This window comes from Siphateles boraxobius, unplaced genomic scaffold (genome assembly GCF_051911475.1).
Source record: "Siphateles boraxobius isolate OS27281-9 unplaced genomic scaffold, OSU_SipBor_1 15, whole genome shotgun sequence".
NCBI lineage: Eukaryota > Metazoa > Chordata > Actinopteri > Cypriniformes > Leuciscidae > Siphateles > Siphateles boraxobius.
This window is the reverse complement of record NW_027508755.1, coordinates 3311670-3363977: the sequence shown is the minus strand read 5'-3', so window position 1 is coordinate 3363977 and position 52308 is coordinate 3311670. Positions and strand designations below refer to the sequence as shown.

Genomic DNA, 52308 nt, shown 5'->3' with positions numbered 1-52308 from the left:
TGAATGTCATAAGGAGTAAGGGTGTAAAGGCCTTTTCACACCGAGAATCATAACTATAAAGATAACTATATTGATATTTGCATCCACACCAACACATGTTAACATTCTCTTTATAACTCATTTTGTCATTTTCTGCTTTAAATGTTTGAGCTCTTTAAAGCAGAATGGATTCTGACTGGCTGTCACTATCATTCATCAGCTGGAAATGCATCACTGCTTTTTTCTTGTGCTTGAGTGCTGAACTTGTAAAATGGCATTTCAAGCAGCTCAACTTGTAATTTTTTTTAAACTTTTCTAAATCTCGTGGAGTGCAGGTCCCACCATTTTTCATCACAGACAGACAGACTATAAAAGGGCTGCAGAGGTTTGAATAATCTTTTCTTCCCGGTTGTGATGTGTATCCGAGTGAAACAACTTCTGGAACAAGTAAAAAATGTAGGGCGGGACTTTATGGGGAATAGTACAGGGATGACGTCAAAACCCAGAAGATTAATTCGCCAGTGGTTCCCTCAAGATTTTCCTATGAGGTTTTTCAATTTATGAGTAAAACTTTGTCTGTGGTAAACATAACTTGACGATACTTCAATGTTGTAAATTACGTCATTTAATCTTTCGAATAAAGATTTTAACAAAAAATAATTATGTGCACAGATAAACCATTTATAAGAAACACTGCAATATTCCAATAAAAAAAAATTCCAAGAATTGTCCATTTTGATTTCATGGTGACTGGAATGAGAGACTGTCATGAAACCTACTTTCTCTTTAAACCGCAGAAAGCACAAACATGGCAAGGAAAAAGTGACAGATTCCTGACAGTAACATGGCAGGCTACACAGTGTGTGGTCCTTGTAATTATCGTACTAGGTGTTGTCACGTCACGTTACAACACATTAACATTGACGAGACCAAACAATAAACTGAAAGAACTGAGGGCTTAAATACACAGGGAACAACCAGGGAAACTAACAAGGGAACTCAGACAAAGCGCAGGAAACACAGTGAAAACGAAACTATGACAGAATGCATGTAACAGGTGTGGACAAGCTTTAAATGTGGTATGCCAGTCATAATACCCACTTACGAGAATGAGCAATGACAGTTTTACTGCAACACAGTGTAACTGAGCAGCCACCAAAATCATAAAAGACATTTGTTATGATGTACAAGTTCTGAAAGAGTCTTAAAAACATGACACATTGGCTTCTCACACTAATAAAGCAAGAGTGAACCACAAGAATACATTCTGAGGAACGGGAGATTTTGTCTTTTGATTATCCTTGAGGAAAAATGACACAGAATTACTCTTTGAAAATTCCCCTAATTTTAGTAGAGGGTCCATACAAGGAGACAGGGCCAGACATAGCTTGAAGTAGTAAAGCATGCAGAGATATGTCTGATGTCTGTCTATGTCTGAGATTTGTCTGGAAGCTTTGTGGTGTTTGCTAAGGCACGCATCACTACTATGGAGAAAGTCCAGAAGAGAGAGAGAAAGGAAGGAGTGGGTAGTGATGAGAAGATGCAGAAGTGTTTCCCTGGCTCTGGATCACGCCGGTGATTTCAACAGAGAATAATGCAAGATGGACTTCCTTCATCTGAGTTCCTTAATTCTCTTTACTTAAAGAAACTGTGCAATCTCTATATCCTGATAGACAACATCTGGAGTTCCTCTCATAAATAAGTGCATTATTTCTCTCATTAGATTAAATTAAACTAATAAAATCTTTACATATTGAAGGACCTTTTCTTCTTGAGAAAATGAAGAATTCAAACTTCCTATTTCAAACACTGAGGCATAGAGAATATCTTGTTGCAATAACAGTAACACATCTTAAGAATGACACATACGACTTAAACGTCGTACGACTACAAAAAAAATCAGCGAGAATTGACAAAGAGACAAAGCACGTTTCTTCTCACGTCACATTTGATGACAGACAGATATCTATTGTAACGTAGGTTACCCTTAATATGGGAAGCTGGGAAATTCTGATGGATGGACTCAAAATCCGAAATTCTCCTTTGCGCCATGAAGAAATGTACTTGAGTGAGACACAGTTCACCTCAATGTCAAACGTGCATGTGTGTGTCAACCAAGGGCAAGATGATATCCAGCACAGATACGTCTCCAAGATGTCTGATAGAGTGCTTAATCTGGAAAACATCTATTGTGTACAAACATCTGATAAACATCTTGGAAAAAGCAGTTTTAGATACATTCTAAGTCATACACACCTTAAAGACATTTTCCAAATGTCTACTTAACATCTGACACAAAACATCATATTGCAGATGAGCAAACACTCTAAAAAATACATCTTGCAGATGTAAATGCAGACATTAAATAGACATATCTGTGATGTACATGTGCTAGGGATAAATCCCGCTCTGTGAACAAACTTAAAATGTAAGATTTATATCTTGATACGCACTTGAAAACTATAGCCTATGACAAGTTACATTTACAGTCAAACCAAAAAATGATTCAGACACCAGATATACATTTAGACATTTTTTTAGTGGGTGCAGGACACTGTAGTTCATTTATGTAAGTGAGGAGAGCAAAATAAAGTAAACTGTGACATATACCCAAAAATTCTTCATACAGTCGATTACCAGTAACATTTACAAATATGGGACCACAAATGAATCAGTCACTTTGACCATGTTTTTGCTGAAGTGTTTTTTCTTTAATTGCTAATGCGACCTTTTTACACCACATGACTGAACAGAATTAAGTATTGCTTGGTAATTGGTTGATCTAAACTGGTATTCTCGAATTGTGTAGTTAAATTTAACATCTGACAGATATTCAACATAATTCATCTATGAGACAGTCTAACAGAAGGACGGACACAACCACTGAAATATCAACTGATTTTATAACTCTTGTCATTTTTTAAACTATAGTGAATTAACTCTGATAATGTGAGAAATGTTGAAGGTGTCTGAATAAATTTTGGTATGACTGTAAATTCCTTATTCAACAAATAAAATGTATTGGTGTTATTAAACCATTTTAGTTTTAGGTTATTTCTCATGCCCCTTTCGATAACCTATAATGTGAAAATATATGGTAATAACCTTTTAGAATGTGTTACACATTGCTCAAAAGTGAACACTTGTATTATGTTTTATTATTTATTTTATTTTATTTATTGCTTTAAAAACTAAAATGTACAACATACATTTTAGAGCCAGTGGAGCAAATAAAACACATAAAAATTGAATAATAATAAAAATAATAATAAAAATCACAAAAATACAAGACCTTTTTATCAATCAAAGATTTTGAAGACAGTTCACCAATGAATAGCTTTTCCATTAGTACCAGATTGAATAGTAGAAAAGTAATTTTCGAATTCTTTAAGGAATACTGAATAAAGGGGCTTTTTGTTAGAAAATGTACACTTCTGGATGTGAAATTTGACAAATAAAATGAACAGATTAATTACAAAGGCCTCCTTAATCATCATACTTTGAATATCCAAAGTACTATTAATTGTTAAACAAAAGTTATTGGTTTAAAACAGGGAATTCAGTGGTCAATGTGAGGTCAAGGGCCAACTAAACGTCAGAGCATTTCCCAACACTGTTTCTGCAATAAGACTTTCCTTAAAATATTACTCATATTGTAATCTACTAACGTAACAAAAAACAAACAAAAAAAGACAAATTATCATTAAAAGCCTTAAAAAATGAGGACATGATGACTAAGTCAGGGCAAAAAGTAAAAAGTCACATTGGAGTCAGACTAAAATGGGCGGAGCTCAGAGAGAAATATAAAGCAGGGCCATTCACAGAGAGAGAGAGCGAATAACCATTCAGACTGTCCTCAGGTTAGTCCTCTCACTCCTGTCAGCTTCTCTTCCGAGTCCTCTTTGTCTCTGGAAGCAGCTTGTTTGAGTTTGTGTAGTGTCGTGTCGCAGTCAGCGGTGAAGATGAGTGTTGCTGTTGCTCTCATGCTGATGTTCCTGAGCGGATCCGCGGAGTTCACCGAAGCCTGCAGCTGCTCTCCTGAACATCCTCAGCAAGCCTATTGCAATGCGGATGTCGGTAAGATTCCATGCATTAACTATTTCATATCCATAGCCGTGTCTGGATTATATTAATACGCTCTCTGTCGTGTGCGTATGGCAGCAATAGCATATCTATGTTCATATGCGTGCGTGATATGAGACAGCATCTGACAACATCTTTTATTCTGTAAAATATCGTTGCTAATCTATGCAGAAACAACTATGTTTAATAGCCTACCCTAAGTAAAAAAAAAATTAAAAAAAAAAAACGTTAATAAATTTGTAGAGGGTAACTTTTCATTTAGAGTGCAGTCTGTATTAATTACAAATGTAAAAGAAAAACTTTTTTTAATAAGTGACTTATTGCTGGAATGTTATTTGGGTTGTTTATTGCCTTTATTATTATTTCATGTTTTATACATGTGTGAGTAAAGGCTTTCATTGTATCTTGAAATTCAGAAAATTCTCTAGAAGTATCATAAGATCCGTATCCGATTTCATACTTTTGATTCTTCTAGTTTTCAGTGCAACTTATGTTGATCTAATACCTCAGAAGTCAGAATATTAAAATCGCTTACGTGCAATGCTTTAATTAATATGATAAGGCTATATCAGCGGGAATAACAACATGCTCCCAAAGACACTACAGGGCCTGTCATGTTTTCAGTCTTTGTTTTTATCTTGATAGTTTCATTCGCTCTGTTTCATTTGCTTAATGTTCTCAATTATCAATAGGGATAATCATTTTATTTAACAGTGTCCTTGTTACACCTTACATGTACTTACTATAGTAACAGTAAATTATGTATAATAACAAGCGACTAACTTTAAACCAAACCCTAACACTATCCCTATAGTAATTACATGTTAATCAATATTACTCACTACTTATTGGTGTGACAAGGACCAGAAATGGGTGGTATATCTTAAGTATTGTAGCAGCTATATCATTGTAACGGGTATAAATCACAATATAGTTGCTGTTTTTGTGGCAATATAATCCAGTGAATTAAATACTTTAGAAATGAAATGTATTTTATCTGTCATTTGATTATTTTCTCTGTTTTTTTGGCTTTATGGGCAAAAGATTATTCATAAATGAATGTCTCACATTATATAATAGGTAATAAAACTAAAGACTCAAAACAATATAAATAATATTCTGATGTTAAACTCTGATTGGATGATTCACTTTTCACAAGTCATTATAAAACAATTTAACACACACCTGTTAAATTCTGTATAATAATACATTGAGGTGTGACGTTACTTGGCATCAATAAATAAATGCATCCCTTCCCTTAAAAACCAGTTCTGCTAAACCCTGACTTGTTTGGGACACATCCCACTATATATTTTATAGTGGGATGTGTCCCAATGTATGCAATACTATATATATATATATATATATATATATATATATATATTGCATAGTTGTACCCCAATAACCAACAAATCATAATGATTAGTACCTAAGAATAATGAAGTAAATAAATTTAATTTTGAAGCACTCGACAGACGAATTATCATGTCCCCAAACATGTTTTCTCAGCTTCACCTTGAATTAAATCTCACATATATATTTCTAAATGATCAATTATTGTTATTTATTTACTTATTCTCTTTTACATAAAATACTATTGATTGCATATGATGCAATTGATGCATATATATTAAAATCTTAACCTAAATCACATGACTTGGCAGAAGTGACATCATTTCCTTAAAGGGAAAGCAACTCCAAGAACTAAGTAAGTGTTAGTCATAAAACTTTCTCTCTTTCACTCATTTTTTAGAAGACTTACCAAATAGCATAAAACATGTTCACCCTTTTAAGCCTGGACATGATTACGTTTATTTATTTATTTTTAAATAGATTTTTATCAATCTATTAAAATTCCTCCATAATGTTAATCATCTGCTAGCTAGCATGTTGTTCTTTTCTAGCATCATTAATGGGCATCATTATAGCTCAAAAACATCCACCCTGTTATTCTTTGCATTGTAAATATTTCATGTAACAGGGTGGAAGATATCCTATATTTCTATGAAATATTCTGAATTATTAGGTTATACTTGAGGGTTTTAAGATTTTCTGACACATTTTGTGCCTCTGATAAGCCTAAAAAATAACCGATTTTTTAACTTTGTTTTTAACAAACTTGCTCAGTCCAAAATCCACCAAACTATAGGAATGACCCATCTTCCACTGCAGAATCTTTATCTGTGGACACATTTCTACATCAGTGCGCCATACTTTCAGTAAATTCAGTAATGTTGAAGTGATGGGGAGAATCTTATGCCTAATTTTAGCTTTATTGTGTCATTGTGTGTAACCTGCCTCAGATCCTCTGACCTTTGGTGTCCCAAGAATACCCTGCCATTACATGACCTATGCATTTTCCATTGTCAGTCGTAGCCCTGTGAGTAAAACCTCTGTCAACAGGCTGATTACAACTGCAAAAATTGAGAAAGTATTGCCACATGCTATAGCAACATATTGTGGTTTGTCTTTGACATTAGTTAGATGGTCATTACATGACTTGGGTTGGTGAAACTTGGGTCACTGTAGTCAGACCCCATTGACCACACGCCCACCTGTACATTTAGTGATTGGTTGAAAACAGCATCTGCTGCCCACCACAGGAATTGACAATCTCATTCTTGTATGTGGCATCATGATGCTGGCAGTCTGAAACTCCCACATCATATTTGCCTGATGGTTTTGAGAGAGTCAAGTCACATAGCGCTTTGTACAATCCAGATTGTTTCAAAGCAGTTTCCCAGTGATAAACAGGGAAATAACAGTGCTAATGTTGGTCAAATTAAACAATTATGGAACAAATTCAAAGCAGTTCACCAGAAAACAATAGTGTCATTATTCAGCTCGATTTAGTTCAGTGTTGATTAAGTTCAGTTCAATAACAGTCAATCTTGGAAAGTTCATCAGTGATGAAACGAGTTCAATTCAACTATAAAGCAACTCTACAGACAACAATAGTGGTGCCATTCAGCTCAGTTTAGTTCAGTGTTGATTCAATTCAGTTCAATCAATGATGCAGAGGTCATTAATTATTAAATAAATTGATGGTCCGTTTACACGACACCGTTTTGAACTAAAAATGGAAAACTATGTATGCGGTTTGGCCTTTCATTTGGCCTTAAAATGGGTTTCAACAAGTTTTTGAAGACAATATCAACATATCGTCTCCGTGTAAACTACAAAAACGCGAATTTGTGAAAAGCCTTAGATCATGTGCCTGTTCAGTCTATAGATGCAAAGTGTTTTTTTTATCGCCAACTAGTGGCCAGGCATGAATAATACAGCATATTGTCGTTTCCGCGGATCCATTTAACAACATTGTCGTCTGTAAGCGAATAACACAAAGGAAAAACCTTTCCATTTATAGTACATTGTTGTCATTTTAAGCCCAAAGTACACTTCATTTTTTACGAGTACACTAGCATGTGCGTACAGTCGAACACATAGCCCTTCAAAGTATTCTCCATTTGATCATGGGCGAAAGCAATCAGTTGACATATGCACTCTGGAAAGTGTTACGATATTCCCATGTGACCAACCAGTAAATGAATAATGTGTAGGGCTCCCTTTCCCCCTCACATACTTGGAGCTGAAACACCACCACACTGTGTGTCCAACGTCCACCTCGGTGTGGAATGAATGTGTGGGAAAGGGAGGCTGTGATTAAACCAGCATAATCCCTGTGTGTGTGTTACTGATGAGACCGGCATGCCTGACTTGAGACGGGGATCCTATGTGTGTATTTGGCATTCTGAGTGTGTGGCCAATAGAAAGGACGCTCTGTGTTTGGGCCCGAACATGCGGGACGGTATGTATGGGCACTCTGAAAACACAGATCGATGTTTTATAGGGATATTTGATCTCTCTTATTCCTATACAATACCGTTTCAAAGTTTGAGGTCAGTAAATGTTTTTAAAAGAAGTCAAGGCTGCATTTATTTGATCAAAAAAACTGTAAAAACAGGAAATATACTGTGAAATATTATTACAGTTTTTTACGCAGTTCTCTGAAATGCTTAATTCTGATTGGTCAGTCGCATAATGACCGTCGTCAGTTGTAACAGTATGTAATGACTGCTGCTCATCCTGAACACAACTTCGTTTTTTAAGAGTGTAGAGCTTCAGAACATCCTAGCAACTGCAAAGCCTAGTAAGAGCACCAGGAGAACCACCTGCTAGCCCTCAAAAATGGAAAAAATTATCATTATTATAATTTATTATTATTATTATTATTCATTGGAATGGTACGAAACGCGATAAAGGTTTTGGCACTTGCTATGTGAACACAAAAAAAATCATGGACATGATTCGAACAGGTTAAATGGTCCTGAAAAAAATAGAGATCAAAAATCAGCGCATTGGAAATTAATGAGAGACGAATTTCATCTAGTGGAAACTTATGGTACTGCAGCCAAACTAAATCTGACTGAAAGCTCATTTTTTGAGATATCGGGCTCAAATTTTGAACACAACTTGTTTAGATGTATGGCTTTGATTTTTCTCACAGTTTTAGAGTGAAAAATTGAAAATAGTATTTTTGCACATTTTTCATTACAATAAACGTCAAATTCTGTAACTTTTTTTAAAGTTTACTTTTTAAAACTTGTTTCACTTCAGCAATAATCTGCCAAGTGTGGTCTTTGAAAAGAGATCAAACTGAAGTCTGTTGCTCTAAAGCATTCAAGATTTACGACGAGTTTAAGTTGGAAATTAAATTTTCAGGTCTATGCTCAAAAAGTGAATAAATGTATTATAAATACAGCGTAAATATAATATAGATAATAATATAATAATATAATAATAATATATAATATATAATGTTTTATTTTATATTTTGTATTTTTAGGGGATACCATACAATCCCCTAAAAATACAAAATATAAAATAAAAAACATTATCAAACTAAAACATAGTACATTTATTTCATAGAAATAAAAAAATACATTTCGATCATTTTTGACCGACACGCGAAGAGCACCAGAGGGCTAGAGGAAGAAGCTCTCATGTACAAATTTAGTCTTTCAATCTCTATTTTGTTCAAAGCATGAGATCCTACCCACTGAATTAGCTTATTATAGAGATGAGTTTGGACTGAGCGTTGGTATTTGTATGTCAGCAGCTCTATGGGTGTGAGGGAGGAGATTAAAACGTCCCGCTAGAGTCAGACTGCTGACTGGCTTCCTGAGAGCACATTCCTCCCGCGGCCCTCCGCTAATCAAACACTCATGTGTGTGTCCATACACACGCCCAGCTCTCAGCACCTGTAGCACACACACCAGATGAATCCTCTCTCTCCATTCTTGGAGGATAACACCCATCAAACGTACCAGAAACAATTCAGGTTGAATGAATGCATGCGTTTGTTTTTCCAGTCATCAGAGCCAAAGTAGTCGGACGGAAGGAGGTGGTGACCGGCAATGATTCCTATGGCTATCCAATCAAAATGATCCGATATGACGTCAAACAGATGAAGGTCAGTGGAGAGTATTCTTACATGAACGAAACACAAAAACATTGCTGCGTTTGCGTTATGTCAGAATTCCCGTAATTGTAAGATATACCCTGTTACCTTGATATGAGCTAGCAGTAACTGCAAGCACTCTGAGTTCATTTAAAGTTTGTCATTTCACTGTTTTTACTCAATATAGTGAAGTTTCGGCGATATAACGTATTTAAATGCAGTGTAAAGTTTAATTGCGTATTAAGAAATATCATTGTTTTAGTGGACTCGATTAAAATAAGTTCAGAGTACTCAAAACTATTGTTGTTTTTTTTAAACTTAATTGAATTGAGGCAATCGGTTTCCCCAAAACGAAATGAGTTAGCTTAACTTGTTGGGTTTTACAGTTCAGTTACTCATACCATGATATGCCAAGTTGCAACTTATTGGAAAAATCTAGCAACATTTGTACTTGTACCTGTACATACAGTTTACTACAGTTGAAAACAACCTGAACCAGCTGAAATAAACCCTAAAAACAGTAAAACACCAACAACTTTTATTCCTTTTCACACATATTATGATGACATGGGCAGATTAAAGACTCATTTTCACGTGGTTCCTTGCACAGTACTAATGTTATAACTGCATTTATTCATAAATGAATACATTTTAATGTTTCACATCATAACAGCTCCATATGTATTACTTTTCTGAGCAAGTAAACTTGCTTGTAGCCTCGCCTGGTACAGTCACCATAAAATAACTCAAAGACTCGATGAAGCAAGCTAAAATGACACGATTGCTTTAGCAAAGCATATATTTATATTTTAATATAAAGCTCTTTTTGCACTCACTGGACATTTCACTTGGAAAGTGTTGTAGCAACGTAATATTTGGCCACAGTTGCTTCATTGTTCATTATTGCTAATGACTTCAAATTACTTATGTAAATAAATACATACATCCATAAATGTTATATATTCATATCATAGATTCACCTTATTTTTTTCAAAATACTGAAAAACAATGAAGGCTTTCCAGATTAAATGAAATGGCATCTTCATTCCTTCTTCCTTCACTAGATGTTTAAGGGCCCTGACAGAGAGATCGAGGCCGTCTTCACGGGCCCCTCCTCAGCTTTGTGCGGGGTCAGTCTCGAGAGCAATGACAAAAAGGAATACCTGATTACAGGTAAGAGTGAATGATCAAACTGTGGGACGTGGGGCTGTGAAAACAACCCGTCTCTTGCTTCTGTAAACTGTAGAGACTGTTACACCAACATCTTCTCGTTGATCTGCACAGGGAAAATGGATTCAAACGACACACTGCGAGTAAATCTTTGCGACTACATTGAATCGTGGGAGTCTCTGAGTCTGACACAGAAAAAGTGCTTGGGTGAACGCTATCAGATGGGCTGTGATTGCAAGGTATCTATCTATCTATCTATCTATCTATCTATCTATCTATCTATCTATCTATCTATCTATCTATCTATCTATCTATCCATCTATCTGTCTGTCTATCTGTCATCTATCCATCTATCTGTCTATCTATCTATCTAACATCCATCCATCTATCTGTCTATCATCTATCTATCTATCTATCTATCTATCTATCTATCTATCTATCTATCTATCTATCTATCTATCTATCAATCTATCATCCATCCATATGTCTGTCTATCTATCTATCTATCTATCTATCTATCTATCTATCAATCTATCATCCATCCATATGTCTGTCTATCTATCTATCATCTATCTATCTATCATCTATCTATCTATCTATCTATCTATCTATCTATCTATCTATCTATCTATCTATCTATCTATCTATCATCCATCCATATGTCTGTCTATCTATCTATCTATCTATCTATCTATCTATCTATCTATCTATCTATCTATCTATCAATCTATCATCCATCCATATGTCTGTCTATCTATCTATCATCTATCTATCTATCATCTATCTATCTATCTATCTCTATCTATCTATCTATCTATCAATCTATCATCCATCCATATGTCTGTCTATCTATCTATCATCTATCTATCTATCATCTATCTATCTATCTATCTATCTATCTATCTATCTATCTATCTATCTATCTATCTATCTATCTATCTATCTATCATCTATCTCTCTGTCTATCTATTTATCTATTTATCTATCTATCTATCATCTATCTGTCTGTCTGTCTATCTATCTATCATCTATCTGTCTATCTATTTATCTATCTATCTATCTATCTATCTATCTATCTATCATCTATCTATCTATCTATCTATCTATCTATCTATCTATCTATCTATCTATCTATCTATCTATCTATCTATCTATCTGTCTATCTATCCATCCATCCATCCATCCATCCATCCATCCATCCATCCATCCATCCATCCATCCTTCCATCCATCCATCTCTCTGTCTATCTATCTACCCATCCATCCATCCATCCATCCATCCATCCATCCATCCATCCATCCATCTCTCTGTCTATCTATCTATCTGTCCATCCATCCATCCATCCATCTCTCTGTCTATCTATCTATCTATCTATCTATCTATCTATCTATCTATCTATCTATCTATCTATCTATCTATCTATCTATCTATCCATCCATCCATCCATCCATCCATCTCTCTGTCTATCTATCTATCTATCTATCTATCCATCCATCTATCCATCCATCCATCCATCCATCTCTCTATCTATCTGTCTATCTGTCCGTCCATCAGTCTGTCTCACAGCTCTCCCTCTGGTGTGTCTGCAGGTCGTCCAGTGCTCCAGCATCCCCTGCTCCATCAGCGACCCCAGTGAATGTCTGTGGACGGACTGGGTTGTGGAGGGAACGGTTCAGGGCACTCAGGCTCAGCTCTACACCTGTGTGAAGAGGACCGACAGCAGCTGTGCCTGGTACCGGGGGTCCACTCCGCCTAAGAAAGATTTCATGGACATCGAGGAACCATAAACGAGTCCTCAGTTTCATCAGTCATTCAGAAACCCCCCAAAACACAGCTACCAACTCACACCTTGATTCTGCAAATCTCAGAAAATGATGACATCAAATGTCTGGGCCATGAAAAAAAGATCTAGTTGGTAATATTTTTGTAATAATATAAATAATGAATCATATTTTATGTAAGAAAAATATATACTTAAAAGATTACAAAGATGCCCCTCCTCCAATTTTCCTCAAATTTGAATATCATACATTTAATTTATGTTGTTTTTAATTTTTTTTAAAGATCTCCATACAGTATTATTCACATTATTACAGTAATACAAGTACAAGCAATTAAAAGCACCATTGACTTTTATAAATATGTTACTATGTGAAGAGAATTATGCAGTTAATATAATGAAAAATCATCTGGTGTTCTGTATTGTTCTTTTGATTTCAGTGTGAAGTGTGATGCCGGCATTTCTGTGTAATATTTCCCCAGATATGACATACAGTACATTCAGTTGCATGTTAATATATCAAGTGAATCTTACTTCTAGTGTTGAAATATTTTTATGACAGGCAGAAAAGTTTCTCTTAAGCACTTTGAGAACCCAAATGTTGTTGTTGTTTTGTAATATTGTTGCTCTACAATAAAGAAGAAATTGATTACAACATTGATTTTCAGTTCCTCAATCACAGGCACTACGCATTTATATTTGTCTCAAACTCAATTTCAAGCATTGAAGCAGAAGGTTTTTAAGATCATGTCCAAACTTTTGACTGGTAGATTATCTCGAATTGTAATATATATATATTATAATACATACAGTACATATTTTTTTCTTTATGATGGCATTTCTTTTTTTTTAAAAGGAACGTATAATTTTGTCAAATAGAAAGTGAAGGAGAAGCAGCAAGGATGTATCCAACATATGAAGGTTTTAAGAGAACCTATAACTTGGTTTTGTTTTGAATTTTGTTTAACGTTTTGCACTGCATAATTTCCACATTTCATAGTTTTGACTTTTGTCTTTCTAAAATGGAGAAAATATTAATACAACAGAGCAGGTAATAATCAGAATAAGTGTATCCAGACCATTGCTTGGTAAAATTAACAGAGTTCATTAGTGTGCAAGGGATGTAAAACTCTATACTGTACTCTATACTGTACTGTGCATTTACAAACATACATAGATCTGGCAATAATTTATGTAATATATACAGGATTTTCTAATTTATATCAAAATCATGCATCCAGAAAATATACAGTATGTATAGTGTTCTTTCTTTCTTCTTTCTTGATCTTTTCTTCTTTTGTAACTTGAAGGTAATATAAAGTGTTGGTAAAAGAGTGCATGCTTTCATTTTATGAATCTGCATTCTTATTATGTCTTCGAATTTCTTTCCCCATGATATTTTTGTACATATGTGTTCATTTCCCTTATGAATCATGCAACAACTTTTTTTTGAAGTAGTGTGAGATTTCCAGTGCTGGAAACACTCGGGAACTGTTAAACTGTTATGGTATTCATGAATAAAAGAGAAGAAATGTCAAATGAATGATTATTTGTCAGTATCTGTTCAGTAATGTACATATGATGCAGCATATTGGGCATTTTTTTTCACCTCTTCTTTTTCTTTCTCAAAGGTGTTTTATTTAAAGAACAGTGATTGTTTTACTGGCATTATAATAAATATTGAGGTATTATTATCTGGTATTATGTTTCAACGTGTCGCAGAATAAGAATCATAGATATTATTATTGATTAGTAGCGATTTTACTCAGCTATTGAATCATTAATCACCTTGGTTTGATCTGACACGAAACATTGAGATCCTGTGGGAAACTGCTATCACACTGAGCACTGCGACGCCTAGTGCTGTTGTTTCACTACTTATGACACTTCGCAGTTTTATCCACTGTGACGTGGAAAAGAGGAAAAAGATGAATCATAATTTGCCAACAATTAAATATTGTAAGAATTGTACAAAGCTCAAAATTTAGCATTTCAACTCTTATACATGGAAATATAGGATAGCTTATATGACAGAAAATATAGTAATTCATCACTTAATGTGTAAACTGTAATCAGTTTATTTCGTTCACCAGTTCTGTGCCATCATATTTATGGATTTATTATATTTAAGAATCCATACCTATGCTCTTTATCTTTTCATAGATTATTATTAATGATACAGGGGGGTTATTTTTTATTGCTTCCAAAAACCCCTTAATATGTTCACTTGTGAATGACACTATTACATATATAAATCCAACTATACATTTTAATGCATTAAAAACATTTATATGCGAGTATGAATTTAAATCATAAACATTGAAATTATAAAGGCAACATATTGTATTTACCCTAGTCAGTAGAAAAAATTACAAATTAAATACGCAATATACAACTTAAAACGTCCAGATTTTTAAAATATAATATTTTAATGTAATTTTAACGTTTTAATGTATATATATATATATTAATATATTAAATATAAATATTAATTTTAAATTTACACACACACAAACACATATATTATATAAACACAATCTTTTACGTTGAATACATGCATTTAATATTAATATTTAATTTTATATAATGAATTTAATTTAATTTATTATAATTAATTTAATTTATAATAACATTGTCAGCCTTCTCTTTCTTTTCTTTTTTTAGTGCCCTATATGTAGACTCCAGTTTAAAAATCCCTGGCAACACAGTGACAGAAGGCAACCTTCCGTCTGTCCGAGGAAAGCAATTCTTGAATTGAAAGGATCCATGTTAAAAGTTAGACAGCAATCGATTTACGCCCTCTGATTGGACACTGTAGCGATGAATGAGTGTCGTCACAGTCGTTCACAAACCCGATTGGCCGCTCCTTCACGTCAATCACGCCTGCACACGCCCTTTCATAATGCAGCATGGGGGAGAGAACGTAACAAAATGAAGGCTTCGTAGCGGAATACAGTCTTAACATCAAGACAGATCAAACGATTCGCGATCGTTCACGGATGGGTACGTATCTGATGTTATTCGCATGCGTTTGTTGACAAATTGTATACCAATGACTGTTGGTTCCCGAGAAAACGCCTATGTGAGGGTTAGAAACAGCACATTGCTGCAGTTTGAACGCCACGTTCGCTTTGTGAGGCGGTTCGGGTCAGGAAGTAAAGCAGTTTATCGGCAGTAAACCGCCCGCGATTGTTTTCGCTACGTTTTCCCAGCGTTAAATACACAAATGTGCCAAAGCGTCGAAGAAAACCACACTGTTTACGCTAAAGCAGATGCTAAACTAGCTCGCTAGCTTATGTGACTAGCAGATCTACGTAACTAGCGACTGCGGCGCGTATTCTGACGCGACCCGCGCAAAACACACTCTCCACATTGACATTAATAGCGTGGTCTTGAGGTAAACAACCCGAGCTGGTAAGTAGAGTTGGTTCATAAGCCGTCATGATCACGGTGTCCTTGGTCATCACATGTTTCTGTGGACTGAATCCCTATTAACTGCATCATAATAATCTCAGCTACATGAAATACTGTAACGAACGTGTGGATATTGTGCGGCGTAATGGTAAGTTAGATTATACATTTCTAGGCTGTGTCACAAAACGTATATCTGCTGTCTACCTAGAGCTCAGTTGCACGTGTTGTAATGGCCAAAACTGCTGTCTAGCCACGCAATGAGACGCAATCTTAAACGATTCGAGACTTCATAAACCGAATAGATAAACATTAAGTGTATTTTAATTAACTAACTGTCTTAAGGAAGATTAAAACACGACAGTTAGATACATGAAGTAGTTCAGAAAGACTAGAAGGGATTAGTATGCTGGTTAAAGGCCACATGAGTCCTCATTGGACACGTGCTTTTAGCCGGATATAGGCTACACTTTAGACTTTAACTCAGCGAGATACTGGGCAAGGCTTTATGTGTTCTTGTTACATGTACTTAATTATGCATAATTATATGCAACTAACATATGGAAGATTGTTTCCGCCACAAAATCAAAAAGGTATAGCGTTAGCGACTTTTTGTCTCACCATTCAGATTTCCCCCCTCAGAATTACCTGAAATAAATTCGCAATTGCGAGAAAAGTCAGATTTGCGTGATACAAATTCACAATTGCGAGAAAAGTCAGATTTGCGTGATACAAATTCACAATTGCGAGTTATAAACTTGTAATTCGAAGAAAGGATTGCATTTTGCAACTTGCAATTGCGACTATATCTTTATATTGAGAAAATAAGTCAGAATTGTCATATAAAAAGTCTCAATTATCTTTTAAAATGTTTTATTCTGTGGCGGTAAGTAACAAGCTTCCATACTAACCCTATACTAAGTATGATGTTTATTAATATTACTAATACAGAACTTGATTGTACAGTTACACTAACAATGACACCTTAAAATAGTGGGTTTTACTTTATTTAGGTGTAAATGTTACAACGTAATTGTATATTAAAATACTGAGTAATAATAGTTAACTACATGTACTTACTATAGGGTTAGGTTGAGGGTTTGTTAAATATAGTTATGCATAGTTTACTGTTATTACTATGGTAAGTACATCTATGTAACAAGGACACCTTAAAATAAAGTGTAACCAGATACTGTACCATTGAGGAATGGAGTAAATAAATAATTTATTTTGATATAAATCTCTCATGACGTATGTCAATAATGTTGAGCAATACAATATAAGTTGGTAAAACACAGCAATAATTGTAATTTTTTAAACATTTCATAACTTTGTTTTCCATGTAGACTTTCTCAAGGCCCTTTCACACAGTGTTGATCCCAGAAAATTGCCATAGAATTGCTAGAGTGCCTTCTGTGTGAACGCAAACAATGGTAACATTGCCGGGATCAGTCCTGGAACGCTTTTTGTCGGGGGGAAAAAAGCACATGATCAGTGCCGTAAGGGGTGTGTTGTAGTGCATGTGTCGTCGCAATGACGCAGTAGCCTAATCGTGCGACTCTTTGACCGGGCAATTTAACACTAGCGTTTACAACGCGTACATTACACCTCACATCCTGAAGTCACGTGTCTTTACGGGATGTGTGTGAACGCATGCACAGATTCCAGAAAATCACTGAATGTGAATAAACCAAAATCAAACTATCCCAAATTATCAGAGTATTTTCTGGAATCTCAGTGTGAAGGGGGCTTTAATGGCACAAACGTGCAGTATGTTGTTTTTGAGAGTCCAATGCTAGTCGCTCGATAGTTTGTTCTTGTGTTCTAACGGCAGTTCTTTTGTGTGTCGTTTTACCGTGGCAGTTCCGTGGTTGCCGTAGTTACTTAATTTATCGTGTTCATGACAATATTGGCTAAACTGACCTTTAAAATGTTGATTGACAGGTGATCTTACCAATCAAAACGCAGAATCCGTAATTTTGGCCGACAAACAAACCAGACAAAAGAGTTGTAGTAGATTAAAGATGGTAGACTTAAATTTGAAAAATTGTGTTTGACTTCTTTCCACGGTTGAAACATACCTTCAGATATTCGTTCATGTCTGTTTTGTGCTATAACTAGTAGTAGTCGCGTGCGCATGAACTGAAGCGCTACAGCGATCTGACTTAAAGAGACACACAACAGAATTTATTCTTTTAAAATGACCATTTTAAAGCTAGACTTTTATCCTACTAAAAGTTTTCACATGATGTGTGGTTTGAGTTTTTGAGTTCAATTGAGTTTTTGTTTCCACTAGAAACTAAATGAAAGGAGTTTAAAGTAGGGCGTCATTAGACTTTTATTCGGGGCTCAACCCTCAGTGAAATATTACTGATAAATTCTTGTCTGGCGATGGAGACTTTATACCTTCCTGAGAACTGTCTTTCTAGACAGTATTTCAGGAATCAAGCTGTATGTTTGCCATAGTGTAGATCAGAGCTAGCAGTGCTGAATTAATCACTCTTTTGGTGTAATCGGTCAAACGGTATTTCATTTCAGTTTGATTCATTTACACAGTTCAGTTTCAGCGGCTTGTTTCTCAGACGGTAATAGTAACGGGATCCTATATGAGACGGAAAACAAAAAGAGCGCTGGATGAGGTGGATATCTAGGCTATATTTGTTTTTAGGCTGTATTTATTTACAGTCCATAAGAATCTAAACTTGCTAATGTCTCCTATTGTTTGTTAGTGAGGGAGCTCTGGTAAGGACCGTTTGTCTGTATGTATATTAATAATAGTATCAAAATATGACGCTTTTTAGGGCCCAAGCACCGATTTATGACTCTTATATAAGTTAGATTTCCTTTATAGGGTTATATTGTATTTTATTATTCTATTTAGTCAATAATTAAATAATTTTAGCCTTAACTTGATGTGTAATTTCTCTGTGGAATTGTTTCCTTGAGCACAAACTGATTAAATTGGAGCATATTCATGCTCTAAGATCTGCTGTTGGATATATGTACGCATGTAAAGCGGTCTTTAGCGTGAGGAGATGCTCGTGAGGAGGACGAGTGTCTTGATGCGCACGGGCGCGTGTGGTTACATCAGTGTTCTGGCTGAGCGCGGCTCGTGCGGGACGTCACCGTTCATCAAGTGCACATGAAGGTCAGTCTGCCCTTGTGGCTCTGATGCATGTGCAGCTCTGCTCGCGTCAGCACCAGACCTGATGAGTAAGACCATGCAGAACACAACTCAGCCTTTACTGCTCATCTGTGTCCTGATTGCACCAAACCTGCATTATATATACGTATGTATATACATGCACACATTTCTGAGCATCTATTCAGGCTTTGTCTTCATAACTACTTAAAGCCATATTTAAAAAGAATGCTTTGATTATTTGGGTTTCACTTGTATTTTAAGTATTTTGTATTCCTTGTTACAGTGTAATTAGCCTATACATTTAAGTACTGGGTAATATTAATTAACAACATATAGGCCTACTTAATAAAGGGTTAGATAGATAGATTTATTGTCAGTACTACATTAAACTACTATATATAATGTATAATGATGCAATGGGTGATTATTTGTGCGTCCTGATAATACCAAATGTCTTATTTAAATTAATAACTTTTTACTGAAAATATATCTAGTCAGTGAAAGAGTGCAAGCATATTCGTCTACATAATTCTGTATTTTCAGCTTCAGAATCATGAATATTGTTATTATTCTGGTGTCTCTATTGTCCTGTGTTTTGGGTTTCCAGCATCAAGTCCAAGCTTATTCATTTACACACACAACGTAATATCAAATTTAGCATTTTAATCTACAGTTCATTTTTTGTTAACCTTTTACCAATTGTCTTGGAGAATCGCAATAATATCGTATCGATAAGTATCAGTATCGTGATCAAATCGTGACATCGGGGTATCGAGCAATGTATTTGTTACAGTATTTATCAGTCTTCGTTAACTTAGGTTTATAAAAATACAACTGTTCATTTGTAGTTCATTTTAGCTCGTATTAAATAATACTTGCAACGTTTTATTTTTAATAATATATTGGTACATTCACTTTAACTGAGATTAATAAGTCCTTTAGAAATATTTTGAATTAGTTAGAATTACATATTAACTAATATACCTAACTTGTGTCGACAATTGGACCCTCATTTTATTGTTTCCATGAAAACATACACAGACCCCTGGTTTCACAGACAGGGCTTAAGATAGGCCTAGATTAAAATGAATGTTTAAGCTGTTTTAACTGAAAGCCACTTGCACTGAGATTTCTTAAAATGTCAGTGCCATTGTTTTGTCTGAAGATGCACAGCTGTAAACTTTATCTGGACAATAACTTTATTCTAGAGCTGCTGTAAAGCCAAAACAATCTGTTACTTGAATTTCCTATTATCACCACTGTAAATCTGCTTTGAAACAGTCCATATTAGGGCTGCGCGATATTGGGAAAAAATTACATTGCGATATTTTATTTTTCTGCGATATGAAAACAATTTCACCAGATGACTTTGGAAAGAATGAATCATCTGAATGACTGGGGTGATTTTGTAATGGAGTAAATCTGCATAACTATTATAGTTAACTAATGTACTTAACTAGAGTTTAGTAAATGGAACCTTATTGTAAAGTGTTACCGATTTGTTATGTCTCGTGAGTTCATTGTTGGACAGATGGTCAGTTCTTTGAACCGATTCAATTTAATGAATGGTTAAAACGAGTCATTAGTTCGCGAAATGGAGGTGTCATTAACGGACCACGGCACACGTTGTGTGATTATCCCGGCAGTTAGGAGGACATCGCACAAGATTTGTCTCAACACAGAAAAAATTTCATCACTGGATAGATTTTTTGTTGTTGTTGTTTGTTTATTGAAAGTTTGATTTATCTGAATGTGTGGGAACGCTTTTCAGAGAAGATTTTTCTAGCACAATTTACAACCATAGGTAGTTTAGGAAAAAAAAAATATCCGAATGCTTCACGTGAAACCTCGGTCGTCCGACCTTTTACCATTGTGTATTCTCAAAGATATTCTGTCAACTTAATTCATTAATATGGGTGAGAGAGGGAGAGAGAGCAAGACAGTTTGAAAACGGTGAGAGTGCGCGCGCGCGCGCGCGACCGGGGCTCTCTCTCTCTGCTCGTTCTCTCAGTTTAACAAGCGCAGCAGTCAGTCATCTATCACTCACCGGTCAAACAAGGCTTTGGCGGGACAAAAATACGCTTTGGCGGCCACCAAAAAATGTTCAATGCAGAAAGGGCATTCTGACTTTATTTTGAATTCTCGTGTTCGTTCAAGCTCAGAAATAAGAGAAAGACCACTGATCTGCCCGGCTCACAGAAAACAACGCGCAAGGTCCAGTCTTCTTACCCTTGATGTTTAAACTGACAGGACTTAAAAACACATGCAAATGATAAACTTTCACTATATGAGGGTTAAACTTTAGCCTGGCTAACGCCAGACCCAATCTCGTTGAGAATTGGGTCTGGGAACCACATGCGCAATTTCTCGTATTTGAGGCGTGGTTTCAGAATGCCCGTCGCAGTTTATTGGGTGCTAAGAATGTCTATCAAATATGCCTGTACGTAGCTCATAGCCAATCGTTTCGATTATATCAGATGACGTATGTAGAGCGACAGAAATTAGACAAGGAAGAAGACGATGGGAAAGATCTTTTTTGTAAACAATGAACTTGCATTCTAAACTACTTAGACATTGTTCTAAGGCTGCATCAAAGAGTAGCTTCGCGTCTTCAGCCATGTTAAATCGATTTAAACAAACTGTTTCCGTGTGTCGCATAGATGTCATCATCGTCTAGCTGCTCCCTCCCCGTTCTGTGATTGGTTCCCTAAATGAGGCGAAAAATCTGGCCATGGTATCCAGACTGCCTTACAGCGTGAATTGAATTGCGCTGCGGTAAGGCAGTATGGGGAAACCCAGGCTAGTTAAACTTTGCAATTAATCCACGAATCGCAAGCGTTACAGGCCGGGGAGCTGCTGGCCCGTACTGATCATGAATCACGGATCAACTACGATCCCTGCTACTTACATCGCACATCCTGCGATGTGACTATCGTGGATGCGCACATCGCGATATCGATGCTAAAACGATGTATCGTGCAGCCCTAGTCCATATTGTTAAATGCGCTATATAAATGAATGTGACTTGCATGTTTATAAAAGCCACTTAAATGCCCGAACTGACCTAAGGCCTAATCCTGGCTTAATCTAAGCCCTGTCTGTGAAACCAGGCCTATATGGACAAAAGTGTTGGGACACAAATGTTAAATTGCTGAGAAATATAATGTAGCTTTCAGCTTTCAGTAGTGAAGCTGTTTTAAGTCCCGGGCAGAGGTTGAAAACCAGCTCCTGAATGTTTCTGTGTTCACGCAATTTCTTTTCTTTACTCTATAAATATAAAGTTCCCACCTCAGTAAAAAGCTGTGAGGGAGCGGCTCTGCCGCATAATACAACATTAAAGAGCTCTATGTGAATAAACGTGTCGTCCTCGCCTTGTAGTGGCTTGAGTTCATAGGGGAATCGGATATGCGTGTTTAGATATCTGATATGGATCTGATTTAAATCCACAGTTGGAAGATTGGCTTAGATCAGATGCAAAAAAAACCGGATCTCGTGTGGATTTTTGTGTTTACACCAAGCGGCAACATTCTAATCTGAAAAATGAAGCCTACCCGGAAGTGCGAAAAACTGCAATACACCGAAAATCCGCTAGGGGCAGGTCCCAAAAGGGAGCAAATGTCCATAGACTCAATGTTAAAATGTCCGTTTTCACAGCATAAATTCATGTTTTTACAGGTTGGTCCCATGGACTTTTATTGTATTTTTCGATAGGTCCCGAGTGCCTGACAACTGTGAGGGGGGTGAATTTTTTTCTAACTCGTTAGTTTAGATCGTATTTAGATATAAAATGTATGACAAACAAGGCCGGTGTTAACTTTGATTGACAGCTTGATTGACAGCTGATAACGGGCTGCGCCTTGTGGAATTCTTGAAATTTGATGTCTCGGCCAAGATCTGACACAACACATCATACCACCTCTGTATCCTTTCTGAACATTTGTATTGAAATATCGTACATAAAATTGGTTGCTCTGCTATAAACTACACTAACCGACACTGTAGGAGGACTTCGCTTCATTTTTTCCGGTAATGTTAAGTGACATTCCACTACTATTTCACGTAGTTAGCACTATTTAGCGTCAATGTTTGTGGGCAGTGGCACTGCAACAGTTAGCATTAAATCGCCTCAGATAAGATAGCGTCCGAGGTAACTTACCTTACCTATGGTTATAACTGACGTTTGAAACACTGTAAATGCGTCTGCCAAATGAATAAATGTAACATAACATTTAAAATATTACATTATATATACACAATATACACAATATACATAGGCTTTATAAAATAAAATGTCAACACCATCTCTTTTTGTGAGACCAAAGATCGCCCGTTAGATATACACAAGACGAATTATATCTCATGTTCAACCACTAGACTAGAGACATTAGAGCCAGCGGCACACGTCAGAAGCAGTAGCCGAGGTAAGGCTGTTCCAGGCGGGGTACATGAGCGCTGAGCGCGCGCTGATCCCTGGATCTCAACTCCGAAAACGTCAGATCAAATTTTTAAATAGGCGCTATCTTTATAAATAAACCACAGATTTTAGCTTTAAACAACTACATTGTCGACTGAAAAACTATTAAAACTACATTTTGTGACACAATAACAGTAGTGTTTTTAAATTTCGCAGCTTTTCTCCTCTGAACGTTACTATTATTATTTATATCATGACCAAATACAACCAGAAACAAATGTTCAGTCTTGCTTGTGAAAGATAATTAATCGAGACTTGTTTTCAATTGTGTGGCGATTTGTACAGCCCCAAGCAGGCACGAAACTCATAGGGGTTGGCCAGAAGGCGGGCGGGGTTAGGATTTCCCAAGATTTTCCAAGATGGCGCCGCCCATACCCCCCATAAATGGCTTCAAAACCTTTCTTCAGAAAGTCTATGGGTGACGTCACAGACGCTTTGTCCATATTTTTTACAGTCTATGGTTTACACGTGTGCAACAATTTCCGATCTGTGTCAGATGTGTGTAAAAGATCGTTTTTTTGTGCCAGTTTAAACGCAGTCTTAGTTCCAGTGAAAGGAGTCTTAATGCTTCAGCATACCAAGACAATTTGGACAATTTCATAATCCCATCTTTGTGGGCACGGTTCAGGGATGGCCTCTTCCTGTTCCTACATGACTGCGCACTCGTACACAAAGCACGGTCCATAAAGACATGTTTGGGTGAGGTCGGTGTGTAAGAGCTTGACTGGCCCGCACACATCCTTCCAACTCCTTTGGGATGAACTGGAACAGAGATTGTGAGCCAGGCTTTCTCTTCCATCATCAGTACCTGAACTCACAAATGCTGTACTGGACGAATGGGCAAAAATTCCCACAAAACACTCAAATCTTGTGGAAAGCCTTCCCAGGAGAGTGAGAGCTGTTACAGCTGCCATACTCAATATTATTATGTGTATTTAAAATAAGATCTCATTACAGTCCCTGTTGGTGTGATGGTCAGGAGTCCCAATGCTTTTGTCCACACAGTGTTTAGTCACTGGTAGATGGGCTGTGCATTCACTAGAAGGGAGAAGTATCTCATTGCACTGGGAATGATCTCACATCTGGTCTCTTTGAAAGCAGCGTCCGGAGTCCAGGCCAGTGCAGCTGTAATGATCCGTTTGCCCTGCAGGAAATCTCATATTGTCAAGTGACCGTTTGATAATATCCATGTTATTTTTCTGCCTTTTCAAAGATAATGCGGTGATTGATGCTTCATAGTTCATCGTTTATTCCAGTACTTTGGTGATTTAATGCGATAGGTGTTATAATATTTCAACCTGGAGATACATGAATGTTAGTATCTTATTTAATTGTGCTTTATTGATGTGATTTTCTGCATGTATTGATGCAAGTATTGTTCCTGATCATTTGGATGCCCTGCCCGTTTCTGTCTCATTCTCATAAACAGTCTCCGCAGTTCCTGATGGGTGTGCACTTTTGCCTAGTAGCAGCGCAGTTGCTGTTATGTAACTAGACACCTGCCACATCCTGACTGTTCACCTATGGGATTTTGTTCAGACACAATGTTTGGATGTTGCATTTCATGTAGCCTTGTTTTATTAGCTGTCAAAGCATGCAAAAGCTCAGTCAATTGTGGCTAAATGATGTGTTGTGTTACTGATAGTTTAATTGGTTTAAACACATGTACAGGCTCATGTTTTTCCAAATGTGTTTTGCTTGGTTTGGGAGATTAGGTTGACATAAACCTGTGATCTCTATTGGAATGACTTTCAATCAGATTCGTTGATCTGGATGAACTTTATACTTGCTTTGAAGAATGGAAAATCATTGGTTTATTATTGTTATACTGGATTTTTTTAACCAAGTAATGCGTGTTTGAAAGTTGTAAAAAAAGAGGATTTTTTCCAATCTCTTTTTCCTCATCAGTGACACACAATGCCGATAGTGGACAAGCTCAAAGAGGCCCTGAAGCCGGGCCGCAAGGACTCCAGCGATGAAGGCGACCTCAACAAGTTGCTGGCTTCATCCGCCAAGAAAGTGCTGCTGCAGAAGATCGAGTTTGAGCCGGCCAGCAAAGGCTTCAGCTACCAGCTGGAAAACCTCAAAACGAAATATGTGATCCTGAATCCCAAGAATGATGGGGCAGCGGCACAGAGACCGTCTGAACCTGCTCAGATAAAGAGGCAAAGTACGATCACCTCGAGGCATACAGACCTGTGGCCCACTGTTTAGCACATTTCTCAGGGTGTTTATTATTGTTAATAAGGATTTATATTTCAAAAGTGATTGTAATTAAAAAGAGCAATTAAGAATTGTAATTAAAATTAACAATTAAGAAATTAATTTTTTAGTCTGGCTTAAAATATTTGGTTGGATTCTAATTTGGTTGGATCTCTTCTCTAAGTTAAGTTTTATTCTGTTTGTAATTTTGAAACGGTTTTTAATCTAGTTATTCCAAATTTAGTTTTTTTTAACAAAAAGGGGTCTTAAAGGCATAGTTCGCCCAAAAGAGAAAATTACCCCATAATTTACCCATTCTCAAGCCATTCTAGGTGTACATGATGTTATTTTTTCAGATGAATACAATTGAAGTTACATTTAAAAAAATCCTGGCTCTTCCCAGCTTTATAATGGGAGTGAATGGGAGGGCAAAATTTGAAGCCCAAAAAGTACGTCCATCCATCACAAAAGTGCTCTACACTGCTCTGGCGGGTTAATAAATGCCTTCTGAAGCGATACGTTTGTGTTAGAAAAGTATTCATATTTAAACATTTATAAGCTATAATAACTAGCTTCATATACAACTAGGATGCCTTGATGGTGAGTAAATCATGGGGTAATTTTTTTTTTTTTTTTTTTAATTTATTATATTTAGTTTCTATGTAGTTTAAAAAGCCCGTTCACACCAAGCACGATAACTATAAAGATACCGATAAAGATATAATTCTAAAAATCGTTCTCCATATTAAAAAATAACAAAGTTCACACTACAACTATAACGATAAAGATATGAGGAACGATATCGTTGGGATCACTTTCAGAACGATTTTTTTCCAGCTGTCGAACGATAAAACACTGACAGCCAATCAGAATCCATTCTAATTTAAAGGTCTCGTGCATTTAAAATGGCAGATGACATTGCAGAGAAGTTAATCGTCGAGGTACAAAAAAAATCCTCCACTGTTTGACAAGTCAAACCCCCTTTTCAAGGATACGTTAAAAAAGATGGATATATGGAAAGCAATCGGTCGTATCCTGGGAATAAATGGTGAGAAGTATAACGATGAGATATGCAGTTTAGCATAGTGTAACAAAATTACCTAAGGTAGGCTATCCAGCGCTAGTTTTGACAACATTGCTGAGGTTGCAGTGAAAAAGCCGTTGTATACTTAGAATAAAGCGCGTGTGCTTAGAATAAAAAGACCGTTATTGGTCGCTGGTGTGGACGCATATATAGTTATCTTTATCGTTATCTTTATAGTTATCGTGCTTGGTGTGAACAGGCCTTAACACAAGTATGTTTTTTTTACTCCAGAAAATAGCCTTGGTCTTAAAAACAACAATTATCAGGATAAAAGTTAAAAAAAAAATTCTCAAATGCCACGATTGAAATGACTGGATTTTGCTAGTGAAAATTCACTAAACAATGGTAAATGTGCACCTTAATACTGCACATCATATCACCAAATACCATGTGCATAGTTTTATATTTGATCTTCATATGATTTAAAAGGCAAGTGAAGGTATTTTCCTTTGAATAAACTTGTGTCCTCTTTTCCGTCAGTATCAGAGAGCCTGAGCGTTGGGCAGAGCGATGGGATCCCTGCTCCTCAGAAGATGCTCTTCCCTGGGAACAAGCTGTCCATGAAATGGGAGCGAGTGTATCGGGTTGGAGCCGGACTCCACAACCTGGGCAACACCTGCTTCCTCAACTCCACTGTGCAGTGTCTCACCTACACCCCCCCGCTGGCCAACTACCTGCTCTCAAAGGAGCACAGCCGATCCTGTGAGAAAGCACTCAACACAGTCTCCGCTAGTGTGCACATGTCAATGAACATTAGTGCTCAACAGGGTGCTAGTTACCAGGGACCGAAGCCTAAATCCAAATTTGGAAAGGCACTGAAAATGAATAGCGCATTCTACGGAGCCTCTAGAGGGACATGGTCATGATTTCACTCATCATGTGATGATAGGAGATAGTTAAGAGAGATGAGTGACCGGACTATTCGGTGCGCAACAGATCCTGAGCGTCATTGACAAATATCTTATCTTGTGAAATGTGTGGGTTGTACCTAGGGGTGTGCACAAATTTTCAATTAGAGTAAATAAAATGTTGATCGCAGCTCTCGGATGCCCTCAAATTATATACAATATAATTACCCAACTAGAGGTCGACCGATAGTGGATTTAACCGATACCGATATTTAGGTTTGACCATACATGCCGATAACCGATTATTCAACCGATATTTTTTTTAATGGATACTGGGATTAAAAACAAACATAACACCAAGTAAAAAAGTGCTGAACTGAAATGTGCTAAATGAAATAAATATATAAATATGAATATATTAAAATGAGAAGTTGTGCAAAACCGATGAATCGGTCGACCACTATACCCAACTATATAATTGCGAGAGAATGTACAAGCATTGAAATATATTTTTTCCTCCTATCTCTTTTTTTCCATCACCATGTCCCACCATGTCTGTGCCATTGAGCTGGATGTATAGCTAGCTATGCATATGTTGACAGCGTAATAAAAAAAAGACAGTTGAAAGAACCAATAAAAAAATAGTTGTAATTTTTAGCTTGTTTAATCTATTTTAAATCACCTGAAGTTCCCCTGGTTGAGAACCACTGGTTCAGAGTATATTTAGTTTTAAATAAAAATGCTAACATTGTAGCGGTAGCTGGTTTGTCCCATAGGATGTTTCCTGTCTGGAATTCACTGATTGCTTATGTAAAACCCCTCTTTTGACTCCTTCAGGTCACCAATCTGGATTTTGCATGATTTGCGTAATGCAGAACCACATCATCCAAGCCTTTGCCAACACGGGCAATGCCATCAAACCTGTATCGTTCATCCGAGATCTGAAAAGTAAGAGCTTCCTCTGATAGCTTAGCCACATTTGTTCAAACAAACATGCAACATTTCCAAATGGCTTTTATAAGAGATGACTTGCAGGAAGTGCTGCTGATGACTACTGTTGTAGCCTGTGACTAAGTGTTGAGTCATGAAGCTGTTTTCCCAGATTCTCCTGGGAGTGTCGTTTCTTTTCCTCCTTTTCTTGCTCCCTTTCCTCAATTATCCTCTGACACCCCCTGATTATATATATTTTTTAATCCTTCAGAAATTGCTCGCCATTTTCGATTTGGGAGCCAAGAGGATGCTCACGAGTTCCTGCGTTACACCATTGATGCCATGCAGAAAGCTTGTTTGAATGGATATCCCAAGTAAGAACACAGAGAGTTTGTGAGTAAAAGTTTGTGAGTTTGCTTTATTGGATCAGAGGAGTGACAAGCCCTTTTGTTCACAGGCTGGACAGACAGACACAGGCCACCACGCTGGTCCATCAGATTTTTGGGGGTTATTTGAGGTCAAGAGGTGAGCACAAACACCACATGAAAAAAATTAGCATATTTCATCCGAAAATATGCTAATTTACATTATGGAAAATAATGAACTTTATCACAATATGCTAATTTTTTTAGAAGGACCTGCAGATATAAGCAAAATCAACAATAATAAGAATGCATGAGGATATAATTGAGATTTTTTGGCTGGATCACCCATTCTGATCGATGGATGGGTGAAAAGATGGTCTTCAGTGTCACATGATCCTTAAATATGCTGATTTGCTTCTTAAGAAACATTTCTAATTCTTATCAATACCGAAAACCTTATTATTTTTGTGGAAACTGATACATTTTTTCCCAGGATTCTGTGGAAGCTTGTTTCTGCCATGGAATAAAAAAGACAATTGCAACTTTTAGTCTCCCAATTCAGATTTTTTTCTCGCAATTGTGAGTTTACATCCCGCAATTCCTGGCTTTTTTTCTGCCTGTGCAATATAAACTCGCAATTGTGAGGTGTGAAGTCAGAATCCGTGTCTTTATTTTGCATTCTCTGTTTTTGCAGTGAAGTGCTCTGTTTGTAAAAGCGTGTCAGATACGTATGACCCGTACCTGGACATCGCTCTGGAGATTCGGGTGAGATTCTGACTTCTGTTTTTCATGCCAGGATGATAAATGTCTTTTGTCCCAGGCTGAAACCTCCTCTGAATAACATTAACTCTCCATTTCAGCAAGCGGCCAACATCGTTCGCGCTCTGGAACTATTTGTCAAGCCTGATGTTTTGAGTGGCGAGAATGCCTACATGTGTGCCAAGTGAGTTGTGTTTATATATCTTCAAAACATATTTGTGCAGGCTAATCAAGCTCTTCATCCAGTAAGCAACCATTCACAACATATTTGCATCTCTTTATTTATTTATTTTCTTGCTTTAGATGTAAGAAGAAAGTTCCAGCGTCTAAGCGGTTCACAGTTCACAGAGCATCAAATGTGCTGACGCTGTCACTTAAACGGTTCGCCAACTTCAGTGGAGGGAAAATTACCAAGGTATCAGCCTACACACGCCACTGCCACGCAAAAGGGCCTTTAGTCTTGATCAACCCATTGATTGATGGTTTTCTGGTAGGATGTCGGCTACCCAGAGTTCCTGAACATTCGTCCGTACATGTCCCAGAGCACTGGAGATCCTGTGATGTATGGCCTCTATGCTGTGCTTGTGCACTCGGGCTACAGCTGCCATGCTGGACACTACTACTGCTACGTCAAGGTGAGCGCCGTGTAGTAAGGCTTTTAAATAAAACCTGCTTATTTAATCATTTCAGAAAGATTTTTTAGTTTTTTTAAAGTGCCCTTTATTATGCTGTTTTAAAGGTTCCTATTTTTGGAGTCTCCTACAATAGGTTTATATGCATCCAAGGTCAAAAAACAAGAGTTTTTCTCACAAAAATGGTTTGATAAAGGTTTCGGTCTCTTTAAAGGGTAACTAAACACTAAAACAACTTTTTTCAGTTAATGATCTGTAAGAATGGAGCTTCATAAATTCTGTTAATTGATTCGAGTACATTTGTGACATTTGGGTTTAAAGTGTTTTAATTCTACAATATATGGTGTAAAAACGTCTGAGTGCTGCCATCTTCAGGTTGAACGGTGGCTACTGCAGTTGAATTTTCCTATTGGAAGTTGTGGTACCCTCTGACGTCAGAGGGTACCAGTTAACCACACCCTTTCCTAAAGAGAGATGCGTCTCAGGTTCACACCCCCCTCCGCTGGGCTCTGCCCACTTTTCCAGCATTTTTCAAATATTGCCAGTGGGTGGAGTCAGGTTCTGACCAGGGTTATAGTTACCCTTTAAACTCTTTTCCGAGAGCCTACTTTGCTCTGATTGGTGAGATGGCTCAGTCTGTTGTGATTGGTCTACTCTGCTCTGATTGGTTAGATGGCCCAGTCTGTTGTGATTGGTCTACTCTGCTCTGATTGGTCAGATGGCTCAGTCTGTTGTTATTGGTCTACTCTGCTCTGATTGGTCAGATGGCTCAGTCTGTTGTGATTGGTCTACTCTTCTCTGATTGGTCAGATGGCTCAGTCTGTTGTGATTGGTCAGATGGCTCAGTCTGTTGTGATTGGTCTACTCTGCTCTGATTGGTCAGATGGCTCAGTCTGTTGTGATTGGTCTGCTCTGCTCTGATTGGTCAGATGGCTCAGTCTGTTGTGATTGGTCTGCTGTGATTGGTCAGATGGCCCAGTCTGTTGTGATTGGTCTGCTCTGATTGGTCAGATGGCTCAGTCTGTTGTGATTGGTCTGCTCTGATTGGTCAGATGGCCCAGTCTGTTGTGATTGGTCTGCTCTGCTCTGATTGGTCAGATGGCTCAGTCTGTTGTGATTGGTCTACTCTGCTCTGATTGGTCAGATGGCTCAGTCTGTTGTGATTGATCTACCGCTTAACAGTGTGCTAGGGATGGGACGGTATGAAAATTTCATATCACGATTATAGTGACCGAAATTATCGTGATTATCAATATTATCACGGTTTTGTTAAAACAAGATGAAAGTGTTAAAAAAGAACTGATGCTCACACTGAAAACATTTCAACAAGTTTTATATTTTAGAATCAACAAACAACAAATAAAACGAGCAGCTCTATGCACTTTTTAAAGTAAGATTCTATTCTGTGGCATTTCCTTCCTTATAATGACCGTCGTCAATAGCAACATATTATAACACAGCGCACATACATATATCACAACGAACGCGCGCTCCCATTTCATTCAGATACAACTTGTCATCTTGCGTCTCCGTTTTTGATTGTATTGAAAATGAAATAAGAGTTGATTTATTGTTTACAGAATTTGATAATATTGTTGTGATCATCTTGTCTGGACGAGTTTTGTACGCTGTACAAAATGGATTTAACAGGTAAGAATAGAGAAATTCATCTCTATTCAATATGTCCCCATAATTATGTGGTAAAAAAAGTTTTATAAGTTTATAAAGAGTTATAAGTGTACAATGAATATACATTATCTCTTAATAGTCTTTTTTGAACTTGTTCGTTCGTCTTTGGCTCAAAGCCACTTGCTGCAAACTTTTCTTCGCGGAAGCTTCAAGTTTATTTCAAGTGAGTGAGATAAAATATTTCAACTCAAAACAACATTTTGTGCCCAATTATTTCCCAGATGTAGTTTTAGTATTGAGATCAAAGTTAACTTGCCTTGCGTTCGCTACAACAGTGGGTGATGGTCACACAAGACGACTCGGCAGATTTGAAGTGTTTACCCCTATCACAGCGACTTTTTTTTTGTGCATGTTCTGCAGACAGAGTGACCATCCTCGATTAAGTTTCCCTCAGGATTTTTGTAAATGCCGAACAGATGTGGTCCTCTTAAAAGGCTGAAAAATCTCCCGAACACGGTCACCGCCTTCCGCCATTCCTTCTCGAATGAACCCCCCCCCCCCCCCCCCCCAACATTGCGCAACATTCAGACTGTTGCTGGCTGGACAGGATTGAGTTATTAAAATCACGATAATCAAATACGGTTTTAATGATAATTTATTACTAACATATATTACTAACCGTCAGTACATTTTAGTACAGTCCCATCCCTACAGTGTGCGTCGTAAATTAAACTGCCATTACCATATCTGAACTTCAGCTCTGGATCTTCCTCAGGATTTGTTACAGTGATACGAACAGTAATGATAGCGTCAGTTTTACCGAATCAATTTAAGTGCGAGTCCTCGGCCTTTGGAAGAGATTCAAAGTGTATTTGCTCGGGCAGCACAGAACAACATCTTCTTGACAGGTCAACAACACAAACCAAACTCTTCAGCTGCAACTATAGTGAAAGTAGATGATGTTCAAGGGCAATCAATAAAGACCATAGGCTGGCATTGTGCAAATTTGTAAGGAATTATTGGACTTGTTTTTTTTTGTTGGGAGAACTAACTCCATTTGCGTTTTGAACTTTTACATTCTCAAACAGCTAGATTACACTACAGTACACTACACTGTACACACTACATTTTAAAGAGGCACTTTAAAATAAGCTCATTTTAATTTATGAGGCAGCAAATGTATCCCTAAAATAGCAGGACAAGACTATATTTTATCCATCGGGATTTGATTGCATCATAACAAGTACTCTGATGGTCCATTTAGTGATATAGTGATGGTATTAGTTGGTTATATCATGTATTGCATTGTTTTATCATGATACTACAATTTACCCTTTTCACATTTCCGAGGTTGCCATTGTTTGGGGAAACCTCTATAGTGGTGAACTGAAACTTCAACAAACGTTGTGTGTGTTCCCATTTGCTCCAATAGCAAAATAAAAATCTATAATAACGTTTCTATGACTTTCCAGAACGGGAAAAAATATTGAATGTCAAATTTGCCATCACTCCATTATTAGAAACACTCTACAATTTTTTTTTAACAATGAAAATTAAAAAATGTATTTTACGATGTTATAGTAGCTGTGGAAACGCATCATCACAGTCTGTTAAAAGGGTCCATTGGTAGATGTCCGCAAAAACCACGACAACCTTGCTGCTTTTTACATGTGATAAAATGCCAGCTCCATTTTCGCAGTTATAAGACCTCATTGTGGCTGTTAATTAAACCGCTGTTATAACTGCTAAAAACAGTTATAGCTGCTGACTTTACTAAAATGACCACAGATGACTTAGTACTTTAATATGGTGAGCATGAAACCTTGACTAGAATCACAGAAGTCCCCAGTTACACACACAAATAATCATTGATCATAAGACACAGAGACAATATGAGAGGCAATATGTTGCGTTGTTGATACATTTGATAGATGACTAGCCGATTGGGGGAAAAGTTGATCATGTGTTGTCATCTTCATTTTTAATTTGTTTGGTTAATATTCTGGTGCAAATGTCCTTTTATAGGCCAGTAATGGGCAGTGGTACCAGATGAATGACTCGATGGTGCATTCCAGTAACATCAAGGTTGTCCTTAATCAGCAGGCCTATGTCCTCTTTTACCTGAGGTAATATTCACACTCTTTTATCTGCTGTTCATATTTGAGTAGCCAGAAGATATGCTTCATTATTACAATTACATCTTTTGTGTCGTAGGATCCCTGAAAAGAAAAATACAGAGGCTTCAAATACAAAGCAAAACATGGTGCACTCTGGGAGAACTAACATGACACCGGAGCAGCCGAAGAAGAGCACATTCAATGGACCGTTGTCTTCACCACAGGTTGCAAAGGTAGGCAATTCTGACACCATTTGATTTTAATTTTTACTCCTACAACAGGTTTACATGCATCCAAGCTCAAAATACACACGTTTTTTTATAGTATGTGGTTTATAATACTATGTATTAGTATGTTTATATTACTATGTCAACACAATGGCCAATCAGAGGTGTTTAAGAATCCACTCAAAATACTAGAGGGAAATGCTGGTATCGTCACATGTTAAAATTTTAGTACCAAAGCAACTCTACTGGGGGTCCATCAGGACCAGGTTTGGAAACCACTGTTACTGGCACAACATCACATTTGCACAGCAACATGATAACATCACATAAAAAAAATTAAAAAAAAATCTAATTTTCCTCCTCCAGAAGCTTGATCCCGCTCAGCTGAGAAAAATCCAGTCTGTGGATGGAGGTCTTGGTATTCCAGTAGCCAGGAACTGTTCAGGGATCCAGTCGCCGAAGATGTCTAATGGTACGGGCACGTCTCACGCCCTGCCCAAGCTGTCCAGTGGACCCACACTGATCGAGGAGTCCTTTAAGAAAGTGAAGAAGTCCATACCTCAGCCTCAGTCCCGCAGCAGCACCCCTGCTCCATCCAACGGCCTTCCCAAACCCAACAGCGAGGGCCGAGGCCTGCCGTCATCTACCTCACTCAAATCCCTGTCTGACAGCTCCTCGGCAGACACCTCAGAGTCGAAAGTAAGTCCCCGTGGACCTGTGTGTGCTGGTTTACTGGTGGAGTTTGTCCAGCGAAGTGAACTGACAGTCCTGCAAGAGTTTCGGTGTGATGACATGGGCTGCACGATATATTGGAGAGAACTGACACTGTCATTTTTTTTTTGTGATCATTTAAAACATACAGGAAGTTTCACCAGATGACTTGAATAGCAGCTGTATTTGGAAAGAGTTAATCATTCTACAGTGAGTGGGGTGATTGTTGCATCTGCATAGAAAATAAAAAATAATGTAAAAAAAAACATTTTACCCTGAAGGCTTTTTAATGGCTTTTATTAACTTATTTGAGGGCTGAACGATTTAGGAAAAGCTTCATTGTAATACAAATATTTTGTCGTAAAATATTGTAAAGTTGTAAATAAAGACTTCTGGAGAACATATTACACGAAAATAATTTTTCAGTATTTCTACTTAATTTTATTTTAATTCATTGCGTTATTAGCCATTCACAATTAAGTGAATTTAAGTAAATCCGACACCAAATTCTTGCTAGTGAAAAATGGGGTGTTTTCAACAGTTTTTGACCAATTCAATAAGATTATAGAATAATTTATTGGAATTTATTAAACAAAATCAAAATAAATATATTGATATTATACTATATTGTACTGAAAAATTTAAATTTGCTGGCAAATAAAAATATTTTAGAGTGAATGCCAGCTTCACTCTGAAACCTTTGGAAGCTTGTTTCCGCACAGAATAAAACATTTTAAAAGTAATTGTGAATTTATTTCTCAGAATTGCGAGATATAAAGTCAGAATTGCAAGAGAAAAAACGAACACTGACATTTTTTTCCCCCAGAATAGTTTATATCTCACAATTCTGACTTTATATCTCCCAATTGCGTATTATAAAATCATAATTGCGAGATATAAACATGCAGTTCTGAGAGAAAAAGTCAGAATTCCAAGTCTATTTCTCGCAATTGCGAGTTTATATCTCATAATTCTGACTTTATTTCACGCAATTCCTACTTTACAACACGCAATTGCGACTTTATAACCTGCAATTGCGACTTTATATCACGCAATTCTGACTTTATAACACGCAATTGTGAGATAAAAAGTCGTAATTTACCCTTTTTATTTTTCATTGTGGCGGAAACAAGCTTCCATATAAACCAGTGCTAGCTAATGTTTAATAAAATCACAGCGCGATATCGGTTTTATTTGAATATATCGTGCAGCCCTAGTATACTTGTGTAAACAGAAGTTACGTTTTCTGCTGCATACCAACTTCAAGTCTGAAGATGTTTCCCCTCATTTAGTCAACACGACATATTCATTGAATATTTACATTATGAGTGCAGTTTGCTGTTCCTCTCACCTGTGGTGTGTGTTCTCTCTCTCTCAGGAGTCTATTGGCACGAGGAGCGCGCCTGTTGGCGGCTCGTCTGGTGTGAACGCCCCGTCGTCTCCAGCTAAGAGCACAGAGCGTGTGAACTCAGAGGAGCAGAAGCTGCTGAAGCTCAAACCCCCGGCTCTGACCAATGTCGCGTCAGAGGCCGTCAGCACCATGTCCCCCCCGCCCGCCAAACGACTCGCCCTGTCCGCCAAGAAGGTCAGTCTCAGTCCAGCCTCGTTTCACCTGCTGGTGGCGCTCAAGACTGCTTGTTTGTTTGCCTTCCCATGTTTGTCCACTTCATTCCTCGTAGACGATCAGATGTTGAAAGACTTTGCTCATAACGGCCAATAATCAGTAATAATAATACGTTTACTTCTCAGCTCATGTCTGTTTTGTCGGTTCGCAGTCTGCACTGCTGTCCTTTTAAAAATTTATTTAGTTTTTTTTTTATTTCTAACAATTTCTAATTCTTCTCTGCTACACTTTCTTTTCCCTTCCCCCTTCCTACTGTTTTTTTTATTTCCTTCTTTTTTGGTTTGATTTTGATGGTTTCTTCCCCCATATGGGTCCCTTTGTCATTGTCACGTTTCATGGCTATGTTTTTTTATTTTATATTTTTTTTAGACCACAAAGTTTTTATTTATGTCAATAACTGCAGGCCAGTCCCCGGCAGAGCCCGAGCAGCAGCACTGAGGCTCCGCCCCCTTCATCTCTTCATCTGTCCAGTGACCTTCTCAGCCAGGCCTCAACTCACCCGCACCACAGGTACACACTCTCTCTCCGAGATGTAGAGCTTAGAGCAGATTCAAAGTCTGCATGAATGGAAGTGGCGATAGTCTTTTCTTCCCTATTGTGATGCATAAATCTAAGTGAAACGGCTTCTCAAATGAACAAATGTAGGGGCTTGATTTTGTCCAATTGGAATTGGTTTGATGTGGTTTGCAAAAGTTACGGAAATAATTTGATTAAAGATTATGAGGAATTTATAATTTATAATTATAAACGAATTTAAAAAAAAAAGTCCACTGATAAATCATTTATAATTACTGCTGTCAAAGTTAATGCGTTAACGCATGCGATTCATTTTTTCAGTTTAACACGTTCAAAATATTTAACGCAATTAATGCAGGAAACCTTAATGAAAGGTGCGATTAATAGCAGAAAAATGTGTGATTAATTAGTAAAAAAATTGTATTGTTTGACAGCACCTTTTATAATAATGTAATATTCCATTCATTACACATTTTTCTGCTATTAATCGCACCTTTCATTAAGGTTTGCTGCGTTAATTGCGTTAAATATTTTTAAAGTTAAAAAGCTTCCCAATGAAATGAATGTACTATAATTTAGTTGGATAATGTTTTTTTATTTCATATTTTGAATTTTTAGGGTACTAAATAATATCTATGCAGTAGTTATAAGGCAGATGTACTGAGGTGGAAAAAAACCCCTAAAAATTCTATAACTTTTTAAAATGAAAAATGCTCAAAAATACTATTCTCAATATTTATATGAAATATATTTCGCAAAACATGTTTTAGAATTTTTAGGGTTTTTTTTCCACCTCAGTACATCTGCCTTATAACTACTGCATAGATATTATTTAGTACCCTAAAATCCCCTAAAAATACAAAATATGAAATAAAAAAACATTATCCAACTAAATTATAGTACATTCATTTCATTGGGAAGTTTTGACTGCAACGTGAGGAACACCAGAGGGTTAAAAGAGTAAAATTGTGGTGCCTGTCATTTTCTTCCTCAAGAAAGAAGTCAAACAGGTTTGGAAAGACATGAATCTATCCCTTTGTCTAAACCCCTGTCCAGAGTATTTGAGGAATATCAATGCAGCGCTGCCACACAAACACCGTAATCAATATTTTTATTGAAAAGGCACATGCAGGCAACACTTATGCAATTGACACATTACCCAAATTGTTTGGTAGTACTGGTACTGCAGACAGATAGCTAGTGTTACATTAGGGCTAGGTTAAAGTGTCGATTTCTTGATTTGAAACTGTTCTCATTTTAATAAATTGATATCATTTCATAAGAAATACCTAGAATCGATCATTTAGTCTATCCTGTTTTCAGTTGATGAATGAACAAAACTTTGTCAAGCCTCCCATCCAATAAATCGCAATAAGCTTTGAGCTTTGTTACTTCTGATATGAAACAGCCTCAGAAATTTTATGAAATTCAAACAATAAATACTAGTTATAGCATGAAATAAACATGAATGAACATCAGGTGTTAAAATATATAATACAACTTAAATCATTACATTTACCTCAGAAGAGCCATTCAATGTCCAAAACTTAGCTAGATAAAAATAAACTCGAGAGACTAAAGCATTTTGACAAATATATATATATTATATTGCATATTCATTGTATTTTTACTTGGCCTATTTTTCAGTTTTTAATGTATGTTTGAATGAATACATCATGTTTTTTTGACAGCCACCATTTAAATGTTTGTATTTCAAATAACAATTAGTAACATTGTTGTCATTAAAAAGTTATTAGAACATTATTATAAAAACTAAAATGTAAGTAACCTATATAAATCAGTACAACATTTTTACTGTAATATTATAGTAATGTATCAACGTGGGTTCCCTGTATAGTTTACAGCATTAGTTAACATTAAAATAAACTGTAGTTTACCTGATACGTGACAATTAATCATTACATCGAAATCTAATAAATTATGACATTTGTCAACACCAAGTCCTATTTTGAACCAATAATCAGAACAATAGGCAGTTGAAGGATGACGTGTAATTCAAATATTTATCTGACTCCAATATAATTAATCTGACTCCATTAAAGTCGTTGTTAGTCTTTGATGGCTTATTCTTTAAAGGTCTTTCTTAGGACTGATAGGAAAACATTTAACCTGAATGTTTAGATAACGAAAGTTATAATCACTTTAGCTTTCAACATAATCAGTGATTAAAAGGAAATTTCTCAAAGCCTTTAAAGCAGGCAAAGTTATTTATTAAGTCACATGTTTAAATATACAGACAGTAGAATGAAACAACACACTGTATAGAAAACGTAGTTGTAACAAATAGTGCACTTTTGTGCAGACGAGGCCGTAAAAGCCTTTCTCGTAGTTTGAGGTTACGCACCGGTGTGCGGGAGTGGCGGGTTAAAGCCTTTCTCCTAGATCAACCGTTACCTTTCCTTCTTATACCCTGAGGAAAAGCATTGTTAAACATGAGTGGAATACATATACCATATACATATACCAACACCGAAACCAAAAGATGAGGCAAATGGGTGGAGATCAAGAGGGGGAGAAGAACATAAACATATTCTCCTCAATGTATGTTTAAGCAATAGTACCTAGAATAGGATACTTTAATATCTCTATTAAGTTCACCACCATTCATTTCAGTGTATAAGTGGTCAGATGAGACCAAACATGGCATAATTACATATTAGAGCACACTAGTACATAAACAGTATGTAGTTGAAAGTATATGTCCTGTGAAGCAAATGGTACGGACGAGTCATTGAGGTGCAAACGATTCTCCCGACAGAACCATCCTGTGCCTGGAGTGTCCCAACAGTCCTCAGTCAGCATATTGATGAAATCCCCTTGTGCTATATGCGCAGTAGCATACTGTGATGATGAAGGCCATTGTGCCACGTTTAATTCAAATTTATAATTTTAAAAGGAGTTCTACCCATATTTGCTCAGCCCTACGTGAAAATAAAAAAACAAAGTACCTCTGTCATCTCAACATCTAACAATTAAAGTGTTTCTATCCTTTGCTCCAGATTTTCAACTCATTCGCTCAACCTGCAGTCTCCACCTTCAACTCGCCTCCCTAAAGATTCAAGTCCCCTTAAACAGCCCTCCTCCAATCTGAAGCCGCCCACTCATGCTCTCTACACACAGACCAATGGCGTTCAGCCCCAGCCACCTCGTACACACGAACCAATCCAGAGCCAGATGATCCTGTCTGCCTCCTCCACAGGACTCCCCCAGGAGCTCGCCAGTCCCACACTAAAAAAGAAGAAAAAGAAACTAAAACGACGACATTCGGAAGTAGAGCAGGACGCCCCTAAAGCCTCACCCCCAGAAGAACCAAAGCCAAGTACTGAACACAGGCAGAAGAAGAGGAAGAAGAAGAAGAGGAAACGAGAGCTGGAGGAAGATGGTCTTGAGGTCCAGAGGGAGTGTGTGCCGTCTCATCTCGAGCCCCATCAAGATGAGGACTGGTGTCTTGGAGAAACTTGGAGCATCACCTCAGAAGCCAAGGGAAATGAGTTTAAGTCGTCTAAAGCAGCGGAGAAATGTCAGACCAAACCTCAGTCAGTGCCTCCGGGTGACCCCGTCCCGAAGAAGAAGAAGAAGCACAAACTCCCGGAGCAGCTGGAAGAGCTCAGGAATGGAGCCACAGTCTCAAAGTGGTAAGTGGATTATTGAAAAGTTTAATCACAGCCGTTGAGTCCGTTCAGGGGTGTGTTTCCCGTACAACGGCGTCACTCGCTGCTTCACTGCCATAGTACGATGTATAGTTGAAGAAATAAACTGGCTAGTCAGGACTGTTTCCTGAAACCGTATTGTTGCAATTTGGTCGTTCAACCACGTTTGATAATGATGTCACGCTGGTGTTATTTTGGGGTATTTAAGGAGGTTATTTTGCTTTATTTGCAGATTCAAACGTAGGTTCGTTCTTGTGTACTAGAGCACGTTCGCTTATGCGCAGTCTTCAAAAGCGTTGATATAAATCTCTTGACAAACTAAAAGACGTAAATTTACATTTGTATTTATTTTAAATAAAAGATACAGATTGCAATGAATGTCAGTTTGCTTATTTTGCTGAAGATAAGGTTTTCTTGTCATGCAAACAAGAAACTGCTTCTAACCACAGATCGAGACTGTTGTTCCAAACACACAAGTTTGCGAATGTTCGTTAGAACGATGTTTTCGGGAAACACCGACTCGTTGAACTATTCTAATAACGACAGAACTTGCGATCATAGTTGGCTAACGATGCTTTCGGGAAACGCACCGCAGCTCGGCTCATGATCTGGTCACTGATTGGCTGTAAGACAGCGAAGTCATAGCAGGATTACGGTTTAGCGCCTGAGCGGAAGTTTAGTGACCGGATCAGCTGAGAGACGTCTGCTTGGTCTTAAAGGCGTCGTTTAAGCCCTAAATATTCTTGATCATGCAGTTTGGAAGAGTACAAACTAGGGGTTTAACAATATATCATGTCCCAATATATCACAATATAAAAATGCAACAATATGTATCGTGGATAGTGACAATCTGTATTGTGTATAGTTCACCCAAAATGGAAATTACTGTGTGAGGAGAAAATGCAAGTTTTCAGAGTTTTATTGTCAGTATTATATTAAACTACGATATATAATGTATAATAATGCAATGGGGAATATTTGTGCGTCCTGATAATGCCAGGTGTCTGATGTTACCAGTAAAAAGTGGCCTAGATTATTTTAAATATATCTAGTCACTGACAGTGTGCAAGCATATTCGTCTAAAATAATTCTGTATTTTCAGCTTCAGAATCATGAATATGTTTATTCTGGTGTCACTATTGTCCTGTGCTTGGGTTTCCAGCATCAAGTCCAAGACTATTCATTTACACACACAATGTAGTATCAATAGCATTTTAATCTACAGTTAATTTTTTGTTAACCTTTTACCAATTGTCTTGGAGTATCGCAATAATATCGTATTGTGATATGTATCGAATCGTGACATGGGGGTATCATTACACCCCTAGTACAAACACATTTTATCACTCTCATTTATAACTACTGAAGTGAAGTATTACAGACATTGGACAAAGATGAAACTTTCTAATGTGCATGTTTTGACAGCTTGTGTCAGTGGAGTACATTTTAAAGGCTAAGTGATTGGCTGTATTTATCAAAACTTAATAGGCTTTACACTTGCAACTTTGCACCCAAACAAAAGGCATTTTAAACTTTTATAGTATATCTTATTTTGTAGTTTAAGTCAACACAATTATTTAAAAAAATGGAATGGTTGCCAAATTCCTGTTTAATATTGTATCCCTTTGAATGTGCTTATCATTTAAGTACAGTGCATCTACCTTCATTTGACCTGGTAAATGGCTTCTTTTTCATCCAGTGCTGTTGTAAAAGAGGTTGATGGTACAAACTCAAAGACAAAGGACCCAGAAGAGACCAGGAAGAAGAAGAAGAAGAGGAAACAAAAAGACTTCAGAGAAGAGGAGGAACAGCCGAGGAATGAAGAGAAACTTCACAGGGAGCTTCAAGAGACCAATGGAGACGAGTCTCCTAGTCCGATGGGAAATACGGATACGCAGAAACCTAGTAAACCGAATACAGGTATAAACACACTTGCTGCCGTAAGATCATAGACATGAGGGGTTTTAGTGTTTTAGATGGTATAGATTAGTGGAAACAAACATTTCCCTTATTATTGATCAAGCTTTTGGTTTTATTAGGTCTTTACTTGTTACAGCTGGGATGTTTTTGCTTGATGGGCTTATTGTCAGGGATGTGGGTGAGGGATGAAGCGAGGACTCAAAGATGCAGATATATGGGCTTTATTAATAACAAAATACAGCAAAACAAAAACTAGAGACTTGACTTGGCTTTGACTTGACACATGGGGTAACATACAACAACGATCCAACACAGGGAGAATAAATAGGGAAAGCAAACCAGGCAGGAAAAGGGGGAGGACAGGTGTGCAAATGAACCATTCATCAGGTAACAAGATGTGGGGGACGATAGACAGGAGAGCCAATGGCACAAAGAAACACACATGATAAGCCATGTGCTCACACCAAACATGACTAAAACACAAGCAAATGGCCAGTAAAACGAATCATAAGCCACACAAAACATGACAACATGAAAGCACACAGCCGGTGTAAACACACACTTTGATGAAAGCACAAAACACACGGACAGAAGAGCACTCGAGAACGAGCGAATGCTCATTCCATGTGCTCACGACAGAAGACAAACACTCAGAGCGAATGTCCGAATCCCGACACAGAGCCGATACCAAACGTGACTTGAGTGCCGGAGTGCGAACACCACGCTCCGAAACCAGACACACACACAAGAACATACAGGAGTGTCAGGGCTCTGTCACAAAACCAAGAACAAACTAGACCGAAGTGACAGAACCCTGACACTATATTCATCCAAGTCGTATTTTACCAAAAGATCAACAGCACGAAAAGACACTTATGCACTGCAAAAAGATTTAAAGAATGCAAGTTTTTTGTCAGGACAAGCTTTTGCTCCTCCGCTCGAAGCGCATCAATCCATCACCCTTTACTATTCACTTTAGGCTGAATTCATAATAGACTTCAAATGAACTACACACCAGAACACACTTCACGTTTTTTATGTGACTTTGGGTTTGGTTCTTGGTGTCTATCTGACATCATATTTCAGAGTTAACCTTCTGGGCTTTTCTGTTACAGCTGCAGTGTTCGTCTGGGACAGCCAGGTTCAGGACGGCTACAAGCGCCAGCAGAGCCTTCAGGAAGCCGAGGGCGTGTCGAGGAAAGGCTCGTGCTCCGCTCCTATTGGCTGGGACGGCAGGAAAAGCTGTGATGTCGTCGAGGAGCTCCTCAAGAACTCCTCGGATAAAGCCTATGGAACTGAGGGTGAGTTGTCGGTCAGAAGTCAACCGAACCTTGTGTGCAAAACTTCCCAGCTTTCCTGACAGTTGGAGAGGTTAGGATTTATTTCTGAATCTTAACATGTTTCTCTATTTCAAATGCTAATGTACAGTTTCTGTTCTGATGCATTTAAAAGGGACAGTGTGCTTGTTTCGTTGTTCAGATGGGAAAAACGATAAATACTTGGCAGTTGAATTATTACATTTACCTTTTTTACCTCTTTTTTTCCTGTTTCCAAAAAAACAGTTTTTAGGAGGAATTGTGATCTATCATAGTCCTCAGTTGCACCTATGCTTGAATTCTTAGCATGACCTGAAATATTGACCGTGTTTTGAATAATTTCCTCCAGTTCTCAGTTGGGATGGAGATCCGTCGGCCATCAGCAGAGACGCCAGAGATGATGTACGCGATGCCAAAAACGACACTGTCCTTGACGAGTGGGACAGGGAGTTTGACAGTGGAAAAGTGAGGACTACAATTTGGACTTCAATATTTCAATACTTTTGAGCATTACCTACACCAGGAAACTCACTTTGACTGGAAACGACTATGGTAGCATCTTAGACTATTAGTCGTCGGAATATTTTACTTCATTTTCGTTGTTTTTTTTAACAAAATGTATGTATACTGTGCACAGTATTTTATTTATTAACTAGTATAACACAATAAACCGAGTCATTTAATTTCCCTCTCGATTAGGTGAAGAAAATGAAAAAATACAAAAAGGAGAAGAGGAGGAATGGAAACGTCTTCCAGAAGATCCAAGAGCGTCGTAACATGTGGTCGGTCACGCCGGTAGGCAGGCGGGGCAGTCTGGGCTATCGCCACTGAAAGGTGCTTGCACATTTTTCTGGTTTTCTCCTCAGTTCAAAACTTTTTCTATGCCATGTTACAAAAGTATTAAACTAATATACATCCTTTTTATCATACTTGTAAATTTAAGTCAAATCAAACATTAAAATGTGACAAATTTCAATTAAAAATGTATCAAAGAAAAAAAGAATTACCGTTTTACTTCTGTTAAACATTTTCAATGTATTTGATGGGGAAAAAACTGTCTCAAACACAGGGTGTCCGCGGGTCCTTAAAGACCCACTCCGGTGAAAATGTTTTTCTAGGTGTTAACATGTTCTTGTGGCATTTTTCTTATGTTAGAGGACATATCTTTAGAAAAATAGGCTCAAAGTTGTATTTCTGAGTATTTCTACATTCAAATGGCTGTGAATCAGTAGCAGACGCAAAAATGCCGTTTGAAATAGACTGGAGTTGTGACGTAGTAACTCCACTGGGCGGGGCCACAAGCTCATACTCCCCGCCATGCCCGCTCAGGTTCTGAGGAGTAGAGAAGACGATGGCGGATCAACACCTATGTGCGGTAGCGGGTTGCAATGCTAAGAGGAGAGATAGTGGTATTAGCTTTCATGCTTTACCAAAACATGTTGCTGTGAGAGATAGATGGTTGACGTTCCTTGGTCACGGCAATGATAAAAACCACAAATCGGTTTGCAGTCAGCACTTTACAGAAGACTGTTTCACCAACTGGCAGGAGAAGAAAATGGGCTTCGTCAATAAATTGTTTTTGAAGCCGGATGCAGTGCCTTCCATCTCGCCTGTTTGCTAGCACAGTGCGGCCAAAGTGGCGCTTTTCTGTCAGGAGCTAATTCAACGATCACGCCTTTTTACTCATTAAATCAGCTAACGTTATCTACCGGGCAAAAACCCCAGTGCTGCATAATGTGGCAACTCTCTGTTAACTTAACTTCATCTGTGTTAAAGCGTTGTAGATTATAATGTAATGTAATGCTTTTCACAGGGGCTTTTTTGAAGTTGTGTTTTGTGTTTAAACTTTAGACTTAGGTTTTCAATGTGCTCTATAAGTAAAATAGACTTTAATAAGTATTAATAAACTTAAATTTAAACTTGATTCTGCAGCACTATGATTTATTCTTTGTGTGATAGCTATGAAAACTTCAAAAAGGTTAATCTGACTAAATGTTTGAAGCATGTCCACAAACATATTTATTTACTAACATGTTATTAGGAGTTATTGGCCTGAAATAGTCAATTCAAGAGATTACAAAAACAATAACGTTACCATTCTGATACATCCACTTGTAGACGACTAGATCTATGTACGTCCTCTTGTTCCTCGTCCGAGCTGGCATCTGGCTCAAAACTGTACGGCTGGATAGCTCCAATATTGTTCTCCATTTTTGTTGCACCGGTATTGACAGGTTGGGGATGTAAGCTAGCGGGAGAGACAGAGCTCTCAGCAACGGGGAGGGGGAGGGTCGTCCCCGTGCCAACGGCTCCGCCCACAACGCAGAGGCGAATTTCTAATGAGCTACTGCCGCTCTGCTGAAGCGAAGTCCCAGAAAACGGCACAGGTTTTGTGATTTTGGCTAAAAATGGCATAATCATAATTTAAAGACCACTGGGAATGTTTAAAAATAGCTAAAAAATATGATCGGAGTGGGACTTTAAAGTATTAAAATGTCTTAAATTCAGATTCGATGGGTCTGAAATATTTCTGGTCACATTACTGCTAAAATGTCTCCAGTCTGACCCTTCAAATAACCAGTGAAGTATCGAATCGCGAGAATGATTCTGATTTAATTACATAAACAGCAATTGATAATGTATTTCTTGTAGCGCTCTTGAGACTCGCGCTGCCTGTCTCTTTCAGAGATTTTATAGTTAGAAATCAAAACTAATGAGCATAACAGCACACAAAAAAAAAAACTCACAGAAGAAACACACTGAGGTAAAAATTCAAAATGTTGAGTTTTTTTATTTATAACATATGATATAGTTAAGTAACATAACATGACGGGAGCTATTTTGCTGAATATTCTCACAATCGCAAATGTTACATTGATTTTAGTTCAATAAACAAGTAGTTCATATTCAATATTACATATACGTATGTAATATAATGTGTATTTCCATCACAGGTTTGGTCTTAAATTTCATTCAAAGTGGCATTAAAAAGTCTTAAATTTAACTTGTTTATATCTGTAGACACCTTGCAAACAGTGGTCTCTCAACTCGGCCAATCCGGTCTAGTAGAGGTGTCTTGACCTCTGTGACCAAAATGTTATTTCCCGATATGAGATTTTATTTCACGATTACAATATATATCACAATATAGTTATTTTGTGTATTTTTATCTAATTTCTGTTATTAGAAATAAAAAAAACCCCAGCAAATTACAAACAAAAGGACTAAAATATGAATTCAATTATTAATTAAATATTAAATATTAAAATATAATTATGACTTAAACCTAAGTTTTTCAGGTACAATAGGTTTTTTAACATGTAGTTAGAATTAGTGCAGAACTGTAATAATTAAATGTAAAAATAAAATATTGCATAGTCACATTAATGACAGCAGCAGGTTTATTAGGCTACTGTCACTTTAAGAGCAAACGCACAAACCCAATATACTGATGCACATCCGGTTTACACAATGTTTACTTTCACTTGAGATGTGACTGGCTGCGTTTACATGAATACTCCTCACGATGGCAATTTTGACATCATTGTGTGTGACCATTATAATTACGACCATTCAGGCCAGTGTCATCGCCACTACAGTTTATCATTTGCATGTCTTTTTAAGTCTTGCGATTTTAAAGCAAATTCTTTGTCTTTACTAATAGGCAGACTTAAATTTTCAGAATTACTTTTTTCATATTATATATATATATATATATATATATATATATATATATATTGGAGAATGACAAGATTGTTCTTATCTGTTTATAACGAGCCATTCCACTTTTTTTGCAGTTTTGAAATGCGGATCCCAGTTGTGTTTCCCCTGACCAGACCAGTTGCCTTATTGGATCAGAAGCAGTCGTCGGATCTGTCTCAGATTCCTCTGAAGTCCACCCAGAATGCAGCAGTACTGTGAAATAAAGCGATGAGGCTGAGGCTTTAGTCACTGTCTGAAATCCAAAATATACGCAATTATGATCTTCGAATCATAGCAGATGTGGCACACTGAAGAGTCGGCAGCCTGTTAACCTCTGATGGTCTCAATTATTCTTATTGTAATAAGAACAAATGTTCACCAGGGCCAGTTTTATCGAGGCAAGACTTGGCGATCATTCGGGCTGTAATGGCCAGTGATGCGTGATCTGAGGGCTTCTGTTGAGAGGAGAAACAGGAAAATTAAGCCTCTCCCTCCAATGTTTTTAAGCAGCATTTTTCTTGACTCAACAAATAACATCATTGTTCCTATTGGGAACTTTTGCTCACTTTGATTATTTTGCTTTTTCATATTTGAGCCGGTTACTATAAGGCAGTTATTTGCCTGTGTTGCCTTTTAGTTTGCCACAGTCACACGGCCCTGGTGTCTTACATTGCAATACATTTATTGCTTGTGATTGTATATTTCCATGTCTTTCCTGCTCGAATACTTGCCCATCCTCCCCAACTTTTGCGGTGTTTTTTTTTTTTTTTTTTTCATCAAACAGAACTCTATTCAATAACATTTTTGAAGTGAAACGAGTCTCTTGTGGGAATTTCCGCCGTCTCTATAAAGCATCTTTCAGATTTCCCAAAACATCACCATTTCCAGTCAGACGACGTGGTCTTTTATGCACAGTGCTGCATACAACAATGCAATACATTTCATCCATGTGAGCTAAAAAAAAAAAACACGGGCCTTAACACAAACCACTGTGTTTTGCCAGGTGGGGTGAATTCCTTAATAATTGGAGTATCCTCTTGTCTTTATTTTAGCGTGTCCCATCCTCTTTTCTACTCTCTATGCAACAACAGCAATCCCATGGATGCTCTAGTCCAGGGAAAGACTTCTGGTCCAAACGTCATCTCTGTGAGCTGTAAACACCCTGTCATGTTCCACGTCTGTTAACGGTGCATTGGGTCATAATGATGTACATGCTTATCCAACGAAGAGCTGTCATAGGAGTAAACCAATGTTGACGCTTTCCTATTTAGGACATTGTACAGTCTTACCTTGTGCTCTCTGACCCCCTCCAGTCGTTCTTGTTAAACACCATCCCTTTCACCAATCCTTGGGTTTTAGAAAAGTTGCCTTGGTTTAATTTTTAAAAATGAATAGAACATATTGCGAATTATACTTATTGAAACATGTTAAAATGCACATTGCAAAACGGAAGCCTAATGTATTTAAGGTCTGTGGAATTGTAAATGGGAAGTTGTAATAAAACAATAGATATGTGTTTGAAAGACTGTTCAGACAAAGAATGCGTTCTGTAGGATGTCTGTATTCTCTTAGAAATTCATTTGAGATGGGTTATTTTCAAAGAGGTTGGGCGCTGAAGAACAGCGTCTTTGTCATTTTTGAATTGTTGGTTCTGTATCTAATGCCTTTTCTGAAAAGAAGTCATTCAGTATTGCAAATACATAAATATAGATATACCAGGTGCAATAAAGTTGTGACTTTTGTGAAAAGCTGCTTTATGGGTTTTTTTTTTTATGCTGTATGCCAGTCCACGACTTGAGATGAGTTTCTTTCTTTCTACAAAGCTAATGTAAGGCTTCAGAAGACTTCTGATATAATGCACAATTTGCCTGTAGAACTTTTATGATGTTTTTTAACGTCCTACTTTGGACATTTCAATCTGCAGATACTGATGCACTGAAATGATTTACGAATATACCATGTGTTAAGATTATTGTAATGATTTATAATGAACACGCTTGTCTGAAACAGAGTTGCTTTATTCGCTCCGGGAACCATGAACACACACTCAATCTATCCTGATGAACTTGCTCTGTAATTTTGTCTCTTACACCCATTACATTTTCCCTTTTCAGTTTCCGTTACTTCATTTACATTTTACTTTCAGTGTTTTTTCCCCCATTGTCATAGGAACAATAATTATCATAAATAATCTTAATGCAGTAAACTGGTTGAATCTTCATCTGAGTCATGATACACCGAGCTCATGGTCATTTACACATCAGAGATTCAGGCCTTCCGTGATCCAGCTGTTATCCAGATCATTTATGCTCTGAACATGTTTCTAGAAAACATTCGAGGGGTGCGTTTGAAAAAACTATAAACTAAAATTACCAAGGAACAAAAATAGCCCAATAGCTCTTAGTTGAATCAGAGTAATTGAGTATCTTTAACCTGATAAGAAATCTGAACATTTCAACAATGTGGCAAGTGGCAGAAAATAAACAAAACGAAAGTTTTGGCTGATGATAAAAGAGGGGATTATACAGTTTGGAAAATTTGGTCTATAAGAAGATTTTTTCGGCTGAAACCACACTGACATTTATTTGAAAACATCACAATACGACAGTTTAACATTAAACAAAAAAGACAAACAGCAGAGAACTCATTAAACAGACAGACAGAGATTTCCTCAGTTACATCAGTACCATTGACTCATGTGTTTGAGTATGGTAATAATAACATAAATCTGCCAGTTTTAAAAATTCACTTACATTTTTACTATTGATAAATTGAAAAATATTTCCTTGATGTAATGTTTAAGTGTCACTCAGACCCTGCAGTAGATCGCACGTCATCACGTTGAGGTGAGTTTGGGGCGGAGCTCGTTTCTGGCAGAACTCGCCGCATGACATGAAACCGAAAGCACAAAAATTAGGCGAGTTATTAAATGACTGTCGACGCCATTTCAGAAGATTCATAAACAGAAATGTCCTCACAGCTTATGGTAAGTTCGTTAAAACGTTTCAAAGCTGTATAAATACGGAGCATTTACTCTAAACATGTTTGTCGAACTAAAACACTTACACGGTCACAGTTTGATCAAACACAAGTTGATCGATACTTTCCTGATAATTCACGAACGCGGTGACAATTATTGTTTGAAAATAGTAATCATAATTACTATTTTTCTTCAAGCAGTATGGATTTAGAGTGCATTATGGATTTAGAGTGCATTATGGATTTAGACTGCATTATGGATTTAGACTGCATTATGGATTTAGAGTGCATTATGGACTTTGGCATGTATCAGTCAGACCTAGGACAGTCTTTCACACTTGATCATTTGGATATTGGGACAGGGCCCTTTTCAGAAAACTTTTTATGAACTCTTTCTTCACTTTTTACCCCATGTTGTCTAAATCGATCCAAACTGGTGCCGTGTGTTGGTTAGCATTCAAGTTACAGAAAAATAAATAATAACAAAGCAGTTTTTTTAGCTGTTCAAACTCCTGTAACTCTTTTTTTTTAATTTGTATTAATGCTTAACAGAATACACAAATAATAACAAATAACAGAATACAAAAAAACATCAAAAAAATTAAAAAGAAAAAAGAAAATAAACTCCTGTAACTTTTATTTTATTTTTTATTTTCTATTGCTTAAACAAGACAATACAATACATGATACACTTTAAAGCCAGGAGAGATACAAGAATACAATAAAGGTTAAAAAAAAAAAAGGACAAGACCTCATATCAATCAAAGATTTTGAAGACAGTACACAAATGCACAGTCTTATTAGCTTTTGCATTAGTACTAGATTGAATAGTAGAAAAATAATTTTTTAATTCTATAAGAAATACAGAGAAAAGGGGCTTTTTGTTAGAAAACTTACACTTATGGATGTAAAATTTGACTAATACAATTATCAAATTAATTACAAACGCCTCCTTAATCACACTGTTATCATACTTTAAATAACCAAAAATTACATTTTCAAAATGCAAAACAAAATTAAAAAGCACTTTATCCTTAATAAACATAGACACCTCATACCATAATCTTTTCACATGACTACAATGCCAGAAAATATGGAGTACTGTTTCCAAGTGCAGAGAGCAGAAAGAGCAACTCACATCAATGTCTTTCCTAAACCTACTTAGGAAATGTTTGACAGGGTAGAATTTGTGCAATATTCTGAAGGAGATTTCTTTGACCTTATTTGTAACAAATAATTTATGAGGTAACAACCAAACACGTTCCCAATCAACGTCATTAACAAATTTAGCCCAATAAGTAATAGAGCAACATTTGGTAACAACCTCCTTCAAAAATAAATTACGAATAGACTTGTTGCTGCTTTTGGACTGTACAAAACAAATTTTACCACATACTGTGTCAGTTGGGTTAATTATGGGCACATCAACTAAAGACAAGACACCTCTACATAAAGACATTAAACCAGAACTGATTGCAGAAAATACAAGAGCAAACTCCTTGGGAGTCACAGGAAAATTAAAGTGCAAAAGAAACTCATCATACGTCATAAGGTATCCTTGAGAGTTAAACAA

General features: G+C 37.1%; 2 protein-coding genes across 3 annotated transcripts; both read left to right on the top strand.

Annotated features, from left to right (window-relative positions):
• The first annotated feature begins 3751 nt into the window (after positions 1 to 3751).
• On the top strand, positions 3752 to 13128 carry timp2b (TIMP metallopeptidase inhibitor 2b). Its single transcript, XM_077230673.1, has 5 exons — positions 3752 to 4056; positions 9435 to 9535; positions 10588 to 10696; positions 10808 to 10932; positions 12283 to 13128. Exons 1-5 carry the CDS (start codon positions 3942 to 3944, stop codon positions 12478 to 12480), a joined length of 648 nt encoding a protein of 215 aa, XP_077086788.1. The 5' UTR covers positions 3752 to 3941; the 3' UTR covers positions 12481 to 13128.
• Positions 13129 to 15331: 2203 nt separating this feature from the next.
• Positions 15332 to 49504, top strand: usp36 (ubiquitin specific peptidase 36). Of its 2 annotated transcripts, XR_013203929.1 has the most exons (22): positions 15349 to 15476; positions 25412 to 25673; positions 27270 to 27491; positions 28475 to 28585; positions 28839 to 28941; positions 29025 to 29092; positions 29627 to 29697; positions 29793 to 29875; positions 29995 to 30106; positions 30186 to 30326; positions 33978 to 34078; positions 34167 to 34302; positions 34663 to 34995; positions 36386 to 36592; positions 37035 to 37141; positions 40168 to 40803; positions 42518 to 42738; positions 43854 to 44039; positions 44404 to 44519; positions 44754 to 44888; positions 47852 to 48705; positions 48809 to 49504. XR_013203929.1 is itself a non-coding variant. In XM_077230672.1 (21 exons), the coding sequence occupies exons 2-20, from the start codon at positions 25421 to 25423 to the stop codon at positions 44883 to 44885; spliced, it is 3339 nt and encodes a 1112-aa protein (XP_077086787.1). In that variant the 5' UTR covers positions 15332 to 15476; positions 25412 to 25420; the 3' UTR covers positions 44886 to 44888; positions 47852 to 49504. The 2 variants fall into 2 exon arrangements, 1 of the variants encoding a protein (XP_077086787.1); XM_077230672.1 differs by having other exon boundaries at positions 15332 to 15476; positions 47852 to 49504.
• Positions 49505 to 52308: the final 2804 nt, after the last annotated feature.

Excerpts from the sequence above, each read along its gene's own strand:
- timp2b (XM_077230673.1), top strand. The coding sequence starts at position 3,942 with ATGAGTGTTGCTGTTGCTCTCATGCTGATGTTCCTGAGCGGATCCGCG. Across the intron at positions 4,057-9,434 it reads CTATTGCAATGCGGATGTCG|TCATCAGAGCCAAAGTAGTC; the intron begins GTAAGATTCCAT and ends TTGTTTTTCCAG. Across the intron at positions 9,536-10,587 it reads ATGACGTCAAACAGATGAAG|ATGTTTAAGGGCCCTGACAG; the intron begins GTCAGTGGAGAG and ends TTCCTTCACTAG.
- usp36 (XM_077230672.1), top strand. The coding sequence starts at position 25,421 with ATGCCGATAGTGGACAAGCTCAAAGAGGCCCTGAAGCCGGGCCGCAAG. Across the intron at positions 34,996-36,385 it reads CAGACACCTCAGAGTCGAAA|GAGTCTATTGGCACGAGGAG; the intron begins GTAAGTCCCCGT and ends TCTCTCTCTCAG. Across the intron at positions 36,593-37,034 it reads TCGCCCTGTCCGCCAAGAAG|GCCAGTCCCCGGCAGAGCCC; the intron begins GTCAGTCTCAGT and ends CAATAACTGCAG.